General features: G+C 33.2%; 4 protein-coding genes across 6 annotated transcripts in view; 2 read left to right on the plus strand and 2 right to left on the minus strand.

Annotated features, from left to right (window-relative positions):
* The window catches only part of mier1a (mesoderm induction early response 1a, transcriptional regulator), a 12,582-nt gene extending 11,028 nt beyond the window's left edge, over nt 1–1,554 (minus strand). For all 3 annotated transcript variants that reach the window (XM_056460112.1, XM_056460111.1, XM_056460110.1), the window contains exons 1-3: nt 1,499–1,554; nt 1,064–1,091; nt 67–218 (exon numbers count right to left, since the gene is read on the minus strand). In XM_056460112.1, the coding sequence (XP_056316087.1) occupies nt 67–218; nt 1,064–1,091; nt 1,499–1,507 (189 nt within the window). In that variant the 5' untranslated portion in view covers nt 1,508–1,554. The remainder of the gene's footprint in view (nt 1–66; nt 219–1,063; nt 1,092–1,498) is intronic.
* A 6,481-nt stretch (nt 1,555–8,035) lies between these two features.
* slc35d1a (solute carrier family 35 member D1a) lies at nt 8,036–19,339 on the minus strand. Its single transcript, XM_056460113.1, has 12 exons — nt 19,147–19,339; nt 17,487–17,520; nt 17,311–17,397; nt 17,050–17,117; nt 16,896–16,967; nt 16,718–16,786; nt 15,566–15,668; nt 14,586–14,678; nt 11,981–12,048; nt 11,329–11,407; nt 11,169–11,251; nt 8,036–9,852 (listed from the first exon to the last, which is right to left on the minus strand). Exons 1-12 carry the CDS (start codon nt 19,290–19,292, stop codon nt 9,744–9,746), a joined length of 1,011 nt encoding a protein of 336 aa, XP_056316088.1. The 5' UTR covers nt 19,293–19,339; the 3' UTR covers nt 8,036–9,743.
* A 6,590-nt stretch (nt 19,340–25,929) lies between these two features.
* On the plus strand, nt 25,930–53,212 carry il23r (interleukin 23 receptor). The gene is made up of 15 exons (XM_056459089.1): nt 25,930–26,370; nt 26,443–26,715; nt 28,335–28,452; nt 28,635–28,795; nt 28,915–29,051; nt 29,136–29,292; nt 29,383–29,465; nt 31,820–32,018; nt 34,543–34,734; nt 34,826–34,924; nt 36,800–36,952; nt 43,429–43,599; nt 45,645–45,732; nt 45,971–46,061; nt 52,349–53,212. Exons 1-15 carry the CDS (start codon nt 26,307–26,309, stop codon nt 52,922–52,924), a joined length of 2,562 nt encoding a protein of 853 aa, XP_056315064.1. The 5' UTR covers nt 25,930–26,306; the 3' UTR covers nt 52,925–53,212.
* A 12,330-nt stretch (nt 53,213–65,542) lies between these two features.
* The window catches only part of il12rb2 (interleukin 12 receptor, beta 2a), a 19,867-nt gene continuing 17,320 nt past the window's right edge, over nt 65,543–68,089 (plus strand). Inside the window, exons 1-3 of the mRNA XM_056459090.1 lie at nt 65,543–65,645; nt 65,912–66,022; nt 67,775–68,023. Coding sequence (XP_056315065.1) covers nt 65,953–66,022; nt 67,775–68,023 — 319 coding nt within the window. The 5' untranslated portion in view covers nt 65,543–65,645; nt 65,912–65,952. The remainder of the gene's footprint in view (nt 65,646–65,911; nt 66,023–67,774; nt 68,024–68,089) is intronic.

Genomic DNA, 68,089 nt, shown 5'->3' on the forward strand with positions numbered 1-68,089 from the left:
ATTTAAAGGGTCTTATTATGAGCGCAGGTAGTGTATAATAAATATAACATAACAGATGCCCCATACTCGAGTGAGGTCATCAATTTCATGGGTGAAGTTGGTCTCTCCCTCCAGCTTTTCCTGCTCCTCCAGAGTCTGCTCATCATCAAAATCATGCACAAGCATGTCTGCAGAAGGATCAAAGTCTTTGTCCTCATCCTGAACCACTGCATGTGCTCCTATTTAATAAAAAAAAACATATATTACTATTCGTTTTATCTATTAACTTTAAGAATGAACAATAATAATAATAACAATAATGAGTAATGTAATTATTTATTTATGTTAAATGTTTTATTCTATTAAGTTTTAATATTTCTTCCTAATGTCAAATAGAAATATTGTCATTTAAACCATTTTGTCCTAGAAAATGGCAATTTGTAAAAAATAAATGTTTTTATTAGGGATGCTCCGATTGATCGGCCGGAGATCGGTATAAACCGATAATCACATTTCATAACTCGATTGGTACTTGTTAATCTGGCCAATCTCATGAACAGATCGCAAGTGCCCGTCTGGGTTATGCATCAGCAGCGCTACAACACATGAGCAGTGTTTCCAGATTACATTGTTAGTCATTTTTATTACAATTTTTTTATCTGTTTTATCTTTTTTTTGTAAAGCTGCAAATTACAATGCATGCAAGATCTTTAATTTATTATCTTAGGTAAGGTGAGATCTTGTACTTAAAGGGTAATTGTGCTTATGCAATAGTAAAGTTATATAAAGCTTGAAGAATCAGAATCAGCCGATCACCATGACAAGCAATAGGTAATCAGAATCGGCTGCAAAAAATCCTCATCGCAGCATCCCTAGTTTATTTGTTGTGACAGAGTTATTCCACAAAATCTGGATTTCTTAACTCTTCTGAAGATAAATTATTGGCCTTGTTTATATAATAAAAAAATAGTTTACACAAACATAGAGAAAACCATTTTCAAAAGTGTCTTTATATATATATATATACACACACACAAAAGAACTGCTTTGAAGCAGCCAACATTATCATAAATCTTTACGTTACCTTCTGAGCCTGAAGCACTTAAGGAGGGCTGAAAAAAATAAACGACATTTGAAATCCTACAACAAAACATCACATTTCAAAAACAAAAACAACAAGAGAAAAGACGTATTAACGTACATATAACCTCGTTTTAATATAAAGAGTCTGAAAAATAACGGGGTATATTTATTTACAACTGACTACACAATGTTTGTGTTTAACGGTAAAAACAGGAATAACCTGGATGTGAGTTTGGCGCTCAGGCAACAAGTTAGCTGCTAGCTGCTAACACATTCAAATTGGGCGCCTTAAACTGTTTGCTAATTATTCAGAGCTCAAATGTTAAGAAATACGTAAAGGTTTAACGGACTAAAATGAAAAATTAAAATACGTTGATTAAAACATTGCGCGGTTCTCTCAGACGCGTTATTTGCTGCAATTTGTAATGTTTCTTACCTCCGCCATAGTTGATGTAGGTTCTGTGTGAAGCCAGCAATAATAATTGTTTAATTCTCAACTCTGAAGATGAAAGCAGCTGCAGTAGAGTTTGCACACTACAAAATTAAAGTCCCACCATCACATAAACTGCGCTACTATCTGAAAAACATATATTTTCCAGAATATATATATTTAGCAGTATCAATTAATTGTGTCGTGTAAACATTATCCAAATGCAACCAAATAGCAAATATTACTGGGATATTTTTTGAGAATTTTACAGTTTTACCTTTTAAAATGGAGGTTAGGTACTGGACCCTTTGTTTCCTCATTTTTTTTATAACTAATCAATAATACTTATAAATTTTGTGTATTTCTTATTATAAATACACCCCCCCCCCCCCCCCCCCCCCCCCCCTGAAAATGAGATCTCAAGGGGCGATCCTGCTCTATTCAAATGATTATTTTTTTTATTAATGCTTTTAGTAATTATAATAACAAAACACAATAGAACAACATAAATCACAAAAATCTAAAAAAAATTAATTTTATTTTGGTTTTTATGAAGAAGTTTATGTGAATTCACATTGGGTTCAGAATATATCATTTCTTTTCTAAATTAATTTTACATTAAATTTAAAAAATAAGTACACATCTAGTACAAATATATGGTTTTGTTTCATAATTACAATGCATACTTTTTTCATTACCTACAGTGCTCAGCATATATGAGTACTCCTCTCACAAATATATCGTTTAAATTCATATTTCCTATACAGGATGCTTTACAATATTATATTTGTGCATATACAATAGATGAATCAGTACTGAAGCCAAATTCTGGAGCTTATCTAACAAAATTACAATACGATAACAGTCCAAAAATTAGTAGCCCAAATTTATGCTAGGAAAAAATAATAAATTTAAAAATCAAAAGAAACAAAAAATATATAAAATGTTGTTATAATCTTGTAGTTTGTACTTTTTTTTGCAATAATATGCTTGAATTTAAATGTATTAGCTCTATTTCTAAAGACGTACAGTGACTGAAATATTATTTTGATATATATATATATATATATATATATATATATATATATATATATATATATATATATATATATATATATATATATATATATATAATGAATCTGTTTTGTTTAAATAAATCTAGAAATAGATAAAAATATTCATTTTTAAAATGGAGTGTACTCATTTATGCACTGTGCACAATAAACATGAAATGTGACAACATCCCCATATAGATGAGGCACATTGTATCATCTGAAAGGTGTTTGTAACAGGACCATATGACAGCTTAAAAGGCAAAAGACAAATAAAAATTATTTGTCAATAAAATATAATGCAATTATTACATTTTTCAAAATAATGGCATTTTTAATAATTAAAATAAAGTCATTTTATTGTCTGACAATGAACACAGCATACAAACTAGTCCAAAATATAGGAGTAAACAGACACTGGACAGAAAATGACATCTCTAACGAACTTCAAATAATAGCGGGGCTACAATATTTTCAATCTTCATTTAAAAATGCTTTGTGTCTTCTTCCAGTAAGCAAAGCATTGAAGAAGTATCTAAACTATAAATAACAGAGTGGATAATAAAATAATAGCAGAACTGTCTTATTTTAAATAACCACAAAAAAAGATGAAAAATTGTACATTTTCAGCTAGTGATGTAAAAGCCATTTCATGCAAATATTGCTTATTTCAAACAAACTGTATCTTCTAAAGAATGTATCTACACTGTACAAAGCAATTAGTTAATTTACTTTAAATACGCGAGTAAACCTGTTGCCTTAATAGTATTGACTGTTCATTAAAAAGAGAGTAAACCCATTGTAACTTGAAACTTAAAGTCTCCAAGAAATCAAAACTAACCATATGATTTTGTTAGCTCACATGGCTGGTGAACAATTCATCTGTGCGTAATCTTTAATTGAAATCTGAATATGCACTTCCTGTTTGTTTTCAGTTAAATTATCAGATTACGTGATTTTGAGGTAATGAGCATGGCTAACATACTTAACCACGCTGGCTCAACTGTCAGTTTTGACAACAAACAGAAATGGTGAGCAGGAGGAGTGTGTTAGGTTGTCATAACTCTTCTAAAACCTCTTTCACGGTCTTTCTGAATGAAATGCCTACTACATCCAATCAGCTCGCAGTAGAAAAAACAAGCCACGCCCACTGTTTGCTAATTTAAAATTCTGTTTCTCTAGGAACTGCATCACAATACGTAAAAAATAACGATTGCAGCTTCCAGTTCATTGGGACTTTAACTTGACTTAATTGTTATAACTATGCACATAGTTCATTTACTTAATACATTTAGGGCAATGGGTTTACTCACTTCTTTAAAGTAAAATCAACTAAATGCTTTTCCAGTGTATCCAGTGCTTATTTGGTGACTTCCAGTAAATAAATACCACAAATTTTGCTAAGCGAATGAAAATGTGCACCGCTCACACCTACACTTAAAATTATTTAAAATTTGCAGACAGGAATTCTTGAATGTCTTGACTAGCCTGAATGACATAAAAAAAAAACTAAACACACACACACACACACACACACGCACGTGCACATGCGCACACGCGCACACACACACACACACAAACACACACACACACACACACGCACACACACACACACACACACACAAAGTCATACAGCCGTTTTCCTTTTGCTCTTTAGCTTGCTGACTTTGTTCTTTTGTTTGGTGGTCTGCTCCTCTGTGAAAGCATCAGTGAGCTTAGTGCACAGCTTCACCGGTAGTCCTTTCCTGCGCCGCTTCTGATAAATACTAATCACCGCGGATCGTGAACAGCCCACGAGACTTGCCGTTTTTGAGACGCTCTGACCCAGTCGTCTTGCCATCTCTATCTGGCCTCTGTCAAAGTCACTGAGTTGATCTGTGCCGCAAGAGTGGTCGCCATCCTGATCAGAGAACCCTGGCCTCTCCGCTTCCTGACAGCAATGATGGTGATGAATGGATTTAAGGATTTTACACACACACACACAAACCAAAAAACAAACAAAAACTTTTTCTATGATAAATTGCGTTCCATAGAAATCTTGTGTTTATTATGGCCTCATCATAGATGTCTGCAGTAAATTATATAAAAAGTAAGAGATGGTTCATACTTGAGAAAGGTTATCTGTTTTGGTGCTTGAGCTGGTCATTCCCTCTTCTTTGTCATCATTGGAGATTTGTACAAGCATGTCTGATGAAGGTTCAATGTCTCTGTCCTCATCCTGGACTGCTGCATGTGCTCCTGCTTAATGTAGAAATGTTTTTAAATAATCAATATTGGTATTTAAAAATAATACTAAAATGTCATTCAGTGTAAACAGGGATGGGCACAAATACATTGAAATGTATTTTAAAATAAAATACTAAAGAAATAAAATTGAATTGTATCAAAGTAAAATCCTAAATACAGCACAGTCACAAAATGTATCACAGTTAAATATTGTATTTTAAAAATACTTTTAAAACGTAACATTAAATTTCTTAGCAAACCTTCCATCAATAGGCCTATTGGATCAATCCCTTCAACATTAAACTGACTTAGTAAAGTAAACAAAGTTTGATAACAACTAATTTTCTCTGCTACTTCATTCACCTATAGGGGAAGTTGTGGCCTATTGGTTAGTGAGTTGAACTTGTAACCCAAATGTAACTTGTGTTTCTCTTTGAGTTTAGTATAAATTGACAAATTTCCTACAGAAAGTCCTGTCTTGAAGATCAAATCCTATGGTTTGAATCATTTAATAAAGATAAGGAGTAAGAACATATTATTCAATTCATGTTTATTTATATAGCGCTTTTCACAATGTAGATAGTGTCAAAGCAACTTAACAGAAGTTCTAGCAAAGTCCAGATTTCAGAGATAAGTTCTGCATCAACATTACTATATGTTGCTTATGTTTCCACGCATTACATGGCCATTAAAATTCCCATCATCCATATTATTTCTTACACTATAGCCATTTTATATTTCTGGTCTTAGCATTGCTCAGTAGCTATTTTCAATGGTTGTTGATTTGCTCCTGAAAATACCCTCACCTTTTGTCTGTTACTTTCTTTAAGCATAATCTCCATCCACCCAAGCATTCACCACTTTTTTAAGAAATAAATTAGTTTTCTTTTCTGATCTCAAGGCAAATAATGAGAAAGCAGCAATCACAGGCATCATTTTTTAAACGTCATCATGTTCTGTAGACGTCTTGCAAAGTATTTTACAGTATTTTGAAACTACAAAAATACAAGACAGTTAAGTATTTTGATACAAAATATTAAGTCATTTTCATCAACCTCATCAAATACAAATTACAAAATACGAAATACATGTATTATAAATACTGCCCATCCCTGAGTGTAAAAATAGCTTAAAAACTTGTCAGTCATACTCGAAACAGGAATCAGTTGATATAGTTTAGGATAACAGTGCAGCCCCAGAATACTAACTACATTTTAATTCAATTCAATTTATTTTTATTTGTATAGCGCTTTTACAATGTAGATTGTATCAAAGCAGCTACACATAGAAGATTATAGTGAATTGAAACAGTGTCAGTTCAGTTTTCAGAGTTTAAGATCAGTTCAGGTCAGTATGGTTTAATATTCACCGCTGAGAGTCCAAACACTGAAAAGTAAACCATCGATGCGCAGCTCTACAAGTCCCGAGCCATGCAAGCCAAAGGTGACAGCCGCGAGGAAAATTGGCGAAAGTGAAGGATAAAAAAAAAAATCAGAATCTTTACAATTTGTCACTTTTACCTCAAATCACTAAATTTGAGCTGTTTGTCGGCAAGAGGGTTTTGTTTATTTTAAATATAATGAAATTTTGCATGATCATACAATATTTTTTAAATGACAAAGTTAGGATAATAAGGTCAGAATAGATTTTTACATTTGGTTTGATTAAATATTAATAGTTTGACGTCTTAATTCTACAGATGGTATTTAAAGCATCAAAGAAGATATAGTAAATAAACTTTATATAAAATAAGTTTTGTATAAATGGGCTGTTGTATCCTGCAACCATTTTGTTTTTGCTAGTAATAACTTATATTAAATATTAACTGAAATATTTACCTTCAGAGCCTGAACCACATAATGATGGCTGAAAGCAGAATAAGAAATAGAGAATAAGACATTTTAAGACCTATTAAAAAATGTCCACAAAAACATACACCTTGTCTTATTATGCGATTATGAATTGTCATTTACAGTTGAAGGCAATTGCTGGTTAACAAACAAGTTAACATGTCACAGTGCTAATAATTGTGACTCGGAATAACATGGTTTATTAAATGCAGTGTTTGTGACTATTAATAGATATACATAATTATGTTTGGCGCTCAGTAAAAAAGCTGCAAAATTGCTAACGTCTTCGTTTAAACAAACAAAATACGAAGTAAACTGACAGAAAGGTTGGGCTGACCTCTCAAGACCGTTATTTCCTATGAACTGTTTCGTTCGTCTTACCTCAGCCATATTTGTTTACGTTATTCTTCTTCTTCTTTCGGCTTATGGCGGTAAGCAAACCTATTCCTCCATCTACTGGCAGGAGCGTGTGGTGTGGCTACTGATGAATGGAGTAATAAGCCAAAAATAGAACAAGTTTATTTTATTAAAGGGGAAATGTGATTAAAAAGGGTGCAAAAAATAAATAAACAAATAAAAAGGGTTCAATGTCTGACATGATCCAGCAGGGTTATAGATTTGGATTTTCCACCCTCTCTGTCTTTAGTCTTCAACTTCACAAATGCATGCAGACTAGCCATATATATTTAGGTTTTACTCATTCATTAATACACTCAATTGCTCTACACTTTCAGGTACACTAACTGATCTTCATTGCGGTTCTATCTGGTTTACAGTATTAAGAGTCATATTAATACACAGTGAATAAACAGTTTTGTTTTTTTGGTTTGAGTTCGCTAATGTTTGAAAATCCATTCTATCATGTCACGACTACAACTCCTACAGAACCCTCAGTTGAAATGCACGATGTTTCATATTCCTCTGCTACACTTTACATGAGATCAGGAAAAAGAAAAACCTCTCAATGTCAAAAGCACACCTCAGCTCAACACATGGAGTTTTCTTGAGGTTCTGGACATTGCTAGATGGTTTGACGTTGAATATTTGTCTTATCACACTATATCTGGAAATGACTAAAGATGGACCAGCTTCTCTCTCATAGAGACTTTGAGCAGGTCAAGGCACTATCCGTGAGACCCTCTTACTGAAGATCAATGGTGAATCTCAGTCAGATTGGGTCCTGATCTGCTTCCCACAGGTTGCTGAAATGATTCTGAAGACCCCAACCCTGACAGTATGTTGCGTGTTGTTTGTTTTACCCAAATTAAGACTAAATGTATGCTGTGTGTAGTTTTTCTGTAATTGGTAACATATCTTAAGACGGTTTATTTATTTGATATAATTGCAGACGTTACAGTAGGCTATTTCCCACTATTATTGATTTGCAGTTATAATAAATTTATGCTCATAGGTTAGCAATGAACATTTATACACAAGTATTTCTGTGTATAAAGCATCTGCTTTGTGTGTGCTTCTCATATGATATGTGAACGACCTGTACAGTTAATTTGACATTTCCCCTAGCGAGAATGACGTTGACTGAAACTGTCTTTTGTTGGAACGATGTATAGATGTCCTTCAAAAATGAAGGGGGTGGGGTCAGGCAAATATAGAGCAGTTTGATAGCATATCCAAATTTATAATGTGAAATATAACTTGTTTTTGTTGCTGCTCAAATCAATTGTTCCAATCAAATTTGTTAGACAATCCATGTGATTTTATGTTATTCAAACAACTGTAGGGAAAGTACTACACAATACAGTTCCAGAGAAAACAAAACTATGCGAAGAAGAATAAAAAAATAAACAAAACAAAGCATTATATTTTGGTTAACATCAGAAAATGAAATGGAATGCAGATTCTTTGTGCTGAGGTATTTTATATGTTATACACTTCCCATTTCTTGCTGATACAGTCACTGAGAATGTGAACAATTTTGACAAAGAAATGTTTCTTTAACTAAACTGAATAAAAACATGAAAAGTCGAAGCTGAACATATAAAACCCATCTGAAGCAACAGTATGTCTTTGAACATAGCAGTGCAGAAAAATATAGCACATCCATAAAATCTGAATCTCTAAGCAAATGTACAAATACTGTGTTCAAGAGAAGTGGCAACACGAACGACAAGACATTCCGTAACAGCCAAATGTGTCAGGTTTTCCAGATGTCTAGCACAAGCAACACTGCGCAAAGAATATTGGTCAAAAAAACCAATGTCACATTAAATTAGTTTAACATTTATCAAAATACTGAAATGTTCTACTTAGAAATCACTGAAAACTGAGAAAAAAAATCTGTTAAAGTGCAATTACTACACCATTTTCCTTTAAAATAAACAATGATTCCATCAGTACAAAACAAAGTTACTGCATTCTGTTCTCGAATACAAAAAAAGTATAAAAGCATTTATACAAATTTCTTCAGTTGAACACTGCAACACTGAGAATGCTTAAAATATTGTTCTTCTTTAAAGCTTGTGATTAAAAATACTCAAGTTTCACATGCGTACCTTATTTTACACACTCATACACTCTTCAAATCATCATCTAAAGGAACAATCATGTAGAACTCAAGTTGTGTAACAGAACTGCCACGATTAACCATTTAAACAATGTTAACTCCCTTTCTGTAGACAGGATAATAAAACATTACCAGTAAATAAAACCTAATTTACATTCCTAGCAATAATATGAACTTTCATAAAAATAAATAACTTTACTAACTAAAAAAGGACAACTATAAAAGTACTCTTCAATAGGCAACACAACAGGTGTTTCAACATAAAGACAGTCAATATTCCCAATTTGTGTCCAACAATCCAGTGAAAGCAGTTCATTACGGGACACACACTCTTCATTTGTAACGCAGACACAGTTTCTTCAGAGTAGTGAGAAATAGGTCAATATTTGCACTGGAAAAGCACATTCCAGTATGTTTGAAGCTTGGTCAACGTCCTGCTTGTACCTGCTATAGTTTTTACAGTCAATATCGTCTTCATGTCATTAAAATTGAAAATAAAAAACAATTCAGGGAGGGACTTCTGCTTGCTTGCTCTTGCAAGAAATACAAAAACTCACAGATACAGTCTTGTGCATCGCAATGGAGCATCCATCCATTGGTCATACAGCCACTTTTCCTTTGACCTCTAGTTTGTTGGTGTTCTCGCTCTGTTTGGTGGTCTGCTCCTCGGTGAAGGTAATGTAGGAATACACCAGACTGCCAGCAATACTGAAAAGACAAATACAGACTAGAGCTACGTAACATTCAGACAACAAAACAATGGGTTTCTTTAGCACTGGGGGATTATTATTATTAAGATTATGTTTTTGTAAAGATAAAACATCACCTTTTAATATGTCTTTTTTTTGTTATGATCTTACGTTTTATTTATTTTAAAAAGTTTTGTAATATTCAAAAACAAACGAAAACTTTAATTTTCTTTAAATCTGTGTGAAAGTGTAATATCTGCTTGTTTATTCCCTTTATCGGTGTTATTCATAATGCAGAGGATGTTTACTCTTTTCCATAGTGTTGGAAAAACTGTTGTGGGATTCAGATTTGTGGTGTCTGCAATGACTTGTGCACATAATCCACTATTTGCAGTTGTCATGGGCCAGTTTTCATTCAACCCAACAAAGTACACTATACATGCCAATTACCATACATACTATAGTAAATATGTGAGCAAATGAGATCAGCAATTCCTTTGAATTGCTAGTGTATATAGGGGCCGGGAGGTTTCAGATTCTGATGATAAGATGAAGTGTAAAGTTATGTCATCAAAACTGATGACCCATTTTGAATGCTTGTATATTAGAAAAGTATTGATATTTCTAGTTGGCTTGATGATAATTTATTTATACAGCACAATGGGGTATATGCAAACAGATTTTTTATTTCAGTCAGCCAGCCCCAGAGTTTGCGGTTAATTATTATCCCATACAAAATCGCCACGTTTAAAAACAGCAATCTTCACTGCCTGGCTGAGATGCTATATAACGTGGGTATAAGATCAAACAAGAAGCACTGCATTAAATTTTATTTTTCTGTGCCATGTCTTTAAAATATGGAAATTAATTTTACACCAATATTTTCAATAGAATTTCTGCGCTAGCCTGCTGCTAATGACCGCGCCTGCATTTAAATGGTCTTTCATCTCTTTTCACGCCTTAACCAAATGGATGCTTAGGACTATTTAAATGATTATATTTGAATGACATTACAACATCGATGATGTTAAACAAAGCTTTCACCGGAAGTATATCATTGGCTGAAAAACAATGGCTGTGCATATGGTTCACTAAAAACATCATGATGTCCAATGTGCTTAATAACAACAACAACAACAATAAAACAAAAAGACAAAACAATTAAAAAAAGAACAAGTAAAAAGAGCTTTTAAGTGATAAAAAAGTAATATAAAGAACAAAATGGTTTTGCAACTGTTAATACAACAAAATGAAAGACATACTAGAAATTGAAACTGCTCAAATATCCATAAAGCCCAACACTAGGTTTCATTTTGTGAAAAGCTCCTTTCATACCTGATGTTTAGACCAATGAAATTAGTCCATGAGAAAATGTAATCCCCTCCAAACACCATTCCAATATATGTCACTAATATATTCTGTAGAGAGAGAAGATTCATTAATAGTAGAATGAAAGACAGAACAAAAACATACTTAAAGACAAAGAGATACTTGCTTTTAGGCAACCGACGATGGTAGTAGTTAGCGCAGAATTATACTGTGTGCAAAGTACAGTGGAGTACATTAAAATAAACCTGTGAATGAACAAAACACAAGATAAAAATAAGATTAGTTAAGCAAATACTCAACTATAAAACAATATACTATAAAAAAGCTAAGGATGTCAAATGGTTCACTGGCATAATCAAACGGTACTGATGTAAAAGTCTTCTGTTGGTCAGTACAGTGAATTTATGTGGGACTATCTGCCAACACAATAATACTCCTAAATGCACAGATTAACATTACATTTAAATGACTAGACTGTAAAAGCAAAACGAAAAAAAGCTGAATGATGATAAATGCTATGATACATTTTCCTTTGAATCATTTCACAACAGAAACATGTCAATCATGAACATGTATAAGCTTGTTTACAGTTAGTGAGTCATTCAGGTAAATGATATAGCCTAATGGAAAGCTCCAAGAACTTTCCCAATAAAACAATAAAAGACAATTTTTATCACTCTTTATGGCCATAAACTTACATCTGTAAGAAAAATATTTTCACCAACTACTGAAAATTACAAACCACTAACATTTAAACCCCGCTTCACACATTAACTTTGACACATCCAGTATTTATTTTCCAAATATATTATACTTACCCCATTATACAAGAGAGAAAGAATTGACCTATAAACAAAACATCTGACCAGCCGTCATAATCAAATGCCTAAAGGAAACAAAAACAAAGTAATTACCTCAGTTAATCATTACATTTTAGAGCTATGGAGTTGTTTGTAAGAAAGTACCTGATCAAGTATTAGCTCTGGTAACATTTCACACATACTACCAAACACAACATTCCACATTATTCACATTCTTCCAAGCTATTACAGTAAAAACCACAAAAATGCATTTTTTTTTAAATTCCACTCAGTCTGTCAATAAAAGAAGACCTCATTTAAGATGAACATACCTAAAGAATAACACTATAAGCTACAAAACTCAATCTGCTAGTTATGCTGACTGGTATAAATGGCAGCTTTGTGTGCGCGAGACACACTGCCTCCTGTCCACTCTCCTTCCTGAAGCAGCGCCTGCCAAAAAAAAAAACAGGGCCTCCCTGTGAACACACTGAGCTAAATAAAATGAGGCATTCATGGAGCAGGGCCCTGTCATCCTAACCTTCCCCAACAACTGAGCCTTGTGCTCACACTGCATAGTCACAAAATCCAGGACGTAGCACACTTTTTGATTAAGGAACTGCAGTTATTTCCTCAAGGGAAAAGCGCTCAGGCAGGAACAGACAAGCTGAAATTTATGTCAGTCAGCTTGCTATGATTTCTGGCGAATTTATGGCAGTCGTTCCAATCGGCTAATGGTGTGTGTGTGTTCACTGGCAATGTGAGCTCACTGCAGCTGAGCAGATGGTTTGCTCATAGTTGCCAGATCATCTACCGGTATAAAGTCTTGTTGAGTGATGAGGTCTAAAGAGTGACTGGAATCCAGGGGTTATTTAAGGACTGGTATGTAGACTATTATAGATAACTGAGCTTTACTGAACTATCTGGTGTGTGTGTATAACTAGTTCAAGGACACATACATATATAAACACAAACACACACACACACACACACACACACACACACACACACACACACACACACACACACACACACATATATATATACACACACATACAAACATACATACATACATAGTCAAAATTATTAGCCCCTTTAAGCTATATATTTTTTTTTACCATCATTATACAAGACCTTGCCTAATTACCCTAATCTGCCTAGTTAACCTAATTAATTTAGTTCAGCCTTTAAATGTCTCTTTAAGCTGTATAAAAGTGTCTTGAAAAATATATAGTAAAATATTATTTACTATCATCATGGCAAAGATAAAGTAAATCAGTTATTAGAAATGAGTTATTAAAACTATTATGTTTAGAAATGTGATGAAGAAATCTTCTCTGTTAAACAAAGATAAACAAACAAGGGGGCTAATAATTCAGACTTCAACTGTATAGTATATAAGCTTATCCTGCGTTTAATCAAAAATACAGCACAAATTGTAAAATGTTATTAGAACAATTATTTTATAGTGTAAAGTAGTTTAATTTAATAATTTATTCCAGTGATTTTAAAGATGAATTTTCAGCTTTCACATGATCCTTCAGAAATCACTCTAATATTAATAATTACTGTTATTATTATTATTATTATTATTATTATTATTATTATTATTATTATTATTATTATTATTATTATTATTATTATCAATAGTAATAAAAGCAATGACTAAAGAAAAAATAATTTAATCTGAAACTACATACAATAAGTAATAAATATTTATAAAAAATCTATGTAAAAAAAAAATTACAGTTAATAAATGCCGCCTTGATGAACAGAATAATTTTCTTTAAAAAAAAATTATTATAACATTTTTCAGACATTTATATTCATTTTTATACAACACAATATCATTTTTTTTTAAATTGAAGCTCTAAGTTTTAAGAGGAGTTAAAAAAAAGAAAAAACTATTTGGTGGAAAATGTTCAATCAAAACACAGGAAAACAATTGCTAGTCTGACAAAACCATACATTTTCCAAAAAGAGACAAAATGTCTAATGAAAATGTATTCATTTGGAATATGGAGAAATGTTAGAACAAAATAAAACAAATATTACCATTAGAGCGGTCACAATAATCAATGCATTGAATTGTCGCTCAACACATGGACATTATCTCAATCATTTTTGGTGATGCAATAAATATTACCAATACATAAAAATAAAAACATGCTAGCAACAATTTAGTGAATTGAATATCTCTATTGAAAGTGTCAGTATGGTAAAAAAACACTATAGTTTTTACTCTAATGTATTATAGTACTTAGTACTTTTTATTACTTTTCACATTCTGATTCCAACGTCTAATTATTATACAGCTACATTTTTTCTATTCTATTGTTATTCTGGCTTTATGTAATGAGTGGCATAAAATGGTCTTAAAATGCCAACAATATAATTTATGGAAAGAAATTTTGGTGCAATATATCTTACCAAAAAAAGATACCGTGATTGGCCTAATTTCCATTTTGCTCAAATATATACTTAATATCTTCAGTAAATAATAATAAAAAAAATGTACAATTTAAACACTCTCTTACATTTTAATGCATATTACTCTTTGTGTAGACTGGCGAGACCACTGCTGTCTATCACGTATACTGAGAGAATTTTTAAAAATGCCTACCTTATCCATATCTCCTGTGACGTGTGCTAAAAGCAGAGTTGGAAGTATCATAAATAAAGCGTTGTAATAGAGCAGGCCATACTTCCCAAGCTCCTACAGGATTGAAAAAACAAAAAACAGGACAGAAAATCAGGTACAGTAATGCCACATCATGGTTTCCTCATCACCGTCTACATAACAGAGAAACAGATGTTGTGCATATAGCTGTAGGGTAAAAGTCTTTTTCAGGAGGAAGCATAAGCTTTCACAGGTTGTAAAACTTTGACTTCGTTATTCAAATTGTCAGTGCTCTACCTAGGTTTATGCTTTGCACTTTCTTCATTAAAACTGTCGTTTCCTCATCTGGATGCTTCAAATTGAGCACACATGATTTCCCAATCAGCAGGGTAATGCAACAAACACCACATGTTGCCAAGTACCCGGTTTCTTTAAATTCAAGCACAGGCATATGAACTAAATCCAGAAATAGAGAGGAATTTTTAGAGCATGCATAAATGAACTTCCAGCTCAAATTAGAAAAAGTTTAAAATAAAAGGATGATGAGAACAAACCCAACGTGAAAGAGCAAATGTAAATGTGTTGCAGGTCTGTTCCAAATAGGATTATACTTAAGATCACAAGAGAAATAGGCTTAACACTTAAAAAACAAGAACAAAATACCCCCTAATTCCTTTGTCATTTGGTAAATGCCAATTTAAAACAGATGACAGCATGGACTGGCTTATAAACCATGATCAAAATAACCCAATAGTAAAAGAACATTCATAAAGCATAATATTTAAGGACAATAAACAAAGTACATAAATGATGTGGTTAAAACTAGATAAACTAGAAATTGCAAAGCAAGAGGAGTTGTTTCATTTTCTGCAAGCATAGCAATACAGCACATCACAATTAGAGACTACAGAGAACAGCTGCTGCTTAAGAGATCGCTCGCGGTCTTGAAGTAATCTCTAGCATGAATGTGTTGCTTTCCTTACCTTAGAGTCAAGTTTCTGCTTCACAAAAGCTCCATTGGCAGCAGTTAAGACATCGTTCATTAAAATGAACACGTACCCTTGCAGGTCAAAAGCCAAATCAGCACTGAAAAAGAAAATAGGAGTCATCAAATATTGTTAAAAAAAACTAATGTGCAGAGATGATTGGTGTTTTCAGACTTAATGAGTAACATTGAGATGTAGAATTCATTTCTGTATTGCAATTCAGTCTTTGCAAACAATTACAGCTCTGTGAAGTGAATAACAGGTACGCATTTAAAAAGCATCATACAAAAACAGGGTTTCTGTAAGTTTTATGAAGGTAAAGTCAAGACCTTTAAAACAATTGAAGGCACAATACGTCCATATGTTCTATAAATGTCTTTGTATTTTCTTTACATATTTACAAAATACTGTTTCCAAAAGAGCTGCACTACTTGTTCATTCATTTAGCAAACCAAAAATAATAATTAATAAATCATCTTAATCTCATTAATCTCAACTGAGTTTCTTTCTTCTGATGAAAACAAAAGATTACATTTCAAAGAATGTTGTTCCATAACAGTTGAAGGTAGAAACTAACTTTCATATTAGAAAAAAAATGAATTTGAATCTTAATAATATCTTTTGTGCAACAAAATGAATTGATTTATGATTAAAAAAAAAAAAACTAGATAGTTATAAACACTTGATGAAAGTCATTAATTTTGGAAATAATGTTTCTTGACAGACTAATCATTCCACAAAAGATACACAATATATGGTCATGGAGTAATGTGTATCAATCAGCCGAATCACCAAGCTCCACTGTTTCAGCCCAAATCTTCTGAAATCTTATACTGGAGAAAAATCTTGCCTGCATCATGGATAGCCTGAGGGTGGGGAGATTAATCGCTAAATTTCCTTTTTGGGTGAAATATTCATACAATCAAACGTTTTTGTTTGTTTGTTTCTGTTCAGCTACTTAGAGTAAAAGAACTTCTTTATTTTGGAGCTCCAGGAAATGGATCTTGTTTTAACAATTAATGTCATGACTTTATGAATTTAAGATTTTCAGATGTGATTTAACTCCTTGTTTTTAAGAGTTTCACAGAAATTAATTCTTAATTCAGCTCAATTCTACTGCTCCAACAGTGGTTCACTGGAAACATTTACCTTGCAGCTACAAAGGCCCCAAGAATCATAGTAAATACTGTCAGCTGAACTGGCCGAGAGAACTTCTTCCTGTAATTAAAGACACAGTCGCTGATATTTTCTCTTCATAATAAACATTAATTGAACAAATGTAAGCTAGCAGAAACATGTCCATTTTAATAACAAGACTTTCACTTACTTTAACAAGAAACCCTCTGCCAGCATTGTAAAGAGAATTGAAAACCTCCTTAATACTGTAAACATTGGCAGGCTAAAGGAAAGAAAAGTAAATTAATTAGATATTATAACATTAAATAAGCTTTATGTATTTTTTTATCTGACACGTATCATACTTGAGTCTTTTAGTTCCAAAGAGCCCTGTTATTTGATTTCCAACATAAAGAAGAGGTAGCGGAAATGTCTGAAATTTGAAGACAGATGAAAATTGAGCAGGCATACCAACACTTATAAAGCAGCATTGTTTTACAGTCCCATGTGAGTATCTTTTCCCATGTCAACAAAAAAAGCCGTGCACAGCTGTCCAAGATTTAACTAAATTCCCTGTGGGAAAACACGTGACAGCACGCAGCATTTAATGGGCCAGCACCTCTCACCTTTCTAGGTATGCTACCATCAAACTCGGGGAAGGTGATCACCCGGAGGGCCTTTCCTACCCGTAACACAACTACTGTTGCCAGCATCTGCATATGAGGAATTAAAAACATTGTATATTGTGCTCTGCTCTGTAACGAGAGAAAAAAAAAATTGTATCTGACAGAAGAAAACCTACCTGACCAATGCCAACGCATATTGACGAAGGAAACCTGTTTGGAAAGAGTTGTGTGTCAATGTATATTTACATTATTATTACTTATGATTCATTGATATTATAAATGTTCCATCATACGCAGTGCAAGTTTTACAATTATTCTTTATCAATGTTTCACTTTAGTCAATTCTAAATATGTTTAGTTTGTTTCAAGTAGGCCCACACGGAATCCACAGACTTCTGCAGATTTTCAGCCCATCGAGTCTATTTATTTAGTTGAGTGTAAATATATATTTATTCAGTTTTTTAAATAATTTCAGTAATATTATTGACTAATATTAAACATTCATATGATATACCTATAATACAGTTTGTAAAGTAATAACTTCTGTTTTTTAGAAGATATATGGTAGATACATTATATGAGAGACTTGCTTTGTTAACCAAATAAATTGATATGATAGGATTTGCATTGTAAACATTAAATAAGTTAAAAAATGTATATATTTTTTAACATATTAAGTTTAGTTACAATACACCTAAAATCATTGCGTATGCTTCTGCACATATTTTACATTATTCTGCACAGAAATAGCAAAAAATGTCTGGCCCTAACGATAAGATATAGTTTATATAAAGTTAGTTACACCAAAGATCAAATGTCACTTGCCACGTCAGTTTCATTTCGCTAATATTGTGAAGCTCTTATATTACACCAATTATATTCAAATGTTACTCATTCCATGTAACGTTACAGAAAAGGCTAAAGAATAATCATTCTTCTCAAAGACAATGGTCCCTGTGAAATTCAACCGTTATCCTTAAAAGTAGTCTTTAAATGCATCAAATGATAATTGAGGTAAATTTGGTTTTCTATTCACACATTCAGAATTTCTCCTTAATAATTTAACTTCATAAAAGTATTCTGAGCAAATTGTAAATAGTGAAATATTAGCAGCCAATGTCTATCAAAGTACAACATTGCTCAGTCAAATAATTAGAGCTAATGTTGATTTAAAGTAATATTTATATGTGATTTTAGACCGAATTTTCAAAGTACAAACAATATAGGGAGGCATGTCACAAGTTGTAACTGAACAAATGTGTGAAAATAAAACCAGTTTCACCTCAATCAAATGATAATCATTCTTAAATATATTTTACAAGTTTATGTATCAACTACTGTTGTGGTAAGCTGAATTGTACTAGGTGTTATAAAAAATTATGAGTTACAATTTTTTACGTTACTTGAAATAAAAAAACGTAAGACACATTACAAAAAAAACAGTTTTTGAACTCCCTTTCTTCTTTGACCATCATGCCATAGTCAGATACAGGACAATTCAGTTCAGAACAGTACAGTACAGTACGGTACAGTACATTAGAGTAGAGAACAGAAAAGACACTCAAAAGTCTAACTTACACTAAATATTATTACATTACAATAATATAACTGAAGTATACAAAAAAAAACATGACATTATCAAGATATATCTCTCAAAACATTCTAATAACATTTCATATTTTGGTTTGGGAAAAACTGAACCCCGGATGTTTGTTTCTGCATCGCTGATACTGCTGTAATCACTAAAGTTGCCAACTATTCCAAGTACTCTGGATCTAAAGCCAGTCAAGCTCTTAAAAACACCGAGCATTTAACTCTAGTCAGAAGTCTTCTTACCTGTAATTAGTCAAGACGCTCTTGTTGACTACAACTATGAGGAACGAGCTGATTCCGTAAAAGCCCGCAGCTGAGAGTTTGAGGAGTACCGTTAGCGTCTGGTCCGCCATCCCTGCCGCTTCATTCCTCGTCTCACATTGCTTCATTCCGAACGCAGCGCCTTTCTTCCTCCCCACGTTGACGCCTCTGAACTTCCGCCATGTTTACAGAGACGTATGTGGTGACGAGCCGTTTCATTTACATAGAACAGTACTTTGCTCTCTGTCGCCACTATGCGGCAGCTGACTGTAAAGTCCACACCACACTAAATTAAAGTCTCATTTAGGTGTGTACAGTATATCTACAGTCTTTGACTACATTCAGAATAATAAAACTGGTTGAGACCCACAGAACCAAGATATAGCTTATATGTCCCCCAATGTCCAGCAAATGTATAAAATCTGACTATGCACAAGAAAGAAAATGTGTGTATGCACAGAGACATGCACAAAATGACTATATATATATATATATATATATATATATATATATATATATATATATATATATATATATATATATATATATATATATATATATATATATATATATATATATATATATATATACTGTATGCAGGATGGGCAAAAAATACATTGAAATGTATTTTAAAATAAATGACCAAATATCTCCATTTAAAATAAACTACAAAATACAGCAGACACAAAATGTATCAAAATAAAATACTGTATTTTGTATTTTGAAATTACTACTAAATTCTTTTACAAGGGAGCATGTCATTTCTTCGCAAACCTTCCATCAACAGGCCTACTGGATCAATCCCTTTTTGCACCTTATTCACCTCTACTGTACATGAGATTTTAGTATAGATTTAGATTTTAGTATAGATTTTGTACAAATTTCAGACAGAAAGTCTTGTCTTGAAGAAGATCTCTTTAATCACTTTAAAACCCATTTAATGCAGATAATGAGTTAAGATGAGATAGATAATATCTATTGTGAAACTGCCACCATCTCATATTTTCAGTTTCAGATTTTAAAAGGGTGATATATGTGCAAGAAAAGGTTATCTAACAATGTTGTTTACATAATTTGTTAAATAAATCTAGTTTTTTTTTGCAACTGAAATCTTCAATACTCAATGTAAATCACGATTTCTGAAAACTACTAAAATCTCCAGTTTTAGACATTTCCATAAATCAGTTTTTTTTTTTTTTTTGCAATTGTGCTCTTCAATACACAATATAAAACACAATACCTCAAAAAATCTGAGTTGGAAGTTTCTGACCTTGTCTGTAGATTGGTGTGATATTTAATATTTTTGTCTCATACTGATTAACCATCAAAGTTTGTAACTAACTATAAAGAGCTTTATAGAGTTTTATAGATATCATCACCAGGACTTTTTATGTTGTTTGTCTTACATTCCTGTCTTATTTTTACTTGCTCCAGAATCTACCCCTGTTGTCTGTTCCTTTATTTATATGTGATGCATAATTTCCATCGATTAAACAACTTCTCCAACTACTTTAACTTCTTCAATATTAATCAATTTTCTAGTCTGATCCCAAGCTAAGGCAAATAAGCGAGAAAACACCACTATTAAAGGCCACATTTTTATGATGTCATCATATAGACTCCTTACAAAGTATTTTACAGTATTATTAAAATACAAAAATACAAGACACTAAAGTATTTTGATACAAAATATTAACTAATTTTCATCAACCCAATAAAATACAAATTACAAAATATTATTTTGTATTTAAAATACGTATGAAATACATGTCTCTTAAATATTGCCTTGACTATATACTTAATAAAACTGCTGTATACATACATAAATATACATACATATATAAATATATACTTTTGTTAATAAATATGAGTAAACTGTGCTTGATTTGATTAAACTGAAAAAGCACATTCTACTAGGCTATTGGTATTATAATCAGCATCTATCATGCTAAATAATGTAGTAATCTTCATTTAGTTTTTAGATTTTTGCTAAAAATTAAACACTTGAAAACTTTAAAATACTGCATGCAATATTGTTACCACCATATTTCAAAGTAGATAGCGCAAACATTTTTTACAGTGTAATAACACATGCCTAACTGAAAAAAAAATCATATTTTCCCCCTTGTCCCATTTAACATCGGTGCTGCAATAAGAGATAAAGCAGCATGCGCTAACAGTTTTTTTAATGAATTGAGGTCAAACGACCACATTATGGTGCACGCTTGATGTTTAAATGTTACAAAATGATGACAGATGCCTCATGAAGTTGCTTTCCTGACTTCTACTTTATTACTAGTTTAATATTTCACAAAACATAAATTTATTAATAAACATATTATATTTTATAAATATAAACATGTTATAAATCATTCTCACTACTTTAAAAGCAGTCTTCTAGCGGGGGTGTTTAGAGATAGATGAGTACCAAGATAAAATAGGTCATACATCGGTCAGCAACTGTGCAATCAAATGCTTTGAAGTTACGAAGGATATGAGTAATTATTGTAAAAGATTTTGTGCATAACTTATCAAACATCTTTGTATTCACAAAACAGGTTATTCGATTTTTTAACTGCTTATTTCTGCATTTATTGCATTTTGTCTAAACTACACACAACACTACAAAACATGCCATCAATAGGCAAAACCAAATAAATGAAATATCTACTGTTTTACAGTAAATACAAAACTGCATCAAATGATTAGCAATTAACGTGTCAAACCATACACAAATGATAAACGTAAAACACTTGTCTCTTGTGTTTTTAAGCGTGTTTTTTATTCTTTATAGAACATGTTATACATTAAAATAAATTAATAAGTTGAAATAAAAATGAAAATTTCCTCACCATTTACTCACACTTATGCGGCTATAAACTTTTAGGAATTCCTTCTTTCTGTTGGACAAGTTTTGGGGAACAAAGTAGCCAATGACATCATTATTAGGAACAAAAAATATAATGGAAGTCAATGGCTGCCTTTTCTCAACATTGTTCAATATTTCTTCTCCTTTGTGTTCAACAGAAAAAAGGAAGCCAGATTGGTTTGGAACAAAGTGGACGAGAAAACAATCACATCATTTTTATTTTTGGGTGAACTATTGCTTTAAACATGCAGCCTTTTTCAATGATGTGTTTAATATAATTGTGTTTAGTATTTTTTAAAAATGTTGCAATGTCCCACAAAAGAACCATTTTTGGTTTCTAAAAGAGCCTTTCAATGAACAATCCTTAGAAGAACCATTTATAAAGTATCAATAAGTTTCAATAATGTGAAGAACAATGTCTTTTTGTGCTTTTTGTGTACCGCAACACAAGTGTACCACAACACTTTATTTTAAGGTGTCTATGCATATATATATATATATATATATATATATATATATATATATATATATATATATATATATATATATATATATATATATATATATATATATACATATATATATATATATACATATATATATATATATATATATATATATATATATATATATATATATATATATATATATATATATATATATATATATATATATACATATACATATATATATATATATATATACATATACATATATATATACATATATATATATATATATATATGTATATATATATATATATATATATATATATATATATATATATACATATATATATATATATATATATATATACATATATATATATATATATATATATATATATATATATATATATATATATATATATATATATATATATATATATATATATATATATCCATGCAATAATTACAATTAATAATGCATATAATCTAACCCTAACCATATAAGTTCATGTACTTAATTAGTATTACTCAGTGGTTAAATTATTTTATGCTGAGTTATACTGTAACAGGGACACCTTAAAATTACCTAGTGCATTAAAGCAGATTCTTCTTTGGCTCTCAGCGAAGGCAGTCACACTTTTTTCCTCTCCCTCACATATCTCTCCTGGCTGGCTCCTCTTGTCTCGTCTTGTTCTATCTCTAAGCTCTCCTTGCCCTGCTCTCCAAACAAATAAGGAATTAAAATTTGATCAACTGGTCTGACACTATCTTCTGGACGAAAAGTCTGGGTTCAGGGGAACCCACCTGTCCTGCAGGGACGTTTGCAGCTGGATACATGATGGACAGGTGGTAGAAGTGACATGTTGTGTGCCTGGCCGCTCTGTCCCTGGAGGATATCAAAGATATCTACCTATTCGGAAATTTGATAACAGGGTTTCTGCTGATGGGCTTAGGCGGGGCCCTGGGGTATCAATGATTGATAAAAGCGGTCAGTGCAGCTCAAAACCCCACCAAGCTGGCCGGCTGGATTGAAATGGTCACAGGACTCTACAGACTCTACAGGCTTACACAAACATACACAGCTACAGATAGACAATCACTGCATAACCCCCACATCCCACGCCTTTGTGTGCTTTCACCCACCGGTCTTGGTACACTCTCAGAAATAAAGGTACGCAAGCTGTCACTGGGGTGGTACCTTTACAAAAGGTACAAGTTTGTACCTAAAAGGTCCATATTAATACCTCAAGGGTACATATTAGTACCTAAAAAGTACAAAAGTGTTCCTCATAAAATTTGTAGGTACTATTTTATACTTTTGAGGTACCAATATGGACCCTTCTAGTACAAATGTGTACCTTTTGAAAAGGTACCACCCCAGTGACAGCTCGCGTACCTTTATTTCTGAGAGTGTAGGCAGGTCTGTTTCCAATTTCCAAGGTCCAAGGTTCAATTTTACTGCATGTAAAGGTGTATGCGACAAATAAAGGCTTTTCATCATCATCATCATCAAGAACCTTCAGTCGGGGAGTGAGCGCTGCTTTGTGGTACCATTGCAGAGACACAATCAGTCACTTCACAATTTTTTTCATTCAATTATCCACACTGGTGGAATGACATTCCTATTCCCAAACAGTCTGCAAAATCATAACATTCAAACTAAACATCTTCCGCGATCACCTGAACCCCTGCGAATAAAACCAGGACCCCCACTTCTCTCCCCCACCTCACCACAAGACAACCCCAAACCGAGTGTGCCTTATACTGGTGAGTGGGTTTAACAACCCACCTGTAGAAAACACTTTCTTGTCTTTCATCTTGCTGACACTTTAACCAACACTAGCACCAGTTTTGCACATTTTCATCCGACACGTTCTTACAATCAGCTCAAAAAATAAAATAAAAAACTTGTGCATTTGTGAAGTGTGCTTCACACAGGTGAGGGAACTTGATAAACCACCTGTAGAAACACTCTTCTCTCTCTTTCTCAAAAAACAACAACGCTCGCACGTAATCTAGCACCTTTTTCTAAGAGAACTAACAGTTCCTTTGTATAATTAGCGCTACTTGTTTGTTTTGTCTCTTTTTGTTGAATTTCTGAATGCCTCCTCAATTGTAAGTCACTTTGGACAAAAGCATCTGCTAAATGTGAATAGTTTAAATACAAAATAATCAGATCAGAAAACTCTTTCTTATAATTATTTAACACTTGTGGTTTCCTGTGGTTTATATGTGCAAGTTTCACAAACAGTAATTGTGGAAATTGTCACTAGCCTGATAGTTGTTAATTTCAACACCTTTACAGTAAAAGAATGACGCGAGTTCATTATTCTCAAAGTTTTTTTTTTATTTTATAAACACCACTGCCTATTAATCTACCGTTATTTACAGCATTCTGCAAATTACTGTGTAACTCACATCACTTTATGTATGTCAGTGGGTTTTCCCCAGAAGCACTTTGAAGATTAAAATGGAAACTAAGCCTCTAAAAGAGATCAAAAAATTTGGTGCAGACAGGAAAATGTTCACTGGTGATGTTGTCACATGCTTAGCACATGTAAGGAGAACATGAGTAATTCAGTCTTGTCTGAATGTTCCAGACACTCGTATTATTGCTTTTGGTTTACTTTTTCAGCTAGTTTTTATGTAAAAGGGTGTAAAAGATTGATGGATTAATGTGTGTTGTTCTTGTTCTACAAACATGACATGACGTTATGCTGTAAAGCTATCAGTCCTGTCAGCCCTAATGATCAATATCTGATGGCAACACAAGAGGAAACCAAACCGAAGAGAAATCACTGTTCAGAGTGCATCAAGAAAGGTATCTATCTGCAATTGTCTTTACTGCAAGTTGATTCATCATTCCTTCCTAGCATGCATTTTGTTCACGATTTAATGGATATCTTTTGACTATAAGTAACTCTGCAACTACTAGTTAACAAGCAGTCTGTTTAAAGTGATAGTTCACTTGAATCCTACTTGTTTCAAACCTCTATGAGTTTCTTTCTACTGTTGAGCACAAAAGAAGGAAACCTGCAACCACTGACTTCCATGATATTTGTTTCGCCTGCTATGTCAATAGTTAGAGGTTTCCAGCCTTATTCAAAATATCTCCTTTGAGTTTAACAGAAGAAAGAAACTCATAAGGGTTTGGAACCACTTTAGTGTGAGTAAATAGTGAGAAATTTTTGGGTGAACTATCACTTTAATATCTTATTATATATAATAGCAATATATAATAGCTTATTACTACTACTAAAAACTGATTCTGATTCTGAACATCAACCCAATCAGCTAATGCTCATAATAATGACTGACATGAATTTGAAAATGAATTTTACTTAGACAGCAGTATGTTTTAGCATTTAATGATTGGTTGTTGACTAAAACGGTGGTTAATAAGTAGGATGCCTACCTTTGAAGCAAACATTCACAGTTTCAGAACAGCCAAAAAATACCACAAATCTAGGTCATTGCCCCTTGAAAGAGCACAGAGAGCTTGAGAAAACAAGGTTGACATAGAAAGATCAGGCTGTGACTATCATTGACTATCGCTCATGATAGCACTAACTCTTTACAAAGATCGCAAGCTTATAATTTTGTGGTAACTTCGTGCTTTGATGTTTTTTTTATCCTTAGATATTTACATATATGTGACCCCTTTTTGTGACATCTTTAAAACGAGGTGATGGAAGGAAACTGTATTCGATGTTCTGACAACATTGCTGTTGAGAACACAAGAAAAGAAATGTGGAGACCAGATTTGAATGGTAAAAAAAGATATCTGACGTACTTATAAAAACCCAGGACAAGTGAGACATGAAATGGATTGTTTCATCAGAGCCTGGAAGCTGGTCATCTTCCTCATTTTCTGCATCAAATTATGTGGTGAGTATACAGTTAGAGCGTGTGTTATTCATTTGAACAAGATCGAAAGATAGAGTGTTGTTCTGTTTATAGGCTGCTACAAAATCAGTTGTGTTGGGAAGCTGACAGTGGATTCAGATGTCATTCAGATGGGCACAAATCTGACTGTCGGCTGCCAGACATACACTGAACGCTGTGGCAGACGCTTTGCCATAGACTTCAATGGACATACTGTTTTTGAAGCAGTTAATTGTTCTGTAATAACAACGCACTTAGTGATCAATCAACCCAGCTCTTGGCTACGCTGCAAGGTAAAGGAAGGAGATACATGGCATCTGGTCTGCGGACGAGATCTCAAGGCTGGCTGTAAGTTCATTTGTTCATCTGTTTTCACATTATGCTCTGCAACAAACAATGTACATAAAAATCTGGAGAAATATAGAGTGGACTTTACGAATGAAGTAATTTTGTTTTTCATTACAGTTTGTGTTACAATTAATATATAAATATTTATAAAATTTATGAAGAAAAGTCTTGCAGAAAATGTCCAATTATAAATAAAATAAGAATCATTATATGTCAATTATATTTTATGTATGTATATTACATATTATGTATATTATAATCAATTACAAACATTTTGTACTTTAAAATTTAATGTTTAATTTCAATGTGTCCTTTCAATGTACTTTCTGTTTTTTGTAATTGTTTGAAAGCTAATAGCAATTTCTGAATAAACATATTTCTATTTCTGTATTATATTATATTATATTATATTATATTATATTATATTATATTATATTATATTATATTATATTATATTATATTATATTATATTATATTATATTATATTATATTTGTTTACAATTATTATTTTCTCTATTTTCCTTCTTTGGAATAGATCCAATGGCACATTTTGCATCCATTTAAACTGATTTCATTCAAGTCAAAATATCATTTAATATAACAGAAATTTTGCATATATATATATATATATATATATAAATATATATATATATATATATATATATATATATATATATATATATATATATATATATATATATATATATATATATATATATATATATATTTAAAATCAGAATTATTAAACCCCCTTTTAATGTTTTTCTTTTTTTTATATATTTTTCATATGATTGTTTAACAGAGCAAGGAAATTTTCACAGTATGTCTGATAATATTTTTTTCTTCTGGAGAATGTCTTATTTGTTTTATTTTGGCTAGAATAAAAGCAGTTTTTAAATTATTAAAACATTTTAAGGTCAAAATTATTTGTCACTTTAAACTAGATTTTTTTCGATAGTCTACAGAACAAACCATTGCAATAACTTGACTAATTACCCTAACCTGTCTAGTTAAACTAATTAACCTAGTTAAGCCTTTAAATGTCACTTTAAGCTGTATAGAAGTGTCTTGAAAAATATCTAGTCAAATATTATTTACTGTCATCATGGCAAAGATAAAGTAAATCAGTTATTAGAAATGAGTTATTAAAACTATTATGTTTAGAAATGTGTTGAAAAAAAATCTCTCGGTTAAACAGAAATTGGGGAAAAAAATAAACAAGGGGGCTAATAATTAAGACTACAACTGTATATATATATATACACACACACAGACACACAATACACTCTAAAATGTTGAAATATCATAAATAAATGATCTTTAAGTGTTAAATAGCTCAGGGAGAAAAGTGAAAAAAGAAAAAAAGATCAATATTCGAATACGTGCACTGAAAAAAAATTTCTGCAAAATTGTTGCAAACAAATTTATATGGGCTGAATTTAAACAAACAAATAAAATGTAGTAATGTTCAACTTTATTTGTTGTTTATATTCAGCCCAAATAAACTGTTTACAACAACTAACTTAAAAAATGTAGTAAATTCAAGGAATCATCTTTGAATCTTTTTTTCGTATGTGTGAAATGTTGATTATGCAGCTATAGTTGATTTTCTGCTTTAGACCCTCCAGGAAAACCAAAATTCAGCTGCGTCACATACCAGCATTCAGAATTTATTTACTGCTATCTGACAGCCACAACTGAGACCTATCTGTTAACAAACTTCACGGTCACTTTTCAGTAAGTAGACTATGTTGTCTCATTGAGATTTTCCTATTTGAACAGTTCTATCAGAAAGGCCTTGTACATTATATTATTTCAGAATGTGAGATAAAGTGCAATCTTATTTCAAACCAAGAGCTCAAGTTCAAAACACCCTTTCTGCTTTATCTTTTTATTTCTTGTTTTTCTCCAATATAAAGCAACAGAACGTCTCTGTTAGGCCCATATGAGATTAACAAAGGTCATATCTCTCTTCAACGATCATTATTCAAAGAGAGTATGACATACAACGTCCATGTAAAAGGGCACAATGCATTAGGACAATCACTATCTACTTTCAACTTTTCAATTTGGGACATTGGTAAGGCACGCATTTACTCATCTCTGAAGCCCTTTCTCATTTTGATCTTAGTGAAAGTTGTAGCTATACAGAATATGAATGTAGACTCGCATTAATTTAACGCCATTGTTTCTGTTCAGTGATTCCAAGCACACCAGAGATAATGCAAATTTTGTTTGAAAATGGCTCTCGTTTTCCTACAATTTACTGGGATGGTTCTGACGATAGTTTAAAACCAAGTCTGAGGTACAGAAGAGCACACGATGACCACGCCTGGGTGAGAATCAGATTCTGATCCTTCACTGTCATATAAAGTTTGTGAAAGCCATTTCTAACTTTTGCTATCATATTTTTCTTTCAGGAGCTGGGAAATATAGCAGCTGTCCGGTTTGGATGTGTTTTCTTGCAAGAGCCTTTAGAACCACTGATCTCCTATCAGTTTGAACTCAGAGTGTGTGTTAGTTCAGCAAACTGCAGCATGTGGAGTAAACCCTTCAATATTACCAGCCCTGGAATAGGTGATGCCTTATACTACAGTTAATATTTTATAGTCGCCTTAACGTCTGTTTCACCGTAATTTCTGACAGTCGTTTGTTGTTATGCTTCAGCACCCTCAGAGAAAGTTGACGTGTGGGCAGTGATTAACAGAAGCAGCACTCGAAGACTTCAGAATATCACGGTTTTGTGGAAGGTAACAGCGCCACCTACCGCACATAAACATTTATTGCATTTAATTAGTTTTTGGGCAACATTTTTTTAAATTTCACTTTTCATCAATATCCTAAAGTTTGTCCATAATTAATCCAAATGTATTTGATTATCTGACTAAAACAGTAAATAGAGTAGGCTAATACAACAAAATGCATTGTGGAACATTATTAGAATTTAAAATCACTTCTAGTTTCTAGATATATCAAAATGCAATTTATTAAAGCTTTAAAGTGATAAAACCATTACTTCGTTCCTTAGTGTCACGCGATCCTTCAGTTTTTTTATCTTTACTGCATCTTTTCACCAATTTAATACATCTTCTCTGAATTAATGTATTAATAAACTTCATATTATTTTTTAAATAAATGACATAAAACATAAAAATACTGAACCCAAATATATTAATCAGAGTTTACATTACATTACTTATACATAGCTCCCTATTTTAGTTTTACCGAAAGTTGACTTGGTTTACTTTGAAAGTTTACTTGGTTTAAAATTTAAATGTTTTTTTAATACTTAAATTTTATTTATTTCCAGTTTATATTTGATTTTGAATCCCAGATTTCCATTGTGGCTTTAGATGTTTTTGTGTCCCACTTTATATTTCCAGAAAATACATGTAATTTACATAATTTGAAGGTGTAGTTTATGACATTTTAAAGGGTTAGTTCAACCAAAATTTAAATTATGTTATTAATTACCCTCATGTCATTCCAAACCCATGAGAAGGTTGTTTTCGTAATGCAAATTAACATATTTTACATGAAATATGAGAACTCCCTCATCCTCCATCCGCTTGTTAAGTGTGACGTCACGCAAAACGGCTTCCGGATCCAAGCGCTCTATTAAACTGTATTGGGAGACTCAACAAATGGTAATAATAAACATTGACAAAGCAATGTAATACTTTTGAAAATCACGATCGCAATATGTATATCCATGCCTAATATCAGATGGCCAGAATGTGATCATTTTTTTTATAAACTGTTAAAATATTGATGTCTGTGATGTCGCCACAGTCCAGGGAGTGTTGTGTACATTATGATTTTATATCAAATTCACTTTAATGTGTGATATGACTAAAAAGTGGTCACAGACAAGTATTTTCTGAATTCAAATGAGTAGCGGCTTAGATCCGGAAAGTATTCCACACGTCACAACACTCACAACAACAGCGGTCCCAGCTCTTTCAAAGTCCAGAAAAATACCAAAAAACATTCTCAAAACAGACCATATGCCTTTAGTGGTTCAATCAGAATATTAACTAGCTTTAATAACTATTTTGTGCGTACACAAGACAAAAATAACTTTAACTGTTTCTTCTTTCAGAGTATAGGGTGCTCTGTGCTATTCATGCATGTCACACTTGGTCGCCTTCTGATGGATTACCACAGGTGCACCTCCCTGAGAAGGAGGGAGCTCTCAGATTTCATAGAGAGAGAAAAAAACGACTTAATTAGTATTCTAATATGAGCAATGGTTTGGGTTTGGAAAAACAAGAGGGTAATTAATAATTTAATTTAAAGATTTTATCACCTTATATAATGTGATCTATATCATGCTTCTCGTGTGCGCTTCACTTTGTGTGCTTTTGGAAGCATCAACATCAAGGATCCTTTCAAACTGCATTAACTCACAGAGGTGATTTAGCAAAACATGTCATTTTGCCAAAGAAAGAAAGGTATACACATTCTGGACCAATGTGAATGTGAATAAATAGCAATAGAAGTTTTATTTGGGTATCCATTTTAAATCTCCTTCCCATTTGAAAACAGAATCAGTCCAGATGCAAGTGGTTTATTTATAACCAACTAAAAATAATAATTTCAAATGTCATATTCTCCCGTTTCTGCACAAGACTGCTGCATTTTTATTCAAATTATGAGTTGCGGTAACGTTTTAGGCAAATTTCTTTAAAAAAAAAACTGAAACAAATTGTTTAAAAATTTAAAAATACTGTTGAAAATGGAGTGAGAGGTACGTTTGACTTTGTGACATTAAAATGGTGTTACGCTTATATTATATTAACATGATTCCACCATCACAACCATATTTCACTGTTTTATTTCTCCAGATAATTTTCACTATGTATTCCCTACATATATAGTTTTAGGTTTTTGAACTGTGAATGAACTGTGTTGAGAATAGTGCCACGCTAACCCAGTTTTTAAAAACATTTCACAGATTTGTAATATTATTATTATTTTAAATTTAACAGAAGTTACTCCCATTATTTAAGCAAAGCATAATATCATGGAATAAGAAAAAGGTGGATAATGAAAAAAGGAATTTGCCCTCAACATGAACTGACTATTTTATTCCATCTTCCAGAGCTATAGACCAGAATATTACAACGGAGAATTATTACATTACAAATTATCCTTTACACAAGAAGGCAAGATCCAGGAGGTGATTTGCTCACCTGAGCTCACTCAGCAGACTCTTCAGCTGAACACGACAGATGTTAACATCAGTGCTGTGATGTCATATGGCTCCTCCCCTCCTGCACAAGTCAACTTCAAACATACAGGTCAGACTTTTTGTTGTTGTTGTTGTTGTTTCCAAATCATCATCATTATGATTGCGTTACCTACGTTTTTCCTACGCCTCATGATTCTTTGTCTGATTTATGGGTGTCATGATTCTTTGTCTGATTGATGTGGCATTATTCTTCTCACAGTTCATCCACCGATACTGCAACTTATTAGAATCAACAATTTACTTATCTTTCTATAGACATAAAATGAATATTACTTTTAATGGTACAATAAACAAAAGCTCAGTGAACTCAAAAGAGCTTTGGCTATAAGCTTGTCATTCATTCATTCATTCATTTTCTTTTCGGCTTAGTCCCTTTATTAATCCGGGGTCGCCACAGCGGAATGAACCGCCAACTCATCCAGCATTTGTTTTATGCAGCGTATGCCCTTCCAGCTGCAACCCAACACTGGGAAACACATACACACTTATTCACGCACACATACACTACGTTCAATTTAGCCTACCCAATAAACCTGTACCACATGTCCTTGGACTGTGGGGGAACCAGAGCACTACCGACAGCACTACCTACTGTGCCACTGCGTTGCCCCTAAGCTTGTCATACTAATGTTAAAACACCAAATTTGTTATTTTCATGATTGATAAAAATTAAGCATAGAAAAACCCTGATAAAAATGCTCTTTTATGAAGGAAATTTCAAACGGCTTTTTGCATCTGAACTATTCATATATATATATATATATATATATATATATATATATATATATATATATATATATATATATATATATATATATATATATATATATATATATACAGTTGAAGTCAGAATTATTATACGGAGAGAAGATTTTTTTCAACACATTTCTAAACATAATAGTTATAATAACTCGTCTCTAATAACTGATTTATTTTATCTTGCCATGATGACAGTAAATAATATTTGACTACATATTTTTCAAGACACTTCTATACAGCTTAAAGTGACCTTTATAGGCTTAACTAGGTTAGTTAGGTCAACTAGGCAGGTTAGGATAAATAGGCAAGTTATTGTATAACGATGGTTTGTTCTGTAGACTATCAAAAAATAAAATAGCTTAAAGAGGCTAATATTTTTGACCTTAAATGGTTTTTAAAAAATTAAAAACTGCTTTTATTCTAGTTGAAATAAAACAAATAAGACTTTCTCTAGAAGAACAAATATTATCAGACATACTGTGAAAATTTCCTTGCTCTGTTAAACATAATTTGGGAAATATTTAAAAAAATTAAAATTCAAAGGGGGGCTAATAATTCTGACTTCAACTGTATATATATATATATATATATATATATATATATATATATATATATATATATATATATATATATACAGGATGGCTGGATGGATGGGTGGGTGGGTAGGTGGGTAGGTAGACAGACAGACAGACAGACAGACAGACAGACAGACAGACAGACAGACAGACCGACCGACCGACCGACCGACCGACCGACCGACCGTCCGACCGACCGACCGACCGACCGACCGACCGACCGACCGACCGACCGACCGACCGACCGACCGACCGACCGACCGACCGACCGACCGACCGATCGATCGATCGATCGATCGATAGATAGATAGATAGATAGATAGATGGATAGATAGATTACTTGTAGCTCAGTCTTTTTATTTAAAGTTAGTTTGAGTTCTTTTGAGTGGAAGTTTGAAAACATTTGTAAAACAGTGTAGTCACATGTGGATAAAGGTGTTTCTCTGTTAAAGTCTAGATGGGATACAGCTGCAGATACTCACTCAGTACAGCATCATGTTTGTGACGCTGTACAACAATAATTCATGTTTTTACATTACTATGAGGGGTAGATTTAGGGTTAGGGTAGGGGTAGACATTAATAAAGTACAATTAATTGGTAATTTAATAATTAATATAAATAATATATTGTAATTACTGTTTTTACATTTTTGTGAGCAGGAGTAGACTTAGTTATTTGGGGGCCCTAATCCCAGGTATGGTTCTCTGTAGATTCATGTTTTGTTTTGTTTTTGTAAATAAACTGCATGTTAAAATATATATAACCTTAATCTTCTTACTGTAAAATTAAATACAATAAATTAACAAATAAAAAGCAAGTTCACAAACAATGTACAGTTAATTAGCATTCGTAATTAGATTTTAATATTTGGATGTGCAGTACTGAAGGAACATTCCACTATTCATGGGGACCCCTAATTTTAAAAAGAAGTAATAACATCAAAATCCTAATGGTTATAGATAGATTTGACAACATTATAGAAAATTGATAAAATAACTATGATTAATAAAGGCCTCTTGGCATTGGTCAGGGCCCCCTAATTTCCCAGGGCCCTAAGCGGCTACATACATTGCTTATTGGTTAATTCCGACTCTGTCTGTGAGGTTTGTGTTTAGGGTTGGGGTTGAAGTTAATAAAATACAATTTAATGGGTAATTTAATAAATAATATAAATAATTCTCAATAATTTCCAGCCTCAGCTGTATCCCTTAGCAGCAACATGCATCTCTGTGTTACAGGTAAAGCAGCTCCAGTGATTACATATCTAGTTCCGGCAGCATCTGGCAGTTTGTCTCTGTCCTGGAATGTGTCTCATTACACTGAGTATGAGCAGAAGTGCATTCTGGGTTTTGTTGTACAGTGGCAATTTAGCCCAGAGCACCTTGAATGGAAGAGATTTGGGAAAGACTGCACTTTTACATCCCTACAAGGTAAGAAACAGTTTTATAAACACATGGCTTGTGATCTTAATAATATGTGAGGGTACTAATGTCCTTGAACTATTATGAAACTCTTTTATAGGTATGCAAGCTGGTGTCTTGTATAATCTTTCATTGTATGCTGAAGAAGCCAATGGCATTTCACACCCTGCCTTTGTTCAGGTTTATGCAAAACAAGAGCGTAAGTATATATTTACTTCTACTGTAGGTGTAGTTTCTCTCTCCTGCTTTTGATTTTAATGTTACTATGAATTATTGCATTTTAATATTTATTTCTGTTTCGTTTATTTAATTATGATTTCTTTTATGTATTTGTTTCTTTATTATTATTATCATCATCATCATCATCATCATTATTATTATTATTATTATTATTATTATGTTCTGTGACATTTAGGTGAAACAAAAATTCTGACATTAAAATGTAATAGTGTTAAAGGTCATTACTTTCAATATGCCTAATCCATGTCAGTAATTGATAATTAAAAACATATATATGTTTATAAAAATTCTGTTGTGTTTATTTTGTGTTTTTTTTTTTCTTGAGTTAAGTTTAGAAGCAGCATTACAAAAAAATTGTCTGTATGAATATCATAATAGTATAATAATAATAATAATAATAATAATAATAATAATAATAATATTAATAATAATAATAGTTTAAATAATATATATAATAATTTATAATTCACTATCACTTGAACATTTGGGCCCAGTAAATTTTGAAGTAAGATGCTGAATTTTTTCTATTTAATCTAAATAAAATAAAATAAAATAAAATAAAATAAAATAAAATAAAATAAAATAAAATAAAAGTAATAAGTTCTGTTTTCAATTGTTTTCTACTTAGAACACATCTTAAAACATAATTTATTTCTGTGATGATAAAGCTGATTTATAAACAATTTGTAAATGATTATTTAATAAATGGAAAGCTAACAAACAGGATTTATTAAAAATATGAATCTTTAGGTACATTGTTACAAAACATTCATTTCTTAAAATAATTTAAATCCTAAAGTAGTGTCCACACTGAAAATTGACAAAATTTCTTTAGTTATCAACATGTCAAAGATGTTTTAGGCAATTTCAAAATATTAGACAAGCAATAAATTCATAAATGAAACATGTTGCAGTTATATCTGTTCTCCCTTTTTTACTATGCGAAAAGTGAAAATATACAATTAGTACATTATAAAGAGATTGAAAAACCAGAAGGGGTATATACATCACACATTAAAGAAAAAGGCTATATAATTTACTAATTTCAGTTGTTTTTAAGCCTTTTTTGTAAAAGAGTTATAAATAATTTCAAAGTAATACTGCATATTCAGTAGTTTTTGGTTTGTAAATTTACATTTATGTATATAAAATTTTGTTAATGAGATAAGAATATTAGGGAAATAAATTTTCTTTTTATGTTAAGGAGCTGTTTTGCAATTAACAAAACCGAATAAAACATGTTCCCATAGTAAGGAAAAGTCTTTATCAACGTTCTCAATTGCAAAGAGGGGAAAATCTTTCCCAAGCAAATTAGAATAACCACATTGCCAAAAATAAGGGAACTAGGGACTCTGGGTGTTGCTTACAAAAGGAACAATTTCTATATATCGCTGTTCTCCTTCTAAATTGCCACTAGAGGGCAGTGACGGAAATCAAAATGGTCAAAAAAGGTCACTTTGTAAATGCGGGTAGTTAAAGTGAAAGAGATTCCAAATGAGTTTCTTTCTTCAGTTGTGTTTCAACACAAACGATGACATTCTAAAAAACCCGTAACCATCAACTTCCATAGTAGAAAGAAAATACTATGGAAGTCATTGGTTTCAGCTTTTTTTTTTTATATCTTCTTTCGTCATCAACAGAAGACAGAAACCCAAGCAGGTTTGGAACAAGTAAAGGGCGATTAAATCATAAATGTTCCGTTTTAGGTGAACTAGGTGAACCCTTTAAATGCAGAATCATTTAATATAGTTAAGAGGCTTTATATCTTAACTGTTCAACAAATTTCTGCTCGGTGATTAAAGGCTAACTTTATCATCTTCTGTTTCTTTCTCAGAGCCTCTAGCTGGTCCAGATGTGTCAGTAGCCAGTGTAGGAGAAAGGCGGATTTTAATTCAATGGGATGAACTGAGCCAAGAAAAGCAAAGGGGATTTATCACAAATTACACCATTTACTTCCAGAGACACAGAGACAAGCCACTTGAGAACCGTGAGTAAAAACTTGTTGATGAGTGTGAAAGCTGTGGTTTGAGTCTATATGTGCTCGAGAGGAGGAGTCATATGGTTTGTGCAGACAGAATCAGAAATTTTGTTTGTTCATTAACACTGTCTCAAAGTAAAAACAAAAACAAAGAAAAAAGTGACCACAACCCAGGTGTCTTTAACCTCATCCCACAAGTGATGCAGTGCACCTTCATGCATTTAACACAGTGGAAAGACACTACCTGTGTCTGGTTGGAGACTCATCACAGTCACACCCACAGTTCTGCAGTAGGGTTTTCCACCATTTACTGAAAGAGATCACATCCTCTTCCAGTAAGCCTACTCCCCTTCACATCTACATTAATGGTCTAAAACCAATGTATTCATACTGCAAAGCATCTTGTGTGAATTCATTGTTTTGGCAGTAAGCTGGGAATCACTTTTAAAAGAGTAAGTTTTATGTCTTTTGGGGTTGGTAGTGGATCATTTGAAATGTCTAAACAATACCTGTGCTAAACAAAATCACCAGTTAAGCTGCTTTCAGCTAGTTTCTTCTAGTTTAGTGTTTCCCAAAGTGGGAGTCAGGGGACAATGATGGGGGTTCACTTGGTGATTTCCAAACTATTAGAATTACCATATTTTATCCATAATCCTCATAAGATATAAATAGTAGCTATTAGTTACATAAAAAAACAGCAATTTGCAAATAAAAAGCCATCAGCCTTTCAATTTATTTTCATTGGATTGCGATCCCTGGGTTTTTTATGTTAGATTAATGACACAGCAATAGTTTCAGCTGCATCAGATTGATTTTATAGCACCAGATTAAACTTTCTGACACCCTTACATTAATCAAATTCAAAATAAATACAGACCACTACTGAACATGGAGGATGATCTCAGAGTGGTGGTCTCTAAAATAAAGCAAGAGTAGAGTTGAACTGTAAACATTTTGCCCACCAGTCTCAATATGTAAGGTTAATATTAAATTAATTAATGAATTACTATAAAAATGTATATGGTTGTTAGACTGTTGCACTTTTTATGTTGTCAAAACTCAGCAAGCATTTTTTGTTTTAAATAGATGTCTAATAGATGTCTAATAGACGTCTAAACATAGTAGTCTTGGCTAAAACAAGGCAAACTTTGTACTGTCAGTGAAAATCTAATAGACATCTAAAAATAGCCCAAAACGAGACTAGTCATCAAATAAACAGAAATGAATGACTACACATATAAAGTCTGTCTAATTTGTCTATTTGATGACTAGTCTAGTTTTGGGCTATTCTTAGATGTTAATTAGATTTTCACTGACAGCCCAAGTTTAGCCTTGTTTTAGCCAAGCTGACTACATTTAGACGTCTACGTGTTAATGGGTCTATTGTTGTGTGTGCAACGATTGCATGTTTATAACCACCTCCAAAAATAGTGGGGGTCACGAGTCACTGGCATTGTTATTTTGGGGTTCATGGGCTGAAAAGTTTGGAACAATGTGTTCTAGTTAGTCATCATGAAATAAAAAAGTACTCTTCTTATTTTATAGTTATATTGTAGTTCTTGTTATTAACGATGTATCTGTGCACTTCATTGTTTACTAAAAGTTCCCGGAGCAAAAATGTATAGGCTGAGGCACATTTCCAATGAGACTGAGTAATGTTGTTAAATACTATTTTAAAATACCTGATTTCTCTTTAAACGTGTGATAAAATGCAATTTATTCTTAATTTAATGTATTATTTATTTATTATTAATTTGTTCTGGTATAAAGATGAATCAATCATTCAGCAGCTGTTACTTTAGTCTCAAATATCACACAATCCTTCAGAAATCCCTCTAGTATGATGATTAACTGATAAAGAACCATTTACATTTACATATTCATTTCGCAAACACTTTTATTAAAAAACAGCTTTTTCAAAACAAAAAATTTGTTTTCTTTTTTGTAAAACAGACAATCAACCAGGACATTAACACTTACCAGCCACTTTATTAGGTACACCTGTCCAACTGCTTGTTAGTGCAAATTTCTAATCAGCCAATCACATGGCAGCATCTCAATGCGTTTAGGCATGTAAACATGGTCAAGACGATCATCTGCAGTTCAAACCGAGCATCAGAATGGGGAAGAAAGGTGATTGGTCCGAAAATAACCACTCATTACAACCAAGGAATGCAGAACTCACAACACGTCGAACCTTGAGTCAGATGGGCTACAGCAGCAGAAGACCACACCGGGTGCCACTCTTGTCAGCTAAGAACAGGAAACTGAGGCTACAATTTGCACAAACCCATGAAAATTGTACAATAGAAGATTGGAAAAACATTGCCTGGTCTGATGAGTCTCGATTTCTGCTGTGATGTTCAGATGGTAGGGTCAGAATTTGGCGTCAACAACATGACAGCATGGATCCATTCTGCCTTGTATCAACGATTCATCAGTCCACAGTCATCAGATATCAATCCAATAAAGCACCTTTGGGATGTGGTGGAACGGGAGATTCGCATTACGGATGTGCAGCTATCAAATCTGCAGGAACTGCATGATGCTATCATGTCAATATAGACCAAACTCTCTGAGGAATATTTCCAGTACCTTGTTGAATCTATGCCACGAAGGATTAAGGCAGTTCTAAAGGTAAAAGGGGGTAGTACTAGTACCAACCTGGAACTAGTAAGGTGTACCTAATAAAGTGGCCGGTGAGTGTAGATAAAGAATAAATAGTGAGCACTATTGTTGGAGGAATAAATGAACAGTTCTTATTATCAATGTTGAAAACAGTTGTGGAAATGAAGCTAGTTTTCTTCAGAAATATAAAATATATAAATGTGTTTGATAACTTAAATAGTTTTATGCGTTCCTGCACATAATGAAAAATAATTCATTCAAAAAAGTACAAAAAAACAACCACTAATCCACTCTCATCATTTAAGTTTGGATAATTGTCTTTTTTGTCAGAAAAAAATCCTTTTAAAAAGCTTTAACTTGATTTACAGCAATTTGCTTGAGATTGTTGTTATGTGTGATAGTGTTGAGATAGTAAATGTATAGGAGATGGAAAAAAATGATCACTCTCAAAGGGACTGGCCCACATTTTCAGACTGAACTGAAACTGAAAACTGCTCATTAATGGGCCTCACGCATGTGCTCAAGACTATGGCAGATGACATTGATACTATATTAAATACTTGTGGTGACACTAAATCATTAGAGAGTAAATTGCGGTTTGTATGCGAGCGTTTGTATGCCTTGCTGGCCATCGATGTAGTCACGTGGGAGAGTTTTTGTGTTTTTCTGAGAGCTGACAGCTTAGGCTGGTGCGAATGAGAACCAGCAGCTATTCTTAACATGTGGCTTTAGGCATGACAGGAAGTAGAGGCAAAGGCGGAAAGCATGTGGCTGTGTGCAAATGTTTCTGTCTTAAAACTTAAGCTACTCTAACTGAGCTGTTAAACAGACACCAGTCACTAAAACGTGTCTGTTACTATCCTGGGGTGTAACAGTGTTGTCAAAAAATGCAGAAGAGACAAAGTACATAACGGCTTTCTGACAGTGTTAAATATCTGTTGAACAGGAACATTATAACTTTCTTTTAGATCATTGAAGCGTGTTACTTTTATGCTGAGATGTTTTTACGGGTGTCTTCTGTTATGTTGTGTGAAAAAAATGTAAATGTTAAAAAAACGTCAAAATTTTAAAGATTAAAGTGTTTGATATATGTAGTTATTGTCTCCTAAAAGAAAGCGAGAGCGATTCTGTAGTGCGTGAAGAGTGTAGTCAGTATTTTTAGTTTTAATTTGCATAATTCCACACTACGGTTTTCAGTGGCAGCCGACAAACAATGTCTGCTTATAATGTACAGTTGAGGTCAGAATTATTAGCCCCCCTGAATTATTCGCCCCCCTGTTTATTTTTCCCCCTATTTTCTGTTTAACGAAGAGAAGATTTTTTTCAACACAGTTCTAAACACAATAGTTTTCATTTCACTCATTCCTAATCACTCATTTCTAATAACTGATTTATTTTATCTTTGTCATGATGACAATAAATAATATTTTACTAGATATTTTTCAAGACACTTCTATACAGCTTAAAGTGACATTTAAAGGCTTAACTAGGTTAATTAGGTTAACTAGCCAGGTTAGGGTAATTAGGCATTAGGTTTGTTCTGTAGACTATCGGAAAAAAATATAGTTTAAAGGGGCTAATAATTTTGACCTTAAAATGGGTTTTAAAAAATTAAAAACTGCTTTTATTCTAGCCGAAATAAAAAAAATAAGACTTTCTCCAGAAGAAAAAATATTATCAGACATACTGTGAAAATTTCCTTGCTTTGTTAAACATTGTTTGGGAAATATTTAAAAAAGAAAAAAAATTCAAAGGAGGGCTAATAATTCTGACTTTAACTGTAGATGTAACTGAGGCCTGTAAGAGTTTGAAATAGACGTCTTTAACACGTCCAGAAGACATCTTTGCTGATCAAAGCAAATGAACTTTGCATGCATTTCTGAGGGATGCTGACTTAAAGTGATACAATAAACTAACAATTTAAATAAAACTTATAAAATTAATATAAACAATTATAAACAATTGAACTAACACCCCCCCCCCCCCCAAACAAAAAAGTGTCAGTCGATTTCAATAGTTCACATTAAAGGGAGATTTTGCTCCTGAGTAAAAGTTTTTGAATGCAGCCAGTTAATCATAGTTTATCATTATGATCAAACAAGTGAACATTTCACAAATATGTCTTATCTCTTAGAAAACAAGTCTTAGAAGTCAACTATGAACTATTTGACAGTAGTTCATAGTTCAATACAAAAATGAAGTGACCTCATCTTTTAAAGGGTGACACTGAAATATTCTGTTAAAGTTGAGATTACAATAAACCATAGAAACCTCATAATAATCAGATAATGTCAACCACACGTAAAACCACGGACATCCTCACAGGTTATATGGCATTCCTTCTAGATGATCTGCTACTGTATGAAAAACAGTAGCGTAACAAAATTATTTTGTAAAATGAATACGATTTTATTGCACAAATCCTATATTGCATACCTCCTCCATTTGTGCATAACATTGCCTTTTCTAATAAAATTTGTTCATCGAATATACTGGACAAAAGTGAGGTTGGCAAAAATAACTCAAAACTTGGACCCTACAGTCTCAGAAATAAAGGTACACGAGCTGTCACTAGGGTGATACCTTTTCAAAAGGTACACATTTGTACCTAAAAGGGTTATTAATACCTCAAGGGTACATATTAGTACCTAAAAAGTACAAAAATGTTCCAGCTTAACTTACTAATATATACCTTTGAGGTACCAATATGGACCCGTTAAGTACAAATGCGTCCCTTTTGAAAAGGTACCATCCCAGTGACAGCTTGTGTACCTTTATTTCTGAGAGTGTGTATATGATCGCTGTAATCAAGCACCTACAGACTTAATACATATGTTTTGGCTTTGTCCATCAATCACTTCTTTTTGGCTATCAATTTTCAACTGTTTCTCTTCTGTGACAAAGATGCACATCAAACCGTGTCCTCTTATTGTACTTTTTGGACTTTCTCAGAATATAGCAAGGTTATTGAGCTGGACAGTAAATGCCCTTGCATTTTTGTCACTGTTAGCAAGACGGTGTATTCTTTTATTATGGAAACAAAGACTTTCTCCCAGTTTTGACAACAGGTTGTGAGATGCAATGAGCTTCATCCATTTGGAAAAAATCAGGTTTACAGTAAACGGCGTTTAGAATGTTCTTTTCTGAACATGTCAGTATCTTTACTGACTGTCAATCTAAAACTCAGGGTCTTTCAATTGCAAAGCAAATGTAATTAAGTACATTGTATAAATACCTGAGAATGAATGTTTTTAATATTAGGTTATCAAGGTACATGTGTATTTTTTTTTTTTACAGTTTTTATTATTTGTTTTATTTATTTACAATTTTTGTTTATTTTTATTATTATTTTATACTACTACTTTTCTCTCTTGGATACATGTAATTTCATCTTGTTTAGAGGGTAGGGGTGGGAATAATATTTGTTTAAATTTCTCTGTAAAATTACTTTGTTATCAGTAAAAGTTAAAAAAAATATGTAAATTTGAAAACTGCATGAAAAAATATTTGCAATGCTTATTTAGCTAGCACACATCATTAGTCCTAAGATGAACAATTAATCCACTGAAAAACTTGGGAATCTTTAATTAAAATGTAACCATTTGCTGGCCCTCTATAAAAAGCAGTTGTTCCCTGATGACATCAGTTTGACATCAGTGTTTTTCTTTTACTTTGAATGGACATAAAACTATTGTAAACGACGTCCCAAACAAAAATATGAGCCTTTAAAATAGTGTAACAGGCACTTAACCATGAAACATGCACAAAAATTAAAAGTGTCAGTGATGGCAATACATGCTTAACATTATTTTCTGCTTTATAAATATCCAGGATGTTTTGTGTGTGTCTGCTTACAGACACTGTGCCTTTCAAACTTCCTAGACGTTTGATTTGGGAGCTACGAGGCCCACAGGAATGTTTTGATATCCTGGTCTCTGCATGGAATTCAGCAGGTGAAGGACCCAAAGGAAAACCTACCACCTGCTGCTGTCCCAGCAATGGTCAATTTGGTACAGACAAGGCAACAGGTATGAAACAGATTATAGGTCAAAGATCTTTGAAAAAAATGCAAAGTTATATTACCTGCACTTTAAAAAATGTAAGTTCTTTATTGACGTTGTTGGTTCAGTCACACATAATAATTTCCATTAGTTCTCATAATTAATGTGTGCTAGGAAAAAATACATCACGATTAATTGCATTCTAAATAAAAGTGTTTTGCATATATTTGAAAAATGTTTATTTATATTTAGATGTATTATATTGTATATACAGTTGAAGTCAGAATTATTAGCCCCCCTTTGATTTTTTTTTTCTTTTTTAAATATTTCCCAAATTATGTTTAACAGAGCAAGGAATTTTTCACAGTATGTCTGACAATATTTGTTCTTCTGGAGAAAGTCTTATTTGTTTTATTTCAGCAAGAATAAAAGCAGTTTGAAATTTTTAAAAAGCAATTTTAAGGTTAAAAATGATCAGCCCCTTTAAGCTAGATTTTTTCCGATAGTCTACAGAACAAACCACCATTATACAATAACTTGCTTAATTACCCTAACCTGCCTAGTTAACCTAATTAACCTAGTTAAGCCTTTAAATGTCACTTTAAGCTGTATAGAAAAATATCTAGTAAAGTATTATGTACTGTCATCATGGCAAAGATAAAATAAATCAGTTATTAGAAGTGAGTTATTAAAACTATTATGTTTAGAAATGTGTTGAAAAAATCTGCTCTCCGTTAAACAGAAATTGGGGAAAAAATAATTCTAATAATTCTGACTTCAACTGTACATTCTGCATAAACATTGTGCATTTCAAACTGTGCTTCATTCAGGTGAGTGGGCTTGACAAACCACCTGTAGAAACTCAATTCTCTCTTATGCACCTGACACTTTTTCTAAACTCCATCCTACATAAATGATTAATTTATGTAGCACCGTTTTCCTGCGAGACACAAGATTTTATTCCTCTCTATGTCCACACATGTACCGGAATGACAATAAAGCTCAACTTGATATACTGTATGTGTATGATACAAATTATAAATACACACTTAAATATCTATGTAACTTTTTTGTATTGTTTTGTTTTAATGTATGTGTGTGTGTGTGTATCACAAACTTATATTTTGGATGCTTAATAGTGATTAATCTTTGCCCAGCACAGGTATTTACTAATGAACTCAAAATGACCAATACTTGTACATTATTTATTAATCATAATTAATCATTTATAATCATAGTTCAACAAATACTAATGCCTTTTTAAAATCCTGTGCTTGTTAACATTTGTTAATACACAAATATTGTGAACAATCATTCATTCATTCATTCATTTTCTTTTCGGCTTAGACCCTTTATTAATCTGGGGTCGCCACAGCGGAAAGAACCACCAACTTATCCAGCAAAAACGCAGTGTATGCCCTTTCAGCTGCAACCCATCACTGGAAAACATCCCTACACAACATGCACACTCATACACTACTGACAATTTAGCTTACCCAATTCACCTATACCGCATGTCTTTGGACTGTGGGGGAAACTGGAGTACCCGGAGGAAACTTCAAAGACATGCTTTATACTGTAGGTGAATTGAATATACTAAATTGGCCGTGTGTGCATGGGAGTTTTCCAGTGTTGACTTGCGGCTGGAAGCGCATCCGCTGCGTAAAACATATGCTAGATAAGTTGGCGGTTCATTTCGCTGTGGCAACCCCTGATTAATAAAGGGACTAAGCCGAAAAGAAAATGAATGAATGAATGATTCTTATCTGGCACCACAGCAAAATCCTCATTTGGCACGCTTATTTTTAAGAGTGTGTGTAGGAGCTTTCACATTAAAAGCACATTGTAAGTGATTTTTAAGCAAGTGAGAGTATGTAAAAATGTTTTATGTTTCACTAAAGAAAGTCATACTGTCATTCAGTGTAAGGTTCATGGTACATTTTGACCACAGAATTACTCATTACAGCATTGTTACTTGTGCAGGTTAAGGTTTAGCTTTGCATACTGTGCATTTGCAAGACAATGAATGACACTCATGCAATATTCATAAAATGTGTATGTATGCTTTCCAGGTGGAATGATAGCTGGGATTTGTTTGGCAGCTGCCGTTCCTATAGTGATCTTGGCCAACCTGATGTACCTGAAATGTGTGCGGCAAAGGTGATGAACTGAATTTGGGGGGTTTTGATTTTACCAAGTGTTTACACTTTCATTTGTGCAGGTAGTTTCTCAATCTGTCTCATGCATGCTTCATAAAGTTACAGTCAGTATGAGTATAACTGGAAAGTTCGAGGACAATGTGATGTAAAAAGTCACCATTTATTGAGGATGTTACAATGATAACATGTAATATGTTTGTTTATAACTGTTAATTTTTTTTCACGAAATGTCTTTACAGAATGATGAAAATGTGCATGTCCATAGGAGTCTCTTGGATTTTTGAGAATTTGCCGAAATTCGACAACAGCAATGCTATAAAACTGCTTAAGGTAATAATGTTTATTTATAAATGATCATTTTAATTAAATCTATCAACATGCAGAGCTATGAGTTTGGATATCTTCTCTAAAGTCATAATTTATACAGATAATTTCAAAGTACATTTAAACAAGACCATTTTTAACAAAAATGTAACTTTTTATGTGTTTAGGATAAGACTTTTTTACACAACAACAGCATTTTGCAGACCTCAAAACAAGAACAGTTTAAAACAGGCTTAAAAAATGAGTTCAAGTACAATTATACTTGACAATCAATGTGAATAACCTATGCACTTCGGCATATAGTAATTTTTGGGGATCTTTGAAAACATTTTAACAACATTGTCATCAATGGGAAACATTTTATGAAATGCAAAGGCATTGTTTTAAGTACACCTTTGCCATGTAAACTTATCTTTACTTAGTAGCTCACAACTGAGGGGGTTGCCTCCTGACCTTAATTTAAAGTTCAGCACATTGTTTTATAATGTAAGAACTCCATTTTTACTCCTCTGAAAGTATCATCCAGATTAATCAAGATTAGCAGGCATTGAAAGCTGTATTTACAGATCAACTGAACAAGCAACGCGAGGAGTTATCCAATTTGTAAAAGGAACATAGAACTCTAAAAATACAAAATATTTAATACTTTCGAGAAAATTTCCAGCAGAATTTCCCTCGCGCATTAGTTCAAATGTCACCATTACGGATGTCCTTTAACAGTCTTGTAGTGATTTAAAAAAAAAAAAATCAGATTGCTATTGTTTTGATTTGATGTTTTTTAGTATTTAATTAATTATATATTATTTAAATATGTTAATAACTATAAAAGTACAATTCTGTCATTCTGTAGCCTCATTCAGTGCTGACGTTCCTAGCTTAAGAGCCAACAATGTCCCCCTAAAATTGCGGACACTTATAAAAATGTACCTCACCCTGTGTTAATGAATGTTTATATTAAGAATGATTTGTGTGGGAAAGAGGATTGAAGAAAAATAATGCCAACATCAAAATTATATAATCATTTACTCACCCTCCACTTGCTCTTCACCTATTTTAGTTTCCTACTTTTGTTGAAGACACAATAAGAAAAAGAATACACAGCTATTGACTTCCACAATAACTTTTCTTAAATAGAAATCAATGGCTACTGCTTTCCAGTTCTTTTGTGTGCAACAAAAAAAAGAAACACAAAGGCTTGGAACCACTTGAGAGTAACCAAATTTCTTCTCCTGACCAATTTCTCCAATTCCTTACCAATCCCTTTCATAGGTTTTTTTCCACAGGTCCATCGAATTAAAAAGCAATTGGATTCAGCAAATTTTTGGTTTCCATATATACAATGGGGTAAAAACCACACACAACCATTTTTCTCAGAAAACATATTTCTAAAAGTGCTGTTGATTTGAAATTTTCACTGGAAGTTGTTAACAAAGAAATTCCTATATGCAAAGAAATCAAAATGAATTAGTTTACAAATTAAGTTATGTGTAATAAAATAAAATGACACAGGGAAAGTATTGAATACATGAAGAAAGGGAGGTGTAGAAAGGCATTGAAAGCCCAGACAGCAGCTGAAATCTCTCAGTAGTTATTCAGCAACCCTCTGCCCTTTGTCATTGTAAATTAATATTAGCTGCTTCAGACCAACCTCTACATTACCAGGATAATGAAGATGAAAGCCAGGGTGGACATACCAGAAAGACAATGATCCAAAACACAGTCAAGGAAACTCTCAAGTGCTTTCAGAAAAAGAAAATCAAGCTGTAGAATGGCCCAGCCAATCACCTGACTTGAATCTAATAGAGAATACAAAAGAAAGATCAGAATTGATAGACGAGACCCAAAGAGCCATCAAGATTTTTATACTCTGTTACAAAGTCTGTGGAAAAAAACTCACACCTGAGCAATGCATGACTTCATTCTTCCCACGAGATGCGTTTTTAAGCTGCAATTACCAAAAAGCCTTTTACATAAAGTATTAAAGACATTTTAGTATTTCAGTTCTTTTTCCTTGTGCCATTTCACTGTTATTACACATAACTCATTTTTCAGATTGTTTTTGTTTTATTTTTATGTTTGTATTGTTTGGGTTTTTACCAAAATCTGGTGTCAACAGCTCCTTTATAAATAATATTCCCGGAAAAAACACGATGTGTTCAATACTTATTTGCCAGCATTGTATATATTAAGGCGACGCAGTGGTGCAGTGGCGCAGTAGGTAGTGCTGTCGCCTCACAGCAAGAAGGTCGCTGGTTCGAGCCTCGGCTGGGTCAGTTGGTGTTTCTGTGTGGATTTTGCATGTTCTCCCTGCGTTCGCGTGGGTTTCCTCCGGGTGCTCCGGTTTCCCCCATAGTCCAAAGACATGTGGTACAGGTGAATTGGGTAAGCTAAATTGTCCATAGTGTATGAGTGTAAATGGGTGTGTATAGATGTTTCCCAGAGATGGGTTGCGGCTGGAAAGGCATCCGCTGCGTAAAACATGTGCTGGATGAGTTGGCGGTTCGTTCCGCTGTGGCGACCCCAGATTAATAAAGGGACTAAGCCGAAAAGAAAATGAATGAATGTATATATTAGAATGGAGAAAAGCTTGGAAGATTGAGTAACTGAACCCTTTTAGAAGCGTGAAAACGCAGACCACACTATCTAAAACTGCCATAGCACACACAAAAAGGTGTTTTCTCTGTTTTTTAAATGTGAGATGCAATTTAGTGGAATGGAAACATGAACAAAAATGCTTAAGAACACATTGCATTAATGCAGAGCTGGACCATGGAATACAGAAACTACTAAATCTTTCCCTAACCAATTTGATTGTGTGCTGTCGATTACTATGCAAAACATCTATAAAAATGATGTATTCCAAAGATAATTTTAAAAGTTCATCTGTGACAATTATTCTTTACTGTTCAACTACTCATTAACACATATGTTTAATCAGTCAATCACATCGCAATAACTCAATGCAATTAGGCATGTAGACAGAGGATGCATCTCAATCAGCTCCATTAACCAGGGAGTTGGCCATGTTAAGTGCTGATGCAATCACAAAAATCTTCCAGTACACTGAAACATTCACTTTCTGAAATGTCCCACAATGCATCATGATAAAAAGGGAACATCGATGCTCCGTAACGGAAGTTCAGAAGCACGAAACATGAATCACATGATCCAAATCGACATACAGGAGACATTTTTCTAAAAAATAAACCGTTGTTTACTTGTATGTAACATGAACAAACATATCTAGGCAGGTGATAAACAATCTAGCAAACATTATTTAAGGTTGAAATGCTGCTCGCATATATCAAAGAATTAAGTTATTTAGCTATTAGCCTACATTTAAAAACTTTGTATAATCAATATAGTACAAATATTAGTCCTATTGTTGTTTTAATGTCATGCTCAGTGTCCCAATGTGTAGTGAACCAAGCTTATCGCTGTCCTTCCCAGTTCCTGAATTCATGTACACAACCTACTGATCCATGACCTTTGGAGCCAGGGAGCTGATTGAGACGCATTCATTATCAAGACAATCAGCTCAAGTTCAAACAAAGCATCAAAATGAGGAAGAAAGCTGATTTTGGTGACTTTGAAATTGGCATGGTTGATGGTGCCAGATGGCCTGGTGTGATTATTTCAGAAACTGCTGATTTACTGAGATTTTCACACACAAACACTTTAGGGTATGCATAGGATGGTCAGAGAAATAGGCTGCATCTTTTGAAGGATGTAGACTTCAAGAGTGAGTCCTTCAAAGACCACACTGGCCGTTTTAAAATGAGACGATCAAGCCTACAAAACACAGATCTCATCACACAGCAATCATAACAGCTGGCATTAATAAGCAGTAATACATTTTGTAATGACCTTTTCTCAAAGTAATGTAATATAATGTGTATTTATATAGCGTATTTATTGTGTATGGCCATACACCCAAAGAGCTTCACAATCATCCACACCACCACCAGTGTGCAGCATCCACTTGGATGATGCAACGGCAGCCACAGGACAATGGCGCAAGTGCCAGTGTCAGGACACTCCTACTCTTTACGAGAAGTGTCAAGTGATTTTTAATGACCAGAGAGTCAGGATCTCAGTTCAACGTCTCATCCGAAAGACGGAAACTGGTTTTAAAACTTATATTAAGCGTTCTGAGGGCAAAATATGGTGCACAGAATTTCCTTTATTACATACATATACACATAAAACTTTAAAATACCTAATAAGTAAGACATTTCATATTATTTTTGTTTTGAACATGTGTTTAGATGTCCAAGTAAAATGAAACCTAACACATACATTTAAAACTGTAATCCAGAGGATTTTTTTTCTAAATGTCCTTCTGTTATCAGCAACGAATCTTGGGATGTTTGAGGTTGCAAAGGATCCACGGGTTGTGTTAGGGCTGGACGATTTGGTCTAAAATCAAAATCTTGTTTAATTGAACATTTTAACTTGATTACGATTAATAAACGACTATTGAATTTTTTTTATTAGATTTTTTTTGCCCTCATAGTTCACGAACAAGTTTTGTACAGTAAACATGCTCACATATTACAAGTGAGATTTTTTTGAAGGGTTGGTTGAAGGGTGCATAACTTGATTTAAAAATATTGAAGGAAACACACACTATCTACTATCTACGATTATTTACAGAACAGCAACGTTGAACAAATGAAATTAAAACACACACTGCCTAAAACCAACAGTCACTTTTTTCTTATAAAAACTCTAATTAAATAGCTTGCACTTTTGCAAATAAAATATAATATTTGTAATGTTTTTCAAATTAAAAGTAGAAAATAAGCAGTATGTCTTCTAAATAAAAGAACTAAATATTTGTATATTCTGTAAATAATATTTTATTACATTATAATATAACAGTGTATTACTTGCATCTTCTGTAAACAAATATTTTAATGTAAATAAGAATTTTAACGTAATAGAAAATATATGCCGTCTCAAGGCACAGCTTTGTAGTGCAAAGTAAGGCTCAAGAATGACTTCTGCACGAGTGATCGCTGTGACCCAGAAGACTTCTGCATTCTGTTTCTGTTGCTCTGCAATAACACTTCCGAAACGCTGGCAGTAGGTTCTTATGTTCTTCTGTGTCAGGTTTCTTCATGGGTGTTTTGTTTTTTCTGAAAGCTATCTTAATGTAGAAGTAGCTCAAACTCTACCATTTAGAGGTGGGAACCTGCGGACGTAACCGTCAATTTTTTTGTGAAATGAGACAATCTTTGTCACTCTGCAATGACGCAGTGCCCTTGGAATGCATACTTCGGAGGATGCAGCCTCTGAAATGAGACAGCTAACATCTATTAAGTGGCATCTAAATAGCAGTTGTGTGCAAAGAAAAATGCCTTGTTGATTACCATGAAATGTTTTCAACTTGTTGAATCTATGCAAGAAAGGTTTTAGTCAGTTTTGATGGAGGAGGCAGCTCCACTCCATTTCTGACAATGTTTACAAAAGGTGCATTACAATAAAGTTTGTAAAAGTAAAGGTTAGTAGTTGCCATAACTTTATTGTTTACTAATAATTATTAACTAGTAACTAATATATTTTAACAGTTAAAGTTATTATATATAACAGGCACATAGTTAGCCTGGTGAAAGGGGTAGTTCTTTTTTTCTCAAAAAGTGGGCCTTTTTGCAGTCATTCGCCTCATTTTCTATTTAATTATGAGCTTTAAATACTGAATTGAAATAATATTTTAAGCACTATTTTTTGCTGGATTATGTTGTCGGATGGTCATCATAACCACACTTTTTGATGTACCAAAATAATTTCCTAAAGATTTAGAATAAAGAAATAAAAATAAAATGATAAGAATCTGTTAAAGTTTTAAATTTATAAGGCAAATAACAAACTGGCCAGCACATTCAACTTTCCTCAGTCACAATTTTGGATCTCGAATTTGGTAAGGTGTGACTTCAGAATGGGAAGTCACAACGTGCCAAATTTGGTGTCCTTAATTCCATACCTACAGCCAACACAGGATTCTGCTTGACCTTAAAGCTTTTTTCGATGGGTTATTTACAATTTATTATGGAATAGCAGTCAAAATAGAATAAATGAGCCCATGTGTGGGACAAATTCTGGAGCTTTTTCAGTGTGGGGTGGGGCTTTCAAACCACCTGAATCCCCCCTGGCTACGGGCCTGTATAAACATAGTTAACCTGCATTTACATAGTAAGGATATATTACGGTACTGTAATAAAGTACCTGATGAGCGTCTTTATACTGAATCACAATATTCACTAACACTATTATTATTTTTTGACTCGTAGGATGACAGCTATGGCCCCTGGCAGCCTCTTCCTGGAGACAGCGATCCTCCTTTAACTCCCATTGAAGAACTCAGTGTGTCTTGGGAGAGGAAAGACTCTTATCCAACTGTTGTTCATGTCACAGAAACACCACCAACGAATCCGTTTTCCATTGATTCTCCTTATAAACCTCAATTATTGACCGCTTCACAGAGAAACGAAGATGTCTCCGAGACTATAGAGGAGGAGCTAAAAGAAGAAGACCAGTTTCCTTTATTGATGACTCCAACGCATCATGACTTCATGTGGGATTTACCCAGTATTCCTGTCGTACATGGACGTCTTAATAGCTTCATAGCCATGGATGGAGCACTGGGATCTTTGGGCAATCTTGAAGACCTCCTCGTTCAGGCAACCTCTGATAAAGATGGAGGAATGGACGAGAATGAGAGGATTATGGGAACAGGAGATTTAGGTCAGAGCTCTTTCGTTGGTCAAACTGTACTACCCAATGACCGTGAGAGTTGCCTCTTTAATTCTAGCCCATATTCACCACAAGGCCTTTGTTATAATTTCTCAGTTGCAAATGAGGGTTAGAGTTCTTTTAACTGAACTTCAGCATTCAGCAAAACATATTCACACACATGAATGTAGAGGATGAATATTACTGTCTTTTTTAAAAGCAAAATCAGCCCCAGGGTTGCCACATCTACAGTTATCCTGCAGAATCAGGATGTTTTTAATCACATGCCACTGTTTTTTTTTATTTTGCAGGTTAAAGGTTTAACATATTGCCTGAATTTTATTTATAGATTACCGATCAAAAGTTTGGGGTCAGTTTGTTTTCTTTTCTTTCTTTTTTTTTAAAGGAAATTATTCTGTTCATCAAGGCGGCATTTATTCAAAAAAAACTTTAATTGTTAAATATTTTTTTAAAAATTGCTTTCTCATTGTATGTAGTTTCAAATTAAATTATTATGATTTTTAATTGTTACTATTACCAGTATTAATAATAATAATAATAATAATAATAATAATAATAATAATAATAATAATAATAATAATAATAATAATAATCACCATAATTATAATTAATATTAGAGTGATTTCTGAAGGATCATGTGCCTCTGAAGACTGGAGTAGTGAAGCTGAAAATAAATTCATATTTAAAATCACTGGAATAAATGATTAAATTAAATGATAAACTACTTTTGATCAGTTCTTTTATAGTGCAATAACATTTCACAATTTGTACTGTATTTTTAATGAAATAAATGCAGCCTTGGTGAGCAGGAGAAGCTTATTTTAAAAAAATCCTACTGACCCCAAACTTTTGACTGGTATTGTATGTATGCTGTACCAAATTTATATTCAACCAATTATGAAAGTAAATATCAGATACAAACTGTGCTAGCATGGTGAAACAGAGTAAGCTCATTTTTTGTGAGGGACAGGCTGTGCATGAGGCCGATTTCGTTTATAAGGTAACAGATTGGCAGGACTCTCCAGAATTGTTGGTAAATAATATTTGCAAAAGTATATATATATATATATATATATATATATATATATATATATATATATATATATATATATATATATATATATGTAATCAATTTACAATTTAATTAATATATTGAAAATTAATTTTACAAGGGTTCACTTCTGCCAGAGTTCTTTTTTTTACTGGATGCCCATGTCAGCTGTGATAAAGGATGATTATTTATGAAAACAAAATATTTACTAATTTACAGTTATGTCGAAGAAAAAAATGTTTATAATGAATACAGTGATGTACAATGATGTACTTAACATAAAGACAATTAGCCTCTTTTTTAATTTCCTGATGTTAAAATAGCATCCAAATCCCTCCCATTTTGAGGCCCACTGCAACGTGATGTAGGAGTCTGGTTTTCCCACCCACCAATTTGATTGACAGCCGTGTATGTTTGTAATGAATTAGTGATTTTACCGTCTTTACTTTATCACAACAGTCATGTGTGACTAATCGTCACAGAAAGGCTTGAATTAACTCCTCAACAAATACATCAATTAATCATTGGGACATTTATTTTGACAGCTCTAAAAAAAGGTTGGCATTCAATCAGTTTATCTCAAATTTATGCTCTACATCAGTATTATTATGGCAGAAAATGTCAATACACTGTAAAAAAACAATGCAGGGCTCCACAGAATTCATTCATGTGGTCCCAACACAAATCGATTAAGTTAACTAAACAAATTTAAGTGGACTGAACATAAAATAATTAAGTTGTCTGCAAAAAAACCTCAAGAATTGGGTTGTTTCAACTTGTTTTAAGTAGTTGGGACAAGCATCAAAATAATTTTTGAGTGTATAATTTAATATTTAAACTTATAAAACCGTAAATATTGGGGGGGAAATATGTATATGAAAATACATATTTTTCCAAAATGTAAGTTCTGAAAACACTGAACTACCGTCATTTTCTGCAATACCATACACTTATAGACATTTTAACTAAATAAAAAAGGACAGTTGAGCATAGCTTACTATCATGTGAAAGAATTTGAGCATGAATCATAAGAAGAGTGTCAATTCCGCCAAAACTACAATTCACTTCTGACATGAACGCAAACATATAGTGGGTGTGTTCACACTTAGCACATTTGATCTGATAAAAATCCAGGTGCAGTTGCTCTGTCAATGTGGTTTTAAGTCTGAATGCTGCAAACTTTAGTGCAAACCAAACAAGTGGACTGAGACCTCTGGAAATACAGTTGCTTTAAAATGATCTCACTGGTGTGATTCAAATTAAATATGAACACAACACAGACCAGAGACAGCTAAAGAAACCAAACACAAGACATGACCGCACAAAACTTAATCATAAAAAGCACTCTGTGCAAAAACATAGCTGGTAGTTTAAAAGCTAACCCTGATGAGTACAGTGAACTTAACCCATTTGAGTAAACGAAGAAGTTTGTGCACAGTAAAACCCAATAAATGAAGAGAACTCAAACCAACTGAGTACTGTAAAACCCAATAAGTTAAGGTAACTCAAATCGTTTGAGGAAACTGATTGCTACAAACCATTTGAGTTAAAAACAAATCTATATGAATACTGTGAACTTACTCCATTTAAGTTGAAGTAATGAGGTATTTAATTAACTCATTACCTTCAACACTGAGTTCAAAACTCTTTTCAAATGAGTAGATTTCATTTGACTGTTGGGTTTTACAGTTGTGATGTTGATGGAAAGTGTGTCCTTGCACCATTTGTTTGTGTGATGAAATAACACTTGAATTTACTTCTGGAACTAAAAAAAAAGTCAATATTGGTCAACCACTATATATGACAGCATCTTGTACATAGAGCATTATCTTTTTATTATTATTATGAACTTTCAAAATGATTATTGTCTGCACTTTTAATAAATATGTGGCTTTACTCAGACGCTCATGAATAACTGTGGTTTCCGCTCTGAGAATAGTATGTTTTCCGTTGATCAATTTGTTTATATATTACACTACTTTTTCTTTTTTACAGTTTGGACGTAACATATGGACAACTGAGCTTACATCCTGCAAAACTGTTATCGCAGAAATTAATATAATAAAAGGCCACATAAAAGAGCATACATCCATGGTTATGTTTCTTAACACACAGTTTAATTTCTTATTCTCAAAAGACTCCAAATCTATTTGGGTTTATTTGGGTCACACACACAAACATAGCCATTGACTTCCATGGTATTTTTTTCCTAGTAAGGATATTAGTGGCTACTGCTAACTGTCTAGTTACCAGCATTCTTCAAAATAACTTCTTTTGTGGTCAGTGAAAGAAAGAAACTCAAACTGGTTTGCAAAACCTGACACTGTGTACATTTTCATTTTTGAGTAAACTATCCTCATTCATTCATACATTTTCCTTCGGTTTAGTCTCTATTTTCGAGGTCGCCAACGCAGAATGAACCGCCAACTATTCCAGCATATGTTTTATGCAGTAGGTGCCTATCCAGCTGCAGCACAGTACTGGAAATCACCCATACACTGTCACACTACAGACAATTTAGCTTACACAATTCACTTATAGTGCATGTCTTTGGACTGTGGGGGAAACCGGAGCACCGGAAGGAAACTCACGCGAACACAGGGAGAACATGCAAACTCCAAACAGAAATGCCAACTGACCCCGCTGGGACTAGAACCGGCAACCTTCTTGCCGCGAGGCAACAGTGCTAACCACCAAGCCACCATGCCACCCCTAAACTATCCTTTCATGAGCAAATTAAAAGTGCACTGTCATGATATCATATTAGTTTTATATACTTAAATTGTACTTAAGTGGGTCAGAGAAGTACTCTTATGCTGACCTTATTCAGTTAAAAATATCATTTGAAACTGTAATACATTTTTATTTAATTGCAACTTTTATTCGGTATATATTATATTATTTTATATTATATTAAAGTATATTATTTTGAGCTAAATAACTTCAACATTACTTTCTGAGTTTACTTTTTTCACAAAAAGAAGTTTGAATGAAGGTTATCAGGCCAAATGTGAACCCTAAAGTGAATTTATTTTTTCAGCGAACTGTAATAAAATTTCAGCCAAATAATAAAAGACAAGCTGTGTCCACAATTCAATTCAATTCATGTTTTTTTCTATGGAGCTATTACAACGTAGATTGTGTCAAAGCAGCTTAACATAGAAATTCTAGTAAAGTCCAGCTTTCAGAGTTAAAGTTCAGTTCAGTGTGGTTTCAATTTCACTGCTGAAAGTCCAAACACTGAAGAGCAAATCCACCGAAGCACAGCTCCACGAGTCCCAAACCAAGCAAGCCAGTGGCGAGGAACAAACTTCACCATTTGACGAAGTGAAATAAAAAAACCTAGAGAGAAACCAGGCTCTGTTGGGCACGACCATTTCCCTCTGGCCAAACTTCCCGTGCGGAGCTGCAGTCTAGGCGCCGGAGCCTGGAGAGCACTGGACGTCCATCGTGGAGAACTGCAGGTTTGAGTAGGTCACCGGCGGGTGTTCACGCTGGCCCACAGGATCAATGCGGAGACTTGTCTGTCACTGGGGTTTTTCAGGAATCAGTCTCATGATCTCTAGAGGCCTTGGAATGAGTATCCCAAGGTGGAAATAGAAAATAAAGAAAATAGTTACAGAAGCTGCTGTTCATAGTGTCTTTAAACGAGATGCAAAATGGAGTGTTATAAATAAAAACAATAGATATATAAACAGACATAGAAAGAAACATGTAAAGCATATGAGTGTTTTTTTAACAAAATGTCTGGTGCATTAATACAGAAGGAGTGTGTTCTACAGGTGGTTGTCAAGCCTACTCACCTACGTGGAGCACATTCATGCATCATACAGTTATGTGATGCATTGAGTGTATGCTTTACTAAAAAGATAGGTCTTTAATCTATGAACTGAGAGAGTGTGTCTGAGCCTCGGACATTATTAGGAAGGCTATTCCAGAGTTTAGGAGCCATAAATGAGAAGGCTCGACCTCCTTTACTCGACTTTGCTATTCTGGGTACTACCAGAAGCCCTGAGTTTTGAGATCTTCAAGAGCGGGTTGAATTGTAGCAAGACAGAGAGTTGATTAGATAAACAAGAGCTAGATTATTTTGAGCTTTAGAGGTAAGAAGCAATATTTTATAATCAATACGGAACTTAACAGGCAGCCAGTGTAAGGAGAATAAAATTGGGGTGATATTGTCATATTTTCTAGACCTGGTAATAACTCTGGCAGCTGCATTTTGCACTAACCGAAGTTTATTAATAGAGGATGCTGGGCAATACAGTAATCCAGCCTAAAAGTCATAAATGCATGAACTAGCTTTCCTGCATCTGAGATGGTGATTTATGGTGATGGTGACAATTTTTTTTTAATGGTGATTTAAAAAAATTAAGTAAATATGTTACTTTCAGTTCATTCTGAGCTTGCAATGAACTGTCTGACTGCATTTCGCTCTACTAAATATAGTTTTTTGGAGAAAAGCATGGTATATGAAAAGGAACTAATACTACAACTGCAGGTGTTTCAAAGTTCACTGAGCAGGAACCACACCTTTATATTACTTTTGTGGTCATTTGCAGGAATACTATTATTAAATGAATCTTGTGTGACTTTTGTTTACAATACAGTTTGCCTTAAATTAGAAGGCTTTGAATAAATGAACGTTTTAAACCTTATTATATGTTTGAATTAAAAATGTTAAATGGAGGATGGCTCATGATAACTAACATACACAAATCCAACCAATATTATAATATTTTTAAAGCTGGATTCAGTTTTGAAAAGCTAAAAATTCAGCTGGATTTCAAGAGAGAAATTGAACCACCAAGAAACTGTGGAACTAACAAAAAAAAGTAATTATATTGACTATATTCCAGTAAAAATAATTTGTTAAGCATATATTTTTTAATGATTCATTTATTTTAATCCAAACAATATGTAGAATGGCTAATGCTGACTAAACTAACAAACAATAATACTGTCAATATTGTAATCATTTTCAAGTTGGAGTCAAGTTTGGAGCAAATAAATAAAACTAAAGTTTTATTTTGAATCTCTGGACTAGTTACTATATAATAATTATTTGAATTGGTCCTCTCACTGTAGACTGCTTCATATATTCTGTGCAAGATTTCCACAAGGTTTGGGAGCGGGTTTATAGGTATTTTTGACAATTCTTTTATTTTAAACACTGTTCTTCTATTTGTGAGGTCAGGCACTGATTCTGGCTCACAGTCTCCTTTTTAATTCAACCCAAAGGTGATCTATTAGGTTGAGGTCAGGACTGTGTGCAGGCCAGTCATCCACACCAAACCAGTTTATCCACAGCTTTATGGAGCTGTTTTCTGGAGTTTTTACTGGTCTTGTCCTGAATTCAATGATGGGGTGTCCCAAACATAACTGTACCTCTCATGTAACACATTTAAACAATTTTTTTTGTTTAGCATATAATATTATTAACCATTTGTATTACACAAGTTTTGTTTTCATTTCAAATTTCTTCATGTTTTTATTTAGAGTTTTAATGTGCTTGTGTGCATGTAAATGAGACAAACGATTACAAGTAAACATACTGAACCAGTAATAGTGTCAATAATTAGTAAACACATCTCTCTAGACTTATTTTTCTAGACAACGACAAATTTTTTTTTATAGTGGCTTCCCAGAGTTAATCTAAACATAATACATAAGTTTTATTGATGTCTTTTTCCACGGTTGAAAAGCTGGTTCAGCGATTACTTAAGACACAAAACATTTCAGTAAGCCTTACTGTTTCTTTGAACATACCTTATCCCTCTACTGCATGCATTATGATAGATCTATAAAAAATATTTGACTAGTTCTTTTGTTAGAATGTCTTAACATGAAGGGCTGAAAAAAAATTGGGGGAATTTTTTATGGTACTTTATGATATGTTGCCATATGAAAACAACGTCCAATAGTGGATCTAATTGAGAAATTTCTAATTTAGAACTTTCCTTACATTTAATAATTTTGTTGTTTGTTTTGATTTAATTGGTGTTGCAGTATTATAAACTTTAACACAGAACTTATAAATGACACCTTATACATATACTTTCCAACAACTGATATTCCAACAGCTTTCATTTATTCCATTCTCTTTGCTGAATATTATTGAAAACAAACATAATATTGCATTATCATTTACACAACATATGCATCAGAATAATGTAGCTACTAGCTAACAATGTTTATATATTATACTATATACTATACTACGCCTGTCTCATCTGCCTTTGAGCTAACTTACCTAAACTGTCTCCATCACTGCTCTTATCAAATGTCCAATTTGCATCATTCTCATGGTCACTAAAACCCATGTCATCCTCACTTTCATCTGCAGGAAGAGCCAGTTCTGTCCTTTTCTTCTTTCACTTACCATGGAACATGGTGATCCTCACTAGTACACTGTTCCCTGTATTTATATATAATCAAAAGTATTGCCATTAAACTTAAAATGCAAATGCCATTAACATACAACTAATCAACATTATGGTGACGCAGTGGCACATTAGGTAGTGCTGTCACCTCACAGCAAGAAGGTTGCTGGTTTGAGCCTCGGCTGGGTCAGTTGGCGTTTCTGTATGGAGTTTGCATGTTCTCCCTGCGTTCACGTGGGTTTCCTCCCGGTGCTCCGGTTTCCCCCACAGTGCAAAGACATAAGGTACAGGTGAATTGGGAAGGCTAAATTGTCCGTAGTGTGTGAGTGTGTATGGATGGAGTGTGCTGGAAGAGCATGTGCTGGATAAGTTGGTGGTTCATTCCACTGTGGCAACCCCGGATTAATAAAAAGACTAAGCCAAAAAGAAAATGAATGAATGAATTAACATTACATTACTAGCATTCATGTTGTTATTGTTATAACTTAAAAGATCACAGCTGACCTTGCTAGCTAGCTAATCTATCGCAACTTCGCACACATACATTTAATCAATTTACAAAAAACTAATTTGATAAAAACTTTGAGTTGTGAATATGTCATGATAACTTACTGGAGGTGACGTCTCAGATTTTTTGTGGATCTAAAATGAGTTGATCCTTTGTTTTTATAGACTTTTTCATTTGTATTCAGCAACTACTCACAATACACACCAAAACTAAGGTCTTGGCTACACTAGGTCTTCTCTTTCCAACAAAAAAATTATTAAAAATAGAACCTTGGTCTTAAAGAAACAGTTTTATGGAAACACCATGCAGTAGAGGTTTAAGATGTTTGCATGTCTTTGGACTGTGGACCGGAGCACCCAGAGGAAACCCACGCGAACACGAGGAAAACATGCAAATTCCACACAGAAATGCCAACTGACCCAGCCAGGCTTAAACCAGTGACCTTCTTGCTGCGAGGCGATCGTGCTACTCACAGCGCCACCATGACACCCTATGCTAGACGATGAAATCAAAATAATTCCCATTAAAAACAGCTTTAAATATTTTTTACGCAAATATGCCAGACAACTAATTAGCAATGTCACATTGTATGCCATGTGTACATATGATAGTAGTCTGGCATTGTTGTTTTGGTACTCACCTGATGTCGCAGGTTTCACAAAATCATACTTTATGGTAAAGACAGTAAATGCATATACTTTTTAGAAACGTACACATCAACCAGTTTGTGAAAAGTTTGCATATTTCAAGCCGTGTTGTGTAAACGAGTGGCCAAAATGCATTAAAGTTCAAAGTTAAGTTAAAAATACTGTGTGAACGCACCTTTATTTCGGTTATGCAGCTGCTATCAACCAGAAACATGTGGGTCACCTCAGAGAGTCAAAGCTTTGCAGGCATGTTTATGACCCTGAATACAAGATTTTAAGACTCCACTTCAGACAACTACAAATTTTCTTCATCTCAAACTGACTCACAGCATCATATCAAGCAGTGTTTCCCAACCCTGTTCCAGGAGGAACACCAACAGTGCATACTTTGGATGTCTCTCTTATCTGACCCATTCATTAGAGGTTTTGGAATCTCTTCTAATGTTCTGATGAGTTGATTCTGTGTTTAAGTAGGAAGAGGTTAAAAATGTGTTTATGTGCCTTCAGGAACAGAGTTGGGAAACACTGATAAAAAGGATAAATGAATGAATTACGACATTCTAGTAGTACAAAAGCAAGTGCTTCATTATCTCGGTCAGATGAATGTATTTAAAAACTGTGAAGGAGCGTTTGACACGTACAATCTTGTTAACCTGACATGTTATTTGTACTACTACCCAGTGGCTTTCTTGAGGTTCATTCTGGTTCCCCGTTACACACCATCATGCTTTGCAAAAACACCTGCACCGCAGAGCTGTTTTTTTTAAACTTCCTGAGAAAGTTTTAGTGTCATCCTTCAGAAGGCAGTCCATATTTCACACGTGTGAAGTCGTCATGAATTCACGTTTCTGTCAAGACCTCAGCATAAATACTCCTCGCTATTATTTTGACCCTGTTTCGAGATGATGTGTAGGAACTTTAAGGGGGGGGGGGCAGTCTGACCTTACAAAAGCACCTGTTTCTTTATGATTATGATTAATCATGTAATGTAAGTTTATGTTGAGCGTAGTGCAAAAAATGTTGTACTTGAGATCGAGAAAACAAGAGGTATCATGCAGGAAATGTCTGGATCATGAAAAAAGAGGTGTTCTTCAACATGTATTATGTTTTCATGCATTGAAACAAGTTAAGAGCTTAATTAGAATGTGTGAAGTATTACATTTTTCTTCCACACACTAGGATGTGTCCTGCTAATTAAATGTTTTAGGTGAAAAAAAAACCTAAGAGACACTTTTACAATGATTTACAGAATAAACTATTTAAATGGCATTCATTTTATCAATAGATTATTCCAAAATTGTATATACAAACTTTTTAACTATATTAAGTACAAGAATATGCAAACATTTGTGATTTATCATTGTTATGCTGCACTGTAAAACCCAACAGTCAACTTTATTAAATGAAATGAGTGTAGTTAACTCAAAATTTACTGAAAGTTAATCCTACTCATTTGAAAAGAGTTTTGAACTCAGTGTTGAGGTTAATGAGTTAATTAAATACCTCATTACTTCAACTTAAATGGAGTTCACAGTACACGCATAGATTAGTTTTTTAACTGGCAACTTGTAGCTAACGGTTTCCTCAAACGGTTAGTTACCTTTACTTATTGGGTTTTACAGTACTCAGTTGGTTTGAGTTCTCTTCATTTATTGGGTTTTACTGTGCTCAGATTGCTTTGTTTACTTAAATTGATTAAGTTCACAGTACTCATTAGGATTAGTTTTTGAACCCAAATGGTTTGTTGCAATCGGTTTCCTTAAACGTTTGAGTTACCTTAACTTTTTGGGTTTTACAGTGTGTCTCTCTCCGGTTTTACTCATTTGTCAGCAATTAGTTTCTAATAATTTTTAAATGTAATCAAATTTGTGTATGGTTACTTAAATATGCACTGGTCAAATTATTATTGTTATTATCATTCATTCATTCATTTTCTTTTCGGCTTAGTTTTTTTTTATTAATCTGAGGTCGCCACAGCGGAATGAACCACCAACGCATCCAGCATATGTTTTACACAGCAGATGCCCTTCCAGCTGCAACCCATCACTAGGAAACATCCATACACTCTCATTCAAACACATACGCTACGTTCAATTTAGCTTACCCAATTCACTGCGCCACCCAGCAGCCCTATTGTTATTATCACAAATTATTATTATTATTGTTATTATTACTACAAAATATCCTATTATGTTGTTTCATCAATATGTTGATATTCTACTTTCCAGAAAAGTTATTTAAAACAGAAATTTGATTTTATATTCTATGTAAATCATCTTAGAACCATATATATGAATTTTATTCTCAGATCTCAAATATAAGTTTACTATTAAGGCAAAAGTGCATTTGTTATGTGAATATAAACTATGTTAAGATATAATATTACTCTATGTTACTGTATTGATGGTGTTAAATATAAAAATATCATGCACAATATGTTTATTTACTTTAGAAAAAAGTAACTTACTTTTACATATATATTACAATTTAAATATACATCCTCATATACTGTATGTTTCTGTTTCTAATGCGAACAAGCACACATGAACAAAAGGGGAAAATTGAGTAGACATTGCCATTTCTTGTTCTAACATTCCAAACTGCCTATTCATCAGTAATACACTGTAAAAACCAAAAAGTTAAGGTAACTCAAACCATTTGAGGAAACCAATTGCAACAAACCATTTAAGTTCAAAAACTAATCCTTATGAGTACTGTGAACTTACTCCATTTGAGTAAACGAAGCAATTTGAGCGCAGTAAAATCCAATAAAGGAAGAGAACTCAAACCAACTGAGTACTGTAAAACCCAATAAGTTAAGGCAACTCAAATGGTTTGTAGCACTCGGTTTCCCCAAACGGTTTGAGTTAAAGCTAATCTATATGAGTACTGGGAACTTATTCCATTTAAGTTTAAGTAATGAGGTATTTATTAACTCATTACCTTCAACACTGAGTTCAAATGAGTTCAAATGATCAAAACTCTTTTCAAATGAGTAGAAATAACTTTCAGTCAATTTTGAGTTAACTACACTTATTTCACTTGATAAAGTTGACTGTTGGATTTTACAGTGTAATAATAATGTAATAATGTCAGTAAAAATAAATTATTTAAGGTATATCATCATTTGTTCATTCAATTTCTTTTCGGCTTAGTCCCTTTATTATTCAGTGGTCACCACAGCAGAATGTTCCGCCAACTTATCCAGCACATGTTTATGTAGCGGATGCCCTTCCAGCTGCAACCCATCTCTGGGAAACATCCATACACACTCACTCACACACTACGGATAATTTAGCTTTCCCAATTCACGTGTACCGCATGTCTTTGGACTGTGTGGGAAACCAGAGCACCGGGAGGAAACCCATGCGAACGCAGCGAGAACATGCAAACTCCACACAGAAACGCCAACTGACCCAGCCGAGGCTTGGACCAGCGACCTTCTTGCTGTGAGGCGACAGCACTAACTACTGCGCCACTGCGTCACCTTAAGGTATATCCTGTATAAAAATAAAAATAAAAGATACCCAGGACCACAAAACCTTAAGCCAACAGTAAATTTACATTAAATTATAGATTTTCTTGAATTGACAAAAATCATTAGAATATTAAAGTAAAGATGAATTATATCCATGAAGATATTTTGATAATTTCCTAGCATAAAAATATTAAAACTTTTATGAGTAGTAATATGCATCACAAAGAACCCCATTTGTACTTTAAGTGGGGTTTTCTCAATATTTCAATTTTATTTAACCGTCAATTTCCATCTTTCAAACAGTTATTTGTGCCAAATATTGTCCATCTTACTAGATCATCCAGAAAGTTTATTAATTCAGCTTTCTGATGATGTATAAAAACAGAAAACTAACAAATATGACTACTTTTGTGCTTCAGTGCTGTAAATGGACTCCTGGATAACCACGTCATAAAGTTCAAGTGTTTGAGCTTCACCACAGTTTGGATACAGTGTCTTCAAACGCACTGCACAACATTAGCGACCGTTTTGTTTACACGGTAAACAAAAACAGTCCTGACTAATAGTGTCCAGCAGTGCTCAGAGTGCAGAAGGTTAGAGATGCTGTGACGTGCGCTCATTACTCATCAGAACTCACGTAAATTACACAGACACTCGCGCCTTCAGTTCTTCAGGAGGAGGAGATGCGCTTCACTGCCCAACTGCCACATTTAAACCCAACAGCAGCACAAATGACCAAATCGAACACGTCTGTCCCGTGGGCAGGGGTAAGTGGACAGCTATGATATTTACAGTACCACCACCTAGTAGTTTAATAGAAAATCTTGGTCCTTCGGTTTTAATTTACGTGATAGTCAGGCGACGCGACAAACGCTGTGGTACATAATAAGTGTACACTACATTCCATGACTTCATTTATTTAAAACATTGTATACTTTTTTTCATGTGTTAAATGATTCAAAAGTGAGAATTTGTCAATGAGGAAGTAAAAGTGAAGGACGACGCTTAAAAGCTCGTGAATGTTTGTCCACAGAGGCTCTTGTGAGTGTTTGCGTGATCCTCAGCTTGAGCTCAATGTCTTCTAAATGTACGTGGTCGATTCTCGTCGTGTTGGCCTTCATCCTGGCTACAGGTGCTCATGGAGGTATGACAATTTTTCTTTTCATTTTTATTTTGCCACGAAAATGTGTAGCTATGATGTTTGTTTGAAGAGCCTGTTATGAAAAGGTTTAGTTTTAATGTTTTGAAGCGAAGTCTCGTCTGGCATGCATTTATTCGATCAAACTTAAGTACAGTAAAACATAACTGCAACAGGTATTGTTGGATACTATTTTAAATAAAACACACGTGTTTTATCTGAATATATATTTTAATTTAATCCGGTTTATTTGTTCATATACGATCCATATACGATTCATATGACCTCACATATCCCAAGCTTTTGCAATATTTTTGACTTATCTCAGGCAATATATGTCAGTGCTATGCTTAACATTTAATCACATTACATACATGATAATCAAAAATGGACCATCTTTAAATATTTTACATATTTATTAACAGGCATAGCTTGAAATATATTATTACAGGTATTATAGGCAACCTTAGTACTAGGTCATTTTATTGCAATCAAAAAAAGAATAATAATAAAAAGGTTAAATGTAAAAGTGTAAACAATGCAAGATGTCATGCGTGTATTGCTTTCAGATTTTGCAAATCTTTGTCATTATTGTTTTCTTCTCATGGATCATTTATGTTATGCAGGATATTTTAATGTCCCCATTATTTAAGCTAATTTGTAGAAAAAAAATATTAAACTTGCATTGAAAATATATATAAATAACAGAATGCTTGATCATTTAATTTCAATAAATCATATATTGATCATTTTATTTAGCCTCAGCCAGACTAAGTGCTAAATCTTTTTATTCTAATTATAAATAATTCACTATAAAATGTGATTTACATCATTTCTAACATAAAATGTTGTTAAACACAGAATTCCATGTTGATCAGTTGTTTAAAATAGCTAAGGTTATACTAAAATTAAAGATTCTTTATTGTATTTTGTATCTTTATTCATCTGTTGTCCAATGAGGGTCCTGAAACATCCACAGAACCTTCTTTTTAACATTTTTTGCGGTTCAAAGACTTTCTTTAGATTATTGATTATTGATTTCTTGATATGAATAGTTCTTTTCACAGAAAGTTACTTTGGTCAACCAAAATTGATTGATTTCTGGAGGAAATGGCAGAAATATGGCAATGCGTGTTTATTGAAAGTTGTAAATTGTTTATCTACAGATTTTTTTATTTTAATTTTAACATCAGTGGAACCTTCTATTTTATATAATATTGCAAAAAATTTCTTTAAATTATTATTAAATTATGTTTTTCATATGGTATTTCTGAAATACTTTCATAAATACTTTCTTTAATGACTTTGCAGAGAACCCAAAATAATATTTTCTGTATGCATTTTGCAAAATAAATAAATATTGCAAACTTGAGTGTATAATAAAGGGAAATTACATATGGTCTTAATATAAAGACATAATATTTAGCATCATATTGCCTGTATTTTAGTTTTGAATCCATTAACCTCCTCTGCATCTTATTTTATATATATATATATATATATATATATATATATATATATATATATATATATATATATATATATATATATATATATATATATATATAAGACTACTGAAAACTAAAGATGTAAACACAATTTTAGGATTGTGGAAAGCAAAATGCAATTATTTAGGAATTACCATTGATAAATAATGATCGATTACCACTCTGGATACTTGAGGGGTATAATTATCAAGCATTTTCCTTAACACTTTGCAACTTTTTGATACGTCCTCTTTATTTATACATCTTGCAGGAACTGTATGCACCGTAAGGTCAAGCACAGGCAAAGAAGTCCTCTTCGGTTCCAACTTCACTGTCTCCTGCATCTTCAACAAGCCATGCACCAAACAATTTTTTCGGAACAATGAGCCAATCAAGTATGAGCACTCTCCCAGGTTAAGCGAGGTGTTAGTGTACATTAAGAATTTAACAATGTTGAGCATCTTCACCTGCAAGTGTAATGACAACCCAGAGCCTTGCGGAATTGACATCACTCCAGGATGTAAGCCTTTAACTTTTAGTCCTGATTTTAGGGTTCTCACACACATGCAATGTCTGGGTCATTGAA

Source organism: Danio aesculapii, chromosome 6, assembly GCF_903798145.1.
Source record: "Danio aesculapii chromosome 6, fDanAes4.1, whole genome shotgun sequence".
In the NCBI taxonomy this organism is placed as follows: domain Eukaryota; kingdom Metazoa; phylum Chordata; class Actinopteri; order Cypriniformes; family Danionidae; genus Danio; species Danio aesculapii.

What these genes read in the sequence shown, in the direction of transcription:
- il23r (XM_056459089.1), top strand. Translation starts at nt 26,307, where the DNA reads ATGGATTGTTTCATCAGAGCCTGGAAGCTGGTCATCTTCCTCATTTTC. An exon ending in CTTTTCAATTTGGGACATTG is followed by an intron (nt 28,796 to 28,914) that starts GTAAGGCACGCA and finishes GTTTCTGTTCAG; the next exon opens with TGATTCCAAGCACACCAGAG. An exon ending in AGTCAACTTCAAACATACAG is followed by an intron (nt 32,019 to 34,542) that starts GTCAGACTTTTT and finishes TCTGTGTTACAG; the next exon opens with GTAAAGCAGCTCCAGTGATT.
- slc35d1a (XM_056460113.1), bottom strand. Translation starts at nt 19,292, where the DNA reads ATGAAGCAATGTGAGACGAGGAATGAAGCGGCAGGGATGGCGGACCAG. An exon ending in TCACAGGAGATATGGATAAG is followed by an intron (nt 12,049 to 14,585) that starts GTAGGCATTTTT and finishes TGTTTCCTTTAG; the next exon opens with GCATTTGATTATGACGGCTG. An exon ending in TTTCTCTCTTGTATAATGGG is followed by an intron (nt 11,408 to 11,980) that starts GTAAGTATAATA and finishes GTTCATTCACAG; the next exon opens with GTTTATTTTAATGTACTCCA.